This window comes from Poromitra crassiceps (assembly GCF_964638095.1).
Source record: "Poromitra crassiceps genome assembly, chromosome: 14".
Lineage (NCBI taxonomy): Eukaryota > Metazoa > Chordata > Actinopteri > Beryciformes > Melamphaidae > Poromitra > Poromitra crassiceps.
Window position 1 is genome coordinate 30,933,911 of NC_139633.1, and position 57,500 is coordinate 30,991,410.

General features: G+C 44.0%; 1 protein-coding gene across 1 annotated transcript; it reads right to left on the minus strand.

Annotated features, from left to right (window-relative positions):
• Window positions 1–10,631: 10,631 nt before the first annotated feature.
• LOC310789402 (NLR family CARD domain-containing protein 3-like) lies at window positions 10,632–33,857 on the minus strand. The gene is made up of 7 exons (XM_083651045.1): window positions 33,765–33,857; window positions 25,132–25,417; window positions 23,227–25,024; window positions 22,956–23,129; window positions 20,755–20,928; window positions 19,721–19,767; window positions 10,632–10,757 (listed from the first exon to the last, which is right to left on the minus strand). Coding segments are annotated over exons 2-7 (2,472 nt in total). The 5' UTR covers window positions 25,409–25,417; window positions 33,765–33,857; the 3' UTR covers window positions 10,632–10,755.
• Between the last annotated feature and the right edge of the window lie 23,643 nt (window positions 33,858–57,500).

Below are 57,500 nucleotides of genomic sequence, written 5' to 3' on the forward strand. Positions count from 1 at the left end.
CTCTCCCCCCCTCTCTCTCTCCCTCAGTCTCTCTCCCTCTCTCTCTCTCCCTCAGTCTCTCCCCCCCTCTCTCTCTCCCTCAGTCTCTCCCCCCCCCCTCTCTCTCTCCCTCTCTCTCAGGCTCTCTCCCTCTCTCTCAGTCTCTCCCCTCTCTCTCTCTCCCTCAGTCTCTCCCCCCCTCTCTCTCTCTCCCTCAGTCTTCCCCCCCCTCTCTCTCTCTCCATCAGTCTCTCCCCCCTCTCTCTCTCTCCCTCAGTATCTCCCCCCCTCTCTCCCTCAGTCTCTCCCCCCTCTCTCTCCCTCAGTCTCTCTCCCCCTCTCTCTCGCCCCCCTCTCTCTCTCCCTCAGTCTACCCCCCCTCTCTCTCCCTCCCTCAACCTCTCCCCCTCTCTCTCCCTCCCACAGTCTCCCTCAGTCTCTCCACCCTCTCTCTCCTCTCCCTCAGACTCTCTCTCCCCCTTTCTCTCCTCTCCCTCCCTCTCTCTCCTCTCTCTCCCTCAGTCTCTCTCCCCCTCTCTCTCTCCCTCTCCCTCAGTCTCTCTCATGACTTTGTGTGTGTGTGAGTGAATCTATGACATCACTGATGATGTCATCAGTGGATTCATGACATCACTGATGATGTCATCAGTGAGATTTATGACATCACTGATGATGTCATCAGTGGGATTTATGACATCAATGATGATGATATCATACACTTTTTGTTCTACTGTTTGTTCCATTATATCACAATCTTAAACAGAGGCTTTTTTGTAAAATTTCATTTGATGAAGGTCCTGATTTGTTTTCTATGTTTGATGATTGTAGACTTTAGAGGGCTGTTAGAGGGAGCTTTAGAGGGACTGATATGAAAATGTCATATCACGATTATAGTGACCAAAATTATCACGGTTATCAGTATTATCACGGTTTGTTTAAATGTGCTGAAAATGTTCAAATAGTACTAATACACTCACAGAAATCATTTCTGCATCTGGGAGACTGTTACCAACTTTAGTTGATGATGGACAGTATTTATCATGTTTTACCACGGTTTTAATTATAATGACAAGGAATTTTATCACGGTTATCATTAAAACAGGTTATCATTACATCCTTAGTAGACGTCAGTTCCTGTTTACTGAAGAAGTGTTCCAGGTAGCCCTAACCCTCCATCTCTCTCTCCCTCAGTCTCTCCCCCTCTCTCTCTCTCCCTCAGTCTCTCCCCCCTCTCTCTCTCCCTCAGTCTCTCTCCCTCTCTCTCTCTCCTTCAGTCTCCCCCCCTCTCCCTTCCTCAGACTCTCCCCCCTCTCTCTCCTCCTCTCCCTCAGTCTCTCTCTCTCCCTCCCTCTCCTCCTCTCCCTCAGTCTCTCTCCCTCACTCTCCTGCTCTCCCTCCCTCTCCTCCTCTCCCTCAGTCTCTCTCCCCTCTCTCTCTCTCTCTGTCTCTCTGCCCCCTCTCTCTCTCTCCCCTCTCTCTCTCCCTCAGTCTCTCTCCCTCTCTCTCTCTCCCTCTCTCTCTCTCCCTCAGTCTCTCCCCCCTCGCTCTCTCTCCCTCAGCCTCTCCCCCCCCTCTCTCTCTCCCTCAGTCTCTCTCCCTCTCTCTCTCTCCCTCAGTCTCTCCCCCCTCTCTCTCTCCCTCAGGCTCTCTCCCTCTCTCTCAGGCTCTCTCCCTCTCTCTGTCTCTCCCCCCTCTCTCTCTCCCTCAGTCTCTCCCCCCCTCTCTCTCTCTCCCTCAGTCTTTCCCCCCCTCTCTCTCTCCCTCAGTATCTCCCCCCCCTCTCCCTCAGTCTCTCTCTCAGTCTCTCTCCCCTCTCTCTCTCCCTCAGTCTCTCTCCCTCTCTCTCTCCCTCAGTCTCTCCCCCCTCGCTCTCTCTCCCTCAGTCTCTCCCCCCCTCTCTCTCTCCCTCAGTCTCTCTCCCTCTCTCTCTCTCCCTCAGTCTCTCCCCCTCTCTCTCTCCCTCAGTCTCTCCCTCAGGCTCTCTCCCTCTCTCTCAGTCTCTCCCCCCTCTCTCTCTCCCTCAGTCTCTCCCCCCCCCTCTCTCTCTCCCTCTCTCTCAGTCTCTCCCCTCTCTCTCTCTCCCTCAGTCTCTCCCCCCCTCTCTCTCTCTCCCTCAGTCTTTCCCCCCCCCTCTCTCTCTCTCCATCAGCCTCTCCCCCCCTCTCTCTCTCTCCCTCAGTATCTCCCCCCCCCCTCTCTCCCTCAGTCTCTCCCCCCTCTCTCTCCCTCAGTCTCTCTCCCCCTCTCTCTCTCCCCCCTCTCTCTCTCCCTCAGTCTACCCCCCCTCTCTCTCCCTCCCTCAACCTCTCCCCCCTCTCTCTCCCTCCCACAGTCTCCCTCAGTCTCTCCACCCTCTCTCTCCTCTCCCTCAGACCTCTCTCTCCCCCCTTTCTCTCCTCTCCCTCCCTCTCTCTCCTCTCTCTCCCTCAGTCTCTCTCCCCCCTCTCTCTCTCCCTCTCCCTCAGTCTCTCTCATGACTCTCATGACTTGTGTGTGTGTGAGTGAATCTATGACATCACTGATGATGTCATCAGTGGATTCATGACATCACTGATGATGTCATCAGTGAGATTTATGACATCACTGATGATGTCATCAGTGGGATTTATGACATCAATGATGATGATATCATACACTTTTTGTTCTACTGTTTGTTCCATTATATCACAATCTTAAACAGAGGCTTTTTTGTAAAATTTCATTTGATGAAGGTCCTGATTTGTTTTCTATGTTTGATGATTGTAGACTTTAGAGGGCTGTTAGAGGGAGCTTTAGAGGGACTGATATGAAAATGTCATATCACGATTATAGTGACCAAAATTATCACGGTTATCAGTATTATCACGGTTTGTTTAAATGTGCTGAAAATGTTCAAATAGTACTAATACACTCACAGAAATCATTTCTGCATCTGGGAGACTGTTACCAAACTTTAGTTGATGATGGACAGTATTTATCATGTTTTACCACGGTTTTAATTATAATGACAAGGAATTTTATCACGGTTATCATTAAAACAGGTTATCATTACATCCTTAGTAGACGTCAGTTCCTGTTTACTGAAGAAGTGTTCCAGGTAGCCCTAACCCTCCATCTCTCTCTCCCTCAGTCTCTCCCCCTCTCTCTCTCTCCCTCAGTCTCTCCCCCCCTCTCTCTCTCCCTCAGTCTCTCTCCCTCTCTCTCTCTCCTTCAGTCTCCCCCCCTCTCCCCTTCCTCAGTCTCTCCCCCCCTCTCTCTCCTCCTCTCCCTCAGTCTCTCTCTCTCCCCTCCCTCTCCTCCTCTCCCTCAGTCTCTCTCCCTCACTCTCCTGCTCTCCCCTCCCCTCTCCTCCTCTCCCTCAGTCTCTCTCCCCTCTCTCTCTCTCTCTGTCTCTCTGCCCCCTCTCTCACTCTCTCCCCCTCTCTCTCCTCCCTCAGTCTCTCTCCCTCTCTCTCTCTCCCTCTCTCTCTCTCCCTCAGTCTCTCCCCCCCCTCGCTCTCTCTCCCTCAGCCTCTCCCCCCCCCCTCTCTCTCTCCCCTCAGTCTCTCTCCCTCTCTCTCCTCTCCCCTCCAGTCTCTCCCCCCCTCTCTCTCTCCCTCAGGCTCTCTCCCCTCTCTCTCAGGCTCTCTCCCCTCTCTCTGTCTCTCCCCCCCTCTCTCTCTCCCTCAGTCTCTCCCCCCTCTCTCTCTCTCCCTCAGTCTTTCCCCCCCTCTCTCTCTCCCTCAGTATCTCCCCCCCCTCTCTCTCTCTCCCCTCAGTCTCTCTCCCCTCTCTCTCTCCCCTCAGTCTCTCTCCCCTCGCTCTCTCTCCCTCAGTCTCTCCCCCCCTCTCTCTCTCCCTCAGTCTCTCCTCCCTCTCTCTCTCCCTCAGTCTCTCTCCCCTCTCTCTCTCTCCCTCAGTCTCTCTCCCTCAGCTCTCTCCTCCCTCCTCCTCTCCTCAGTCTCTCCCTCAGGCTCTCTCTCTCTCCCTCTCTCTCAGTCTCTCCCCTCTCTCTCTCTCCCTCAGTCTCTCCCCCCCTCTCTCTCTCTCCCTCAGTCTTCCCCCCCCTCTCTCTCTCTCCATCAGCCTCTCCCCCCTCTCTCTCTCTCCCTCAGTATCTCCCCCCCTCTCTCCCTCAGTCTCTCCCCCCTCTCTCTCCCTCAGTCTCTCTCCCCCTCTCTCTCTCCCCCCTCTCTCTCTCCCTCAGTCTACCCCCCCTCTCTCTCCCTCCCTCAACCTCTCCCCCTCTCTCTCCCTCCCACAGTCTCCCTCAGTCTCTCCACCCTCTCTCTCCTCTCCCTCAGACTCTCTCTCCCCCTTTCTCTCCTCTCCCTCCCTCTCTCTCCTCTCTCTCCCTCAGTCTCTCTCCCCCTCTCTCTCTCCCTCTCCCTCAGTCTCTCTCATGACTTTGTGTGTGTGTGAGTGAATCTATGACATCACTGATGATGTCATCAGTGGATTCATGACATCACTGATGATGTCATCAGTGAGATTTATGACATCACTGATGATGTCATCAGTGGGATTTATGACATCAATGATGATGATATCATCAGTGGGACAGACAGAGAAACAAACAGACAGAGCCGTAGCTCCCATGATGATAATGAACTAGGGGTTGGCGATATGACGATCTTAGATCGTTAACGATCAGAATGGCTCCACGATCTGCCTTTCCAGACAGATCATTAGAATCGTGCTACATGCAGTGCACATTCTGTCAGTTGCATTTCTATGTCTGAAAGACGACTCCAAAGCCCCCCCCCCCCCTTCACAACACAGAGGCGGAGTTGGTTTGACTTGTCATGTGAACACTCACACACACTTAACGTAGCAGGCTGGCATCTTTGAACAAGTTAAATAATAATAATAATTAGCCGCCGTCAGCGGCCACCATCGCGTTGCCTCCACAGTTCAGACTTAATGTTTCAGTCACGCTGCCTGCTTGGTACTGTAGCTGACGAGAGAGAGACGTGCTGCTCGGTGATATGATAGCTAGTCTCTTAAAACAGACTGTCTTATCTACATCCGGCGGATGCAGCTATATACAGTCTGTACTTCGTGGGGGAGAATCATGCACCAAACGGAAGAGGAAGTTGAAAGGCGGGACTTCCGCTCATTCGTCCAATCAGAATTTAACATTAGCTAACTAGCTGTATACTGCTGTAGCTATCGTTAGCTAACGCTGATTAGTAAGACGAACGATAAGCTCAGTAACGTTAGCAACTTACCTCATCACTTTCGTTTAACTCTGGAATAAGTGCACGTCTTGCACGAGGTTCCTCCAAGCCGCGGATACATCGTTTACGTCTATCAGGGTCTTCTTTCACCGGTTTCGTCGGCGTAGCTTCCATGGTAATTCTAAAGCACTGCTAGCATTAGCAACCTGCATCGGTTTAAGTTTCCGGGGGGAACATATTTTTCGTGGACACGCGTGTCGTGATTGGTCAGATTCCGTCGAACTTCCTTCCGGTCTGAAGGTTTTTTTCACTACTTCCTTGTGCATGTTCTGGGGGTCTAACGTACAGACGGTATGGCGAGAGCATTTGAAAATTGCGGAAGCCAACTCGTCTGTTCTAAGAGACTATATGATAGCAGTTCCCTCGCTGTGGTAAGAACCTCAGTCCAGTGATGCAGTAACGTTACCTGACGAGCAGCAGCGCCTTTCATGTTTGCGCCATTTGCTCGTGGCCGCCGCCTCTCTCATGTTCAAAATATTGAATGTTTTCACACAACACAACCTGCATTTTGCTTTGCCTGGGCGGTCGGTTGCAGGTGCCCATGACATGATGTAGGAGGGCTATTTCTCCATTAACCAAGCGGCTAGTCTGCCTGCCTCCCTCACAGAGTTGATGGAACTGTGTCAGGCCACCACCAAACTAGTTTTCAGCTAACGTTATTAAGCGCGTGCCTGCTTGTCAATGTTATTTCTTAGTGTTTCCCAAACTATGGGTCGGGACCCAATTTGGGTCGTGGACCCGTGGGGGGTGGGTCGCCAACTGGTCGTCATGGCAACTCATTACAGTATGTTTTGTTCGGTCCCAGGCAGACACAAAATTTATCTTTTGGGTCCCAAGATAAAAGTTTGGGAAACAAACATGAATTATTGTAAACTCAGCGTAAAAAATGAACCACATACAAATATTTATTAAACTAATTTCCATGACTTTTCCCAAACTTTCAATAACTTTTCCAGGTCCTGGAATTTTATTTTAAATTGGGCTTTTCATGACCGTACAAACCCTGAAATTAGTTTGGATGTACTTGTACTGTTCAGTAAATAGCAAGATAGTCTTAAAAACCAAGATGAAAAAGAATCGTGATAAGATCGTGGATCGTGATCCTGCCTGAAAAAATCATGATATATTTTTGCCATATCGCCCACCCCTATGATGAACCATATTGTGATATATGTGAGGGTTAATGCACGACGAGGTGTACATTATGTAAGGGTTAATGCAGGACGAGGTGTACATTATGTATGCACGACGAGGTGTACATTATGTAAGGGTTAATGCACGACGAGGTGTACATTATGTAAGGGTTAATGCACGACGAGGTGTACATTATGTAAGGGTTAATGCACGACGAGGTGTACATTATGTAAGGGTTAATGCACGACGAGGTGTACATTATGTAAGGGTTAATGCACGACGAGGTGTACATTATGTAAGGGTTAATGCACGACGAGGTGTACATTATGTAAGGGTTAATGCACGACGAGGTGTACATTATGTAAGGGTTAATGCACGATGAGGTGTACATTATGTAAGGGTTAATGCACAACGAGGTGTACATTATGTAAGGGTTAATGCACGACGAGGTGTACATTATGTAAGGGTTAATGCACGACGAGGTGTACATTATGTAAGGGTTAATGCACGACGAGGTGTACATTATGTAAGGGTTAATGCACGATGAGGTGTACATTATGTAAGGGTTAATGCACGACGAGGTGTACATTATGTAAGCGTCAATGCACGACGAGGTGTACATTATGTAAGGGTTAATGCACGACGAGGTGTACATTATGTAAGGGTCAATGCACGACGAGGTGTACATTATGTAAGGGTTAATGCACGACGAGGTGTACATTATGTAAGGGTTAATGCACGACGAGGTGTACATTATGTAAGGGTTAATGCACGACGAGGTGTACATTATGTAAGGGTTAATGCACGACGAGGTGTACATTATGTAAGGGTTAATGCAAGACGAGGTGTACATTATGTAAGGGTTAATGCACGACGAGGTGTACATTATGTAAGGGTTAATGCACGACGAGGTGTACATTATGTAAGGGTTAATGCATGACGAGGTGTACATTATGTAAGGGTTAATGCAAGACGAGGTGTACATTATGTAAGGGTTAATGCACGACGAGGTGTACATTATGTAAGCGTTAATGCACGACGAGGTGTACATTATGTAAGGGTTAATGCACGCCGAGGTGTACATTATGTAAGGGTTAATGCACGACGAGGTATACATTATGTAAGGGTTAATGCACGACGAGGTGTACATTATGTAAGGGTTAATGCATGATGAGGTGTACATTATGTAAGCGTTAATGCACGACGAGTATGGAAGCCCATAGCTGACTTTATTCAAATGATAATGTAAACTTGAAAATGATAATGTAAACTTGAAAATGGTAATGTAATTCCTCAATAACATTATCATTTTCAACACATGTGTGTGTTATTTCAGTAAAAATGAAAATGAAAATGGAATAATCCAATTTTCATTTTCATTTTCATATACTTGTAAGGGCTTTCTATGACTATATAAGAATTAAAATGACAAGCTGTTTGACATTTAATTTTCAAAGTCCATAGCCCGCTCTACAATGGACTATATTCAAATGGTAATTTAAATTTGGTAATGAAAATGCAATCCCAAAAATGCAGCCTAATTTTCCATCTCTGCAAGCATTAATTAAGTCACAATTCAAATTATAATGCATTTTTGTAGAAAATGTCAAATGATCATTTAAATGGTATTTGACATTTCATTTGAATTTAGTCATACTGCTTTTCAATGGACTATATCAAACTTGTCATTTAAATGTGGAAATGTAAATGCAATCCAAAAAATCCAGCCTAATTTTCCATCCCTGCAAGCATTATGTAAGTCACAATTCAAATGAAAATGCATTTGTATTTGACATTACATGTTTGACATTCGACATTACATTATCAAAGACTGCCCATAGCTGACTCAATTCAAATGATAATTTAAACTTGAAAATGGTAATGTAATTCCTCAATGACATTATCATTTTCAACACATGTGTGTGTTATTTCAGTAAAAATGAAAATGAAAATGGAATAATCCAATTTTCATTTTCATTTTCATATACTTGTAAGGGCTTTCTATGACTATATAAGAATTAAAATGACAAGCTGTTTGACATTTAATTTTCAAAGTCCATAGCCCGCTCTACAATGGACTATATTCAAATGGTAATTTAAATTTGGTAATGAAAATGCAATCCCAAAAATGCAGCCTAATTTTCCATCTCTGCAAGCATTAATTAAGTCACAATTCAAATTATAATGCATTTTTGTGGAAAATGTCAAATGATCATTTAAATGGTATTTGACATTTCATTTGAATTTAGTCATACTGCTTTTCAATGGACTATATCAAACTTGTCATTTAAATGTGGAAATGTAAATGCAATCCAAAAAATCCAGCCTAATTTTCCATCCCTGCAAGCATTATGTAAGTCACAATTCAAATGAAAATGGATTTGTATTTGACATTACATGTTTGACATTCGACATTACATTATCAAAGACTGAACATGCTTTGCAATGTACTCTATTCAAATGGAAAACCGCAAAACAGCGCCTCCCGTGTATTGCAGGTTCACTTTGTGCGTTATCTGTGACAGAATGAAAATGAAAATGCAATCTGTCAGGCCGCTCGTCAAGGCGGGTCTGAAAATTGGGAGGATGTCACTCATTGGCTACTTTCAGGCTGCCCCAGTTGACCCATGGAGTTGACCGCGGAAGTAAACAGACCCACTTCTGGTCTGTCGCCTTCAACCACCGCAGTCAGGCATGTAGCCTAATGTGCGTTTTTGTTCATATTTAAAGAAGAAACAGCATTATTTATCGGTGCATGGTGTTCATACCGCGGAAGTGACAGCCTAACTGGTCGCTCCACTATCCTGTCTCCATGCGCGTGCATGTGATTGTTGTTTACTTCCTGCAGCTGCTGTTGTGCACTTCTGCCTGCAGATTCACCACAACTCCACAATGAAACAATGAAGTCTCCGGCGGATGAGAACTACTCTTCTTTGCTTTTTACCATCTTTTAATCTCCACTGTGCCTGTCCACGATTATTACAGCTTTTCAGAGCAGCGATGACTGCTAAAAAGATTAATGCAAAAAAAGCGATTCACTGCGGGTTTCGATCAGCATATACAAAAGGTTCCAACACTGTAACCCATGCACCTAACCCTCTTCGCCACCAGTCCACTCCAGTTTACTGAAGTCAACTCACCTTATAATAAATGACTACGCAACATCCGTGGCTAGTTGAACTGAAGTGTTTCACATTAACTTGTTGCTCATTAAAACGTTGAACTATTCGCTGCTACTGATAGTTGAGACTGCACGGTTTACAAGAACTGGCAAGAGCATTGATCTCTGGCACGAGGCAACTGAAAATAACTTGAAATTGTAAATGATTCAGATTTTAAAAAGCGATATTATTCGTGATTAGGCAAAAACACTGTGTAAGGAGCTACGAACCCCCATTTGCACATACCGTTATGAGTGGTGACTGTAGGAAGCATGCGCCAAAAGGGCTGGGGTAGAAAACGATCAGCTTTTAATATGTCGGGCTCCTCCAGTCCAGAAAGAGAAAGGTGGTGATGGTTTTTCTTGTATTCAGGGGCGTATTGGAGGGTTTACCCACCATTTGAAGTAAGGCAGAGACGCACCTAATTTCAGAACTGTATCAATCAATGAGGGGAAACAAGGTGGGTACACAACTTGTATTTTAAACTCCTTTGTACAGTATTTTGGTTGTTCCGTTTAGCTATAGCTAGCCTAGGCTATGATAATTGTTAATGAAAACTGAAGGGTCTTAAACCTATAGCCTATGATCTAGGCTTTATTAGAAGCATGACTTAACAATGAATCAATCCCCATATTCTAAGTCTTAAAAGTGCACATGAAAATAAATTGGTTGGAGAACCATGTCATTGTATTATTTTATTAGGTAGCCTACAGTATGTAAGGCAGAGACAGGAGAGACAGATCCAAATACATTAAGTGACTCCATAAAAGTGACTCACTAAAATAATACAATGTCTATCAAGGTAAATGATATGGCCAAGTAGGCTTTGCTAAATAAAGAAACAGGGGTGACATGATAAACAAAATAAGATCAGACTGACTGGCATGTAATCACATCACAATACACACATCCTAGCTGAGCTCAGGCCAGAGAGTGATGTAAAGCAGAGGTAAGCAGTTGTGATCAATCTTAATGTTTTTGAACAAGTTGCACAATTATAGTCAAATGACTACATGCACAACTTCTTTACTTCCTGAAATTAGTACAGCTTCTTTATTTCCTGTCCTACACCATTGGATGAACTGATTAATCAGGTGTGCCTGATCATTGTTGTGACTGCAGCACACCTGACATTAATCAGTTCATCCAAGAGTGATGACAGGAAATAAAGAAGCTGTACTAATTTCAGGAAGTAGTGGAGTTGTGCATGTAGCCCATTGTTTTGAACATGCAGGATCAAGTTGGTGGTGGTAGTAGTAGTTGTAGCACCAGATGTGTATGGTTTCTATGAGGCAAAAAGACAGGAGATAGTCAGATTAGGCAGGCAGTTAGATAATACATCTATCAATCAAACAAACAAACATTTTGCTTAAAGCATGGTGGGTAAATTCAGTTCAAATGTCAATATGAAACAAGACAAAAAAGGCAATATTTCCAAGATTTAACACACAACTAAAAGCACTTCAGCTGTGTGTTAATCTTGGAAATATTGCATGTAGGCAGCCTACACCTGTCAGGTTTAATCATCATTGCAGTGGGGAAAATGTTTTTAACAGGATGGCTTTAGGCAGAGAAGTTAGGGAACTATCAGTTGGAAGAGGTGGTGAGTAGGCTGAGAAGGGTCAGATAGCCTATTATTTAATGGGCACTAATATGATCAAGAATTCAGATATGCAGTAACAACAATAACAGCATTAAAGATCAAACTGGGCCCAGTTGCACAAAGCACCTTATTAGGTTAAGATGTCCCTTCGAGTCAGAGTTAAGGTGTCCATAAAATAGAATGGGCTGCACAAATCACCCTTAAATCTTCTCCATAAGGTTAAACATTTTAAGGAAAACATAAGCACAAGATTTAAGGGTGTTTTGTGCAGCCAATTCTATTTTATGGACGCCTTAACTCTGACTCGAAGGGAAATCTTAACCTAAGGTGTTTTGTGCAACTGGGCCCAGATAATGAGATGCTAAACAGGAGTTTTTGCATCTGAATTTACGATGGCAAAACATGCATGATTCAATTGCTAGAGTTTGCTACTAGGCTATATAAATTCAACCTCGCTAGGTGCATGCGCCATTTAGCCTACTACATTGTGTTACAACGAAACAAATGAAAACATGCTATAATAACACGCTGTGTTATACTTAAAATATATAGCCTATAGGCTAATTTGGGGGGGGAGGCACGGAGAGGTGAAAACTGCAGCGCAACATGGAAAAGGGACATAAAATCACACATTTCTCAGATAAGAAACTGCTGGTAACGAAGTTTAGATTCTTGTCAACAGAATACATGATTTCCAGAGCACTCACTTCAGTTAAAGACGGTGGAAAAGCACTGCACTCTGGCATGCGGCTGTTGTTCGTCTATCTGGCAAATTGGCAAAAGGGCGTGTGGTCTCACATAGACTACATTTAAAGGAGGAGCAGTATTGATAAGAAGACAGAGGATCAGATTGAAAAATATGATATTTCAAGTTATTTTCAGTTGCCTCGTGCCAGAGATCAATGCTCTTGCCAGTTCTTGTAAACCGTGCAGTCTCAACTATCAGTAGCAGCGAATAGTTCAACGTTTTAATGAGCAACAAGTTAATGTGAAACACTTCAGTTCAACTAGCCACGGATGTTGCGTAGTCATTCATTATAAGGTGAGTTGACTTCAGTAAACTGGAGTGGACTGGTGGCGAAGAGGGTTAGGTGCATGGGTTACAGTGTTGGAACCTTTTGTATATGCTGATCGAAACCCGCAGTGAATCGCTTTTTTTGCATTAATCTTTTTAGCAGTCATCGCTGCTCTGAAAAGCTGTAATAATCGTGGACAGGCACAGTGGAGATTAAAAGATGGTAAAAAGCAAAGAAGAGTAGTTCTCATCCGCCGGAGACTTCATTGTTTCATTGTGGAGTTGTGGTGAATCTGCAGGCAGAAGTGCACAACAGCAGCTGCAGGAAGTAAACAACAATCACATGCACGCGCATGGAGACAGGATAGTGGAGCGACCAGTTAGGCTGTCACTTCCGCGGTATGAACACCATGCACCGATAAATAATGCTGTTTCTTCTTTAAATATGAACAAAAACGCACATTAGGCTACATGCCTGACTGCGGTGGTTGAAGGCGACAGACCAGAAGTGGGTCTGTTTACTTCCGCGGTCAACTCCATGGGTCAACTGGGGCAGCCTGAAAGTAGCCAATGAGTGACATCCTCCCAATTTTCAGACCCGCCTTGACGAGCGGCCTGACAGATTGCATTTTCATTTTCATTCTGTCACAGATAACGCACGAAGTGAACCTGCAATACACGGGAGGCGCTGTTTTGCGGTTTTCCATTTGAATAGAGTACATTGCAAAGCATGTTCAGTCTTTGATAATGTAATGTCGAATGTCAAACATGTAATGTCAAATACAAATCCATTTTCATTTGAATTGTGACTTACATAATGCTTGCAGGGATGGAAAATTAGGCTGGATTTTTTGGATTGCATTTACATTTCCACATTTAAATGACAAGTTTGATATAGTCCATTGAAAAGCAGTATGACTAAATTCAAATGAAATGTCAAATACCATTTAAATGATCATTTGACATTTTCTACAAAAATGCATTATAATTTGAATTGTGACTTAATTAATGCTTGCAGAGATGGAAAATTAGGCTGCATTTTTGGGATTGCATTTTCATTACCAAATTTAAATTACCATTTGAATATAGTCCATTGTAGAGCGGGCTATGGACTTTGAAAATTAAATGTCAAACAGCTTGTCATTTTAATTCTTATATAGTCATAGAAAGCCCTTACAAGTATATGAAAATGAAAATGAAAATTGGATTATTCCATTTTCATTTTCATTTTTACTGAAATAACACACACATGTGTTGAAAATGATAATGTCATTGAGGAATTACATTACCATTTTCAAGTTTAAATTATCATTTGAATTGAGTCAGCTATGGGCAGTCTTTGATAATGTAATGTCGAATGTCAAACATGTAATGTCAAATACAAATGCATTTTCATTTGAATTGTGACTTACATAATGCTTGCAGGGATGGAAAATTAGGCTGGATTTTTTGGATTGCATTTACATTTCCACATTTAAATGACAAGTTTGATATAGTCCATTGAAAAGCAGTATGACTAAATTCAAATGAAATGTCAAATACCATTTAAATGATCATTTGACATTTTCTACAAAAATGCATTATAATTTGAATTGTGACTTAATTAATGCTTGCAGAGATGGAAAATTAGGCTGCATTTTTGGGATTGCATTTTCATTACCAAATTTAAATTACCATTTGAATATAGTCCATTGTAGAGCGGGCTATGGACTTTGAAAATTAAATGTCAAACAGCTTGTCATTTTAATTCTTATATAGTCATAGAAAGCCCTTACAAGTATATGAAAATGAAAATGAAAATTGGATTATTCCATTTTCATTTTCATTTTTACTGAAATAACACACACATGTGTTGAAAATGATAATGTCATTGAGGAATTACATTACCATTTTCAAGTTTACATTATCATTTTCAAGTTTACATTATCATTTGAATAAAGTCAGCTATGGGCTTCCATACGACGAGGTGTACATTATGTAAGGGTTAATGCACGACGAGGTGTACATTATGTAAGGGTTAATGCAAGACGAGGTATACATTATGTAAGCGTCAATGCACGACGAGGTGTACATTATGTAAGGGTTAATGCACGATGAGGTATACATTATGTAAGGGTTAATGCACGACGAGGTGTACATTATGTAAGGGTTAATGCACGACGAGGTGTACATAATGTAAGGGTTAATGCACGACGAGGTGTACATTATGTACGGGTTAATGCACGACGAGGTGTACATTATGTAAGGGTTAATGCACAACGAGGTGTACATTATGTAAGGGTTAATGCACGACGAGGTGTTCATTATCAGCTTCGTGGAGGTAACCATCCTCGGCTTCGCTTCGGACGGTTCACGCCTTCGCATCGTGCAATAATTACTGATAATGGACACCTCGAAGTGCATCAACCCGCTTATACCATGGTCACTTGCCAAATAAACAAAACAAGACCATTCATTTATATTTCTATGCATTTTGCAATCAAAATCTATTTTTCATAACCTAGCATATGAGTTGAGAACCGGCGAGACAAAATAGTCCCCTCAGCTGCTCAAGATTATCATTGCAGAAAATGGCCGCTTAGTGCCTGCACCTGGCAGAATTTCTAGACCATAAACTAACTAATAATTTGACCAATTGTATGTAACATACAAAATAAAGCAAACGGCAATGTCTAAGAATGCAACGCCATGTAACTAACTGGCTGTTAAACTCGCATTCCAGGGAATTACGTTAACGTCCCCAGGTCTTAAGATGTAAGTGGTGCTCGGAGGAGACTGAAAACCATCTGAAGCTTTCTATGTTGGAGTCCAGGTATGTTTTGTACAAGGAATTCTCTCAGTGTGTTGCTGTTAACTGCCCATTTTGTTGTTTTCTTTTTGTTAATCTCATCTTTTTCCTCTTCGACTTGATTTGTATCAGTGATACCGGCAGCGCGCGCTCTTACAAAGCGCCTGGCTGGCTTGCTGCAAAGTTATAAACAGAGCTGGTTTGACAGTTGACAGCTGAGAGCCGGCTTCTGTCAACTGACAACATCAGATCTCCGAATACGACAGATTTCTAAATAGCCATTATTTTTAATAAACTGAGCACACAGGGGTAATCTAAATAGTTACTTTCCACTTTCACAGTGGACTTTTAGATTTTTTTTTTCTAAAGTTATAAAAGTGCCATATTAACCCTTAACGGTGGTATAGAGCTCAAGCGGCTCTGTCGTGATCCTGGCGCATTGATATAAACGATGAACAGACCATTTGACTGGAACTACTTAGCTAGGTGTAAATTATCACTGTCCATTACCAGTGTTGGGAAGTAACGAGTTACTAGTTACTCGTTACTGTAATAATATTACTTTTTCCAAGTAACGAGTAGTGTAACGAATGACTATAGAATATAATAATAATATTACAGTTACTTCAAGATAAACGAGCTCGTTACGTTAGTCGTTACATCTTTTGTTGAGTCCATTCTGTGATGCCGCTGCGCTGCAAAACGACACGCAGTCGGCATTCACTGATCACAAGCAGCATGGCTTTAACGCTCCCAAAAAAAGGTGACGTCACCGCAGAGCCCATTCAGAGCACCAACAGGCAGGCAGGCACACCTGACACCTCCCTCTCTGTCCTGCTGAGCCGAGGAGGAAAATCCGTGGCTGCGGATATATTCCCATGACTTTGTTTTTGTCGGGAAGAAAGGTGACACGATTGAACATCAAAGTCAAATGTAAACGGTGTCCAGGACAGGTAGGCTACTAACACTCTTTCCACTGTGAAAAACACGAGCTCAAACTTCCTAACGTTAACGTTACGAGACGAGAGGACAGCACAACAGAAACCGGAAAACTGTTAAAATACAGAGATAACGTAAAAACTCACAAGCTGGTGGACATCAAACATTGCTGTTATTATTGTCAGGTTAATGTTAATGTTGCAGAGCTAACGTTATTTGTGACACAAACTTGTTAAGCAAAGATGTAGCCTATACGTTTGAGCCAGGTGTGCTCTTCATCAAGCATCTCTGTAGGAAGCTGTGCTCTGGCAAAGCGATTAGTTTAAATGGAACGTCACATAATAGACCTAGTTCACACATTCGCACTGCAAAGTCTGCATTTTGATGAGAAAAACGCTATGGGCCTTTTTCACAACGGCCATTTGTGTCTAGCAGACAGAGGCCCCTATCGTTGCATCGGCGCTGTTTCTAGGCCGAGCGCCTGGCGCAGCGCAAATCAGTGGGCGTGGACCAGCGCACTTGATATCGTCGTGCTGGCGCTACACGCAGCCTAAAGCATTACAACCACGCCTTTTAAGCGTAAAATTATGCACCGTCATGCTCATTGGATAAGTGCAATAAACGAATCGCACGCTTGCCTTTTTAGCTCCAATTCCAGTGGTCCCGCAAAACCTGACGAAAGCCAAGCGCTCTGCCCCCCCCCCCTCCCTTCATCCAGTCTGTCTGTCTCCATTATAGGCTATTATTCCATATTATTATGCTTCTCAAACCAATCTAACTGCAGTTTAAATACTGCAAGCATGTAAATACGCTACACTATAGCAAGATCAAAGTGAAAAGAATGTTCTAAAGGCATCAGCTAGAAAAATATAGCCTACTATATGATGAGATTAATTTTATATTGGTGAAAGTTTGTCCAGAACGATATCGTTTTCTCTCCCCTGCTGCAGGTAGAATGATGCACATAAATATACCCTACATTATGTAAAGTCATTGCATAAATGTGTTTTTATTGTAAAACTAAATGTGAAGTAGGGCGAAGTTATTGGAGCGGACATCACAGTATAGCACATGACAGTAGCGTTCCGCTAACACTTATCTAAATCACGTTAAATCGACAAGGGATATATATAGGCCCAGGAGGACATATATGTTTCACTTAGGGTGGTGTTTTAATTTCGATGTTTTATTTGGTCCAATATTGAAATGTTCTACAATTGCAGGCTGTGTTACCATTACACATTATTTTAGATCGACCTTTTATATCTATTTCGCCTCATTTGGTTGCTATTTAGTAGCGAAATGGAGTACCCAATTGCATGCTGGGACATTCACAGGCAGTGAACTTATAACTGCTATTTCCTATAGGACGTGTGTTGTGTCTGTCTGAGCGAGGGAGTCAGAGAGAGACAGTCGTATTGTGCCTGTCAGACTGAGGAGAGAGGGAGAGAGTAACACAGAGAAGGGTGACAGAGGAGAGAGCCAGAGGGGAGGGAGAGAGCCAGAGGGGAGCGCTCCGCGCAACTGGCTGCACTGAATAGGCCTGCTTTTCAAAAGCGCAAGGCGCTAAATTTACGCCAGGTCGGAAGATATCAGTAGGCCGGTATTTAGCGCCGACACGCCCACTTTGGCCCATTCTGGGACTGCGCCACGCCCATTCGGCCTAAAGCGCATTTGGCAGCGTAAAGCCATATTGATATCGTCCCAAAACAGGCGCAAGGCACGTTTTTTTTGCGTTTGAGGCCCGTTTTAGCGCCGAAGGCCTGTGGGAGAATAGGGGCCAGAGTATACACAGGTGCAACCAACTAACTAATTAAGGCTCCAGCACTGGAACACCTAAATGGACTGGAAGTTGGAAGCCCTAATTAACATCTTGGTGCACCTGTGTTACCTCCTGCCTTTTAGACACAAAATCGCTGCAGTGAAAAAGGCCTATTGCCATTTGTGTGGAATGTAACGGAAAAGTAATATAACAAGTATCTAACGAATTACTTTTGGCATGGAGTAATAAGTTAAGTAATAATATTACTTTTGAAAATAGTAACGAGTAATATGTAATATATTACTTTTTTAGTAATGAGTGCCCAACACTGTCCATTACCACAAATTAATGGACACCCTGCAGCCAATCAGAATCGAGTATTCACCCAGACCATGGTATAAATCGAGAAAAATCATTATTATCCTTATTGATTTCAACCTTATCGTCCAGCCCTATTTTTGGTATAGCCCTCCCTGGACAAAAATGCACCAGCCGCCACTGGGGCAATGCATGCACTACAGCAAAGATACACACCTGTTCTATGTTTGTCAGTCAGATTCAGATTCAGATTCAGATATCTTTATTTGCCATTGTGTAAAACACATAGGAATTTGTTTTGACATTGACAGTGTGCGCATTCCTTAATCTTTTCTACAAATAACACCAAGACAACAACACAAACATAGCACAGTGCAGGAGGTATAGATATAAAGTAAAGTGCAGAGTTAAGGAACATAGTGCAAAAATGTCCGGTGACACTGCCTAGGGGGCAGGGGTGGGAGGGAACCCAGAGGCATTTAGCAGCCTGGCGGCTGAGGGGAAAAAGCTCAGTCTATGGCGGACCTTTGTAGCCTTCGGCAGCCGCAACCGTCTCCCAGAGGGGAGCAGGGTGAGGAGGCCGTGGCCAGGGTGGGAGGGGTCGGCCATGATCTTTCTCCCTCTCCTCAAAGCCCTGGAGTCATGCAGGGACTTGAGGGAGGGCAGAGGACGGCCAATCACCCTCTCCGCAGAGCGTATCACCCGCTGCAGCTTGGCGAGATCTTTTGCAGCTGCAGCAGGGAACCAGGTCAGTCCTGCATGTGTCTGACAAGATGATATGAGCGTGTGTCTGACAAGATGATATGAGCGTGTGTCTGACAAGATGACATGAGCGTGGGTCTGACAAGATGACATGAGCGTGGGTCTGACAAGATGATATGAGCGTGTGTCTGACAAGATGACATGAGCGTGGGTCTGACAAGATGACATGAGCGTGGGTCTGACAAGATGATATGAGCGTGTGTCTGACAAGATGACATGAGCGTGGGTCTGACAAGATGACATGAGTGTGGGTCTGACAAGATGACATGAGCGTGGGTCTGACAAGATGATATGAGCGTGTGTCTGACAAGATGACATGAGCGTGGGTCTGACAAGATGATATGAGCGTGTGTCTGACAAGATGATATGAGCGTGGGTCTGACAAGATGACATGAGCGTGGGTCTGACAAGATGATATGAGCGTGGGTCTGACAAGATGATATGAGCGTGGGTCTGACAAGATGATATGAGCGTGGGTCTGACAAGATGATATGAGCGTGGGTCTGACAAGATGATATGAGCATGGGTCTGACAAGATGATATGAGCGTGGGTCTGACAAGATGACATGAGCATGTGTCTGACAAGATGACATAAGCATGTGTCTGACAAGATGACATAAGCATGTGTCTGACAAGATGATATAAGCATGTGTCTGACAAGATGACATGAGCATGTGTCTGACAAGATGATATAAGCATGTGTCTGACAAGATGATATAAGCATGTGTCTGACAAGATGATATGAGCATGTGTCTGACAAGATGACATGAGTGTGGGTCTGACACGAGCGTGGGTCTGACAAGATGACATGAGCGTGGGTCTGACAAGATGACATGAGCGTGGGTCTGACACGAGCGTGGGTCTGACAAGATGACATGAGCGTGGGTCTGTTCAGACAGCGACATGGAGCTGGTGGACACTTGGCTCTAGGAGCCAGGCTTCACTGTCTACTCAGCAGGACTTGAATTAATATATGTCACATGCTGCTGTGTAGAGGGACTTTCCATCTCAATTGTTAAATGTGTGTTTTGTTTTATGAATCAACCTAAATACACACTTACATTTCCTCACACCTGGTTTCAACCTCTGGACTCCACCATGGTCCACTCTGTGGGAATAAACAAAGTCAGACCATAATATTCTCTTTGATGATGAAACATGAACATTATGCTTTAATCTTTAAGTCCATAAGTGTCCTTCGCGTATAAGATTGATAATCAATAGCTGTCCTACAAATATTGACTGACTGACTCCCCCACTGTAAGAAAGGGGGGGAAACTCTGTAACAAAATGTATTTGTTTTAAAACACAAAATATAGCAATTGGTGTAAAAAAATTAAAAACAGTTGCGATTTTTTTATTGGGTTAGACATCCCCACCCCACCCCCCAGTCCATCCTGCCCCCCTTGAGCAGCAAACCTAGTGCAAACACTGGTGCTTCCCACATAGCACACACCCCCTCCCTCCGCTGAGAGCAAGGACTGTTCGATAGGGTCCACTTGTAGTAACTTGTAGTTGTTACCAGCGTGTAACAGATCTGCCACAGGTGGGCGGAGTCAGCAGTTAATATTAAAATGGGCCTTATATTGGTAAAGCACATTATCATTCATGTGACATCATGTGGTGACTTCTAGCAACTTTCTGAGCAGCCATTAACTAGTTTCCTTGGAAAAGAGTTGGCTACACTGCAGGCCAGCTATACAAACTAGGTTTTACCTAGATAGTTTAACTAGATTAAGTTGTATGAACTGTCTGAACACCCCCCCCCCCCCCCCTATGCCCCTCCCCACCCCCGCCCCCAACAACTGGGTTAGTGTGAGCTATGTCAAAATCCCATGAATACATGATACATACAGCATGTTACATCTTAAACTGTTTAACATTGACTGGAATATAAGGTAAAACGTCTATATTACTTCAATATTTTTGACAGTTTTTTTTTAATGGGAGCAAACGACATGTTTTAAGCTTAATTTTGATGTATAGGTTACGGATGTTTGAAAAAAAACTAGCTGCCACACCAGGCTTTCAGAATAATTGACTCGGGTACGTATACTCTCATCCTTCTACAGTAGGTAATGTTGCCTCTCCATACCTGAGAGAGTCCAGTCTGCAGTGTGGATCCTCCAGCCTAGCAGAGAGCAGCTTCTCTCCTGAGGCTCCTGGATGATTGTAGCTCAGGTCCAGCTCTCGTAGATGGGAGGGGTTGGAGCTCAGAGCTGAGGCCAGAGAAGCACAGCCTTTCTCTGTGAGCAGGCAGCCAGACAGCCTGCACGTGCGCGCGCACACGCGCGCGCACACACACACACACACACACACACACACACACACACACACACACACACACACACACACACACACACACACACACACATAGTAAATCCCTCAAAGTTGACTAGCTGATCCACATTGTGGTTTAATTTGGTCCAGTTTGAGTTCATTCTCCACTCACTTTTGGCCCAATCCCACCGCAGCTAGTAGCGCGGTCCCGCTCCGCTCGACTCGACTTTTGGTCTCATCCCACCGGTATAAACCGGCCCAGCTCGGTTAGATTTGGGGCTGAGCTGGGCTACTTTTAGTACCTGCCTCGTCGGGGTTCTATTCTGTCAACCCGGGTCCATACCGTGACGTGAAAACATTGTAGGCGACTGATTGGTCAGGCAGAATCGTGTTTACTCTCTATATCCTACTGACTGTCAATGCAGCGCTGCATACCAGTTTACCTTCTTTTCTCTTCTATTATGCTTTTCTATCAGTCTTTTGTTTTGCTGCCTTCGCCTCTGGTGAAATAAAATCGGCGCGGTGGTTTCAATTGTCCAAAAGTCCGCTGCTCTGAAGCGCTTGTGTAGTTAGTGCTGCGTCGGCTCCGCTAGGCCGCAGGCGCCTGGTGAAGCCGCGGTTTTGCCTGGTGAGAGGCCGCGGGGGTAGAGGCTTCACTCTAGCGCAACCCCCGTCCCTCGCGCCCGTCCCTCGTGCAGCGCTTGTGAGTTTTGACTAACAACAAAGTGATATCCATTCTCCTGGTCGATTGTCACTTTTGCCCATGTACACTAACACCCGCCCAACATGCTGTGATGCTATGAGCTGGCTGCTCAGGCCAGGATCAAGGACTGTGATCATGCCAGCACTGCTCTCTCTCTCTCTCTCTCTCTCACACACACACACACACACACTGTAGGTAATTTAGAGGCACCAGTATTTCATAAACAGTTTAAAAGTTCTGTGTATGGATTTAATTGTAACGTTATGTTATAGCCTATTTCAGAACATGGGTGGAGGGCAGATATGCGGTCGCTGTGACGACCAGGTGTGGGCGGGGGCAGATGAAGGGCGGTCGAAGCAGAACGTCCATCGGGTTGAAGCAAGTAGAGCCGAGTGGTGACGGGCTGTGCAGGGCTGTAAAATGTGGTGGAATTGAGCCATTAGTGAGAGAATATCAGAAGTCCTTTCTGGTATTTTATGTGTCAACACTATATCTTTCATTTATTTTTTGTACATGTTCTCATGTTTATACATATAAAATATATGTATATATATTTTTTCTTGTTCATGTTCATAACTGATCTGATCAACTGATCTGTTATCTCTGACATGGTATGCTATGTTTTATTTGTTATGTCATGTTGTTACGTTATGTCTTGTCATGTCTGTCAGGAGTATCGCCTGTGAGCTTTTAAGGTGTTGGGTAGGCTGTGAAAATGAATTGTCCTTCTGAGATAAATAAAGTCATCTGAATCTGAATCCAAGGAGAGGAAACAATGAAATGTCGTCATGGAAAGTAATTGCACAGCACTCCTGTCTGTATTTTAGCTCTGTAAATATCTCATCTGACTTGCCATTTGAACTGTCATAAGAATGCCTTTGTTTTGTTTCTACTGTGCGAATAAATAAAACCTAAAACCTAAAAACCTAAATTCACATAGACTAGGAAGTCTTGGTAAATATTGGATTCACACTTGGTTTTAAAATTACATGAACAGAGATAATCCTCCACATGATATGTGTTTATGTGAGCTGTACATCATCCTGCTTATTACACGGCTACTTACTAAATAAATCAAAATGCATCTAGGAGAGGCACTCCCATTGTTAATTTGATTATTAAAGCAACAGCATTTACTGGACTTCTTTCTGCAGATTCATATGACCCACGGCCCTGATACACAGAAATAACAGACTGTAGATGGCTGATCAGAATCAAGTATACAACAAAGCTATATAATAATTGCTGATAGTAATATGTATGTAAAGCAAGATTTAAATGGTCGTCTGTTGAACACGAAGAGGAATACTGACCTGAGAGTCTCCAGTCTACAGTGTGGACTCTCCAGTCCAGCAGAGATCAGCTTCACACCTGCATCTTTCAGGATGTTGTCACTCAGGTCCAGCTCTCTCAGACTGGAGGACTGGGAGCTGAGCACTGAGGCCAGAGCTTCACAGCTTCTCTCTGACAGCTGACAGCCACTCAGCCTGAAGAAGAATTAGTGAGACAGATATGCAACATGTTTGAAAATGTATATATCTTCTATTTAATATATTTGATCTACCCAGTTATGTATGAACCTACAGAGCTTTATTGGAGGCTTTGACCACTGGCAGCAGCCTCAGAAGAGCCTTGTCTGAAGCGGAGTATTTCTTCAGGTCAAACACGTCCAGAGCTTCTTCTGATGACAGTAAGATGAAGACCAGAGCCGACCACTGAGCAGGGGAGATTTTGACTATGGAGAGACTTCCTGATCTCAGGTATTGTTGGATCTCCTCCACTAGAGAACGGTCATTCAGCTCATTCAGACAGTGGAACAGATTGATGCTTCTCTCTGCAGAGGGATTCTTCTTGATCATCTTCTTGATGTACTGGACTGTTTCCTGATTGGTCTGTGAGCTACTTCCTGCCTGTGTCAGCAGGCCTCGTAGGAGACTCTGATTGGTCTCCAGTGAAAGGCCCATGAGGAAGCGGAGGAACAAGTCCAGATGTCCATTTGGACTCTTTAAGGCCTTGTCCACAGCACTCTGGTAGAGATATTTTAATGCTGATCTGTCTCTGAATAGCATAGACCACCAGGAGGACAAGGAGCCTTCTGACAGCAGATTGACACCAGAGTCAATGAATGAGACCATGACATGAACAGCAGCCAGAAACTCCTGAATGCTCAGATGGACAAAGCAGAAGACCTGGTCCTGGTACAGTCCACACTCCTCTTTAAAGATCTGTGTGAACACTCCTGAGTAAACTGAGGCTGATCTGATATCAATACCACACTGTTTCAGGTCTTCTTCATAGAATATCAGGTGGCCTTTCTCCAGCTGTTCAAAAGCCAGTTTTCCCAGAGAGAGAATCATCTCCCTGCTCTGTGTCCAGTGTGGATCTGTCTCAGTTCTCCCATGATACTTGACGTTCTGCATTTTGGACTGAACCACCAGGAAGTGAATGTACATCGCAGTCAGGGTCTTGGGCAGGTTTTCTGTGTCACAGGTTTTCAACAGATGCTTCAGAACTTTAGCAGTGATCAAGCAGAAGACTGGGATGTGGCACATGTTGTGGAGGCTCCGTGAATTCCTGATGTGGGAGATGATTCTGCTGGCCTGCTTCTTATCACTGAATCTCTTTCTGAAGTAGTCCTCTTTCTGTGGGTCAGTGAAGCCTCTCACCTCTGTTACCATATCAACATACTCAGAAGGGATCTGATTGGCGGCTGCAGGTCGTGTGGTTATCCAGATACGAGCATGGGGAAGCAGATTCCCTTTGATGAGGTTTGTCAGCAACACATCCACTGAGGTCGACTCTGTAACATCATCCAGGATCTCTTTATTCTTGAAGTCTAGAGGAAGTCGACACTCATCCAGACCATCAAAGATGAACATAACTGGGAATTTGTCAAACCTGCAGATTCCTGCTTTTTTTATCTCAGGAAAGAAGTGGTGAAGAAGTTTCACCAAGCTGAACTGTTTCTCTTTCAGCAGATTCAACTCTCGGAAAGTGAATGGAAATATGAATTGCATATCCTGGTTGGCTTTGTCTTCAGCCCAGTCCAGAGTGAGCTTCTGTGTTAAGACTGTTTTCCCAATGCCAGCCACTCCCTTTGTCAGCACTGTTCTGATTGGTTCATCTCTTCCAGGTAAGGGTTTAAAGATGTCTTCACTTTTGATTGTGTTTTCTGGGCTCACTGGTTTCCTGGATGCCATTTCAATCTGTCTGACTTCATGTTCGTTGTCAGCCTCTCCAGTCTCTTCCTCTATGAGGAAGAGCTCTGTGAAGATCTCATTCAGAAGTATCGACTTTTCTGAGTTTGTCATTGCCTCAAACAAATGCTGAAACTTCTTCATCACGTTGGATTTGTGTTTAATCTGGCACTCGGCAAGTGTCTCTGAATGAATAAACAGAGAACAATAAGGAAATAGTATAGGCAATTATGAGTAATGCTAATATTTTTTATTGCATAAAGTCCCATTTTATAATTGTCCCATTGCTTACCTTTGGGTCCTGAACTGGTTTTTAATAATCGTTGCCGGAGATCATTCTTGAGGATCTTCCTCAGAACCTCTTTGGTCACCTCCAGAGTGTATTCACTGTAGGTCTGGAACATGTGATCTACTGTGTCCAGCCTGTCTGCCTTCTCCAGGCGGCTCTTTGGGATGGCTGGGAAGTCTTCGAGGATGCCACTCTGCTGCAGGAACCACTTGAACTTCTTGAACTCTTCCTTGCTCAAATCCTCCAAAGTTCTCAAGAGCAGCTCTACAGGTGTCGCCATTGTTACTCCCTGATGAGAAGACATTAGGATTAGGTGACCATACTATTGATGCTGTAACTGTGAGTTTGCAGATAATAGTGCCCTCATCTGACTGGCAGTTCTCACTTTTGAATGGCTCCAGTTCCAGGAAGTTAATTTCCCATTAATTTATCCATTGACGTTTCAGAACATTCTTATACAAAGAGCTTTAATCCTGGAACAAAGCCAACATTTGATTTGGAGCCAGAAAGAAGAAGAAAGGGGGGCGTTAAAAGGCAAATTATTTATTTTTTATTGTTTGCCTTTTTTTAAGTTTCCTTTTTTGTGGCTCATAATTGTGTCAATTAGGTCAGAAAATGTATTTCCGCCACAGAAATGGCAAATCAAGTTGAGTAGTGTAAGTAATAACAATAATTATAGTAATAATAATAATCCTATAATAATAATCTCTATGTGTGAGTGAGTGGTATTTTTTTATTAGGGACAATTAAAGGAGAATTTCGGTTTTTTACACCACGGTCCTCATTTCCAGCTTAAAATATTATGTTTTACTCACCGAAATAGTTTGGCTTCATTCGGATGCCCGCGGAAGATTTTAGCTCCGAGTAGTCTCCTCAAACAGGCTATAACGAGAGCCTGCGGCGAGTGCGGGGCATGCTGCACACGCTCTCTAAATGACACTTTTTCTGTCAGATCACGGTTCATTATGGTTGTAAATATAATTATTTACCGCCATCACATCTGTGACACCAGCTTATTTCTTGCTGAGAGCAAGCAGAGAAACAGAGAGAGAGAGAAAAGAGAGAGGGGGAGAGCGAGAGAGAGAGAGAGAGAGGGGGGGGGGGTGGAGGGAACGAGAGAGGTAAGAGAGAGAGGGCCGCCGCGCAATTACGCAGTGATGTCCCAAAGCACGCGCTTACTGTAATTAGACGTTTCGTTCATATAGGCTATAACATAGGCCTGCACATCTAAAAATATTTGTTTCTTTAATAGGGTTAGAATGTGTGAGATTTTACTTCTAGCCTATTTCAATAGCCTATGTCAGAAGTGTCCACTCTGGTTAAGCCATTGACTGCGGTCATGCCATCCGCGGTGGAGAAGCAGGTCTTGCATGCATGCAATTGCAGGGAAAGAGGTTACTGTACTGGCCGGACACTACAGGTGTTGTGCCAAAAAGTGATTTGCGTTTTGAATTGGATTAGGGGAACGAGGGTCTGGCGAGGCGGGAGTCTGTGTGTAGCCCGAGGAGGGGTGCTTAAGTGTGGCGTGCGCAGGTTTGGCTAGTGTGCCGGGTGCTGGAGGGGGGTCTCCTCAGTGGCGTGCCGTCCATTAGGCGAACTAGACAAATGCTAGGGGCGCTTGAGCCGTTAGGGGTGCCAGAGAGGGTAATTTTTATTTTTTTTATTTTTTTTACAAATACTTTTTCATGATAATAGGCCTACTATTATTTTACAATAGTAGACAAAAAATAAGCAGAACAACGTCTTAAGTCTTTAAATAATAGTGAAATCATTTTTCTAATTCTGGCTTTCTGGTTGCCTGGGCTGCAGCACTTTCACCATGGTCCCTAATCCATACCACCCCACCCCCTGCGCGAGCGCGCCCCCTTCTACCTGCTCGGAGCTTTTTCCCAGAGTTGGGGAAGGGAGCTGGAAGGTGGGTGCTGAGGGTGCTGCAGCACCCCCTGGTGGCAAGAAATGGGAATTTCGAAATTGTTGGATTTGGCTGTCTTGTGTTTATACCACCAACAAGATGCATTAAAAAACAGTTTGTGCTTCCCAGCTCTAATCTTATTTCATATGCTCTCTCTTCAAAAGTGTTAGTTTCTCGTCATAATCTGGTTTTCCATAATAATAATAATAAGTTCAGTGTTTATGCCTGTGTTGCTGTCTGTTGTAGTGTAAAACGACTAAAGGGAGAGCAGGTGCTTACATGAAAGTGAGTGAGAAAAGGAGAAGATACTGAATAATGACATCACAACAGTATAATCCTAATGTTAATTTAAAATTAAATATTCTTCTAAACATGGAATAAAGTCCAAAAAACGTCAAATTTTCTTCGGCGCTGCCCGCACTGGAGAAGGGCGATTCTGAGCCTGCACTGCAGTGGTGGAATTAGCTGCGATATAATTTTTATTATATTTTCTTTGGGGGCACCAGCAAAAATCTTGCCTAGGGCACCAACTTGGTCAGGCACGCCACTGGGTCTCCTCCGGAGAAGGTAGGAGCTGGACGGGTAGGCAGGCTGGGTAGGTCGGTGCCCTGGGTGTTTTGGACCGGCCATGGGGCTCACAGGGTGGGGAGAGGCAGCTTGGCACAACACCGTCACAACTTTCTCAAAAGCAATCTACTGTTACCTCACACCACAAACCTGTATGGTTGGGAATTATGTAGCCTAATAAAACCATGACAAACAAATTCTCATTTTTAAATCAAGGTTTTTTCCTGCAATGTAGGCTATAGTTGAAAATCAACGTGGCATTCCGAGGAGAGAAGAGGAGGAGGAGAGGTGTTGGACAGAGTGACATCCATGCCATGCGTAAATGTATCCAAGCAAGGATTTCCTGCACTGCGCGGAGAATACTGTCTGCGCTCAGGTGTACGCCTGGCGTAGTGTTTTTATGCCTCCACCGGCGATAGCCAGGCCGGAGGCATTATGGATCCGGGTTGTCCGTCCGTCCGTACGAGGTTCGTTAACGCGATATCTGAGGAACGCCTGGACGGAATTTCATCAAATTTGCCTCAAACATCGACTTAGACTCAAGGATGATCTGATTAGATTTTGGTGGTCAAAGGTCAAAGGTCAAGGTCACTGTGACCTCTCGAACGCCATTTTCAAGCTTGTTAACGCGATATCTCAGGAATGCCTTGACGGAATTTAATCAAACTTGTCTCAAACATCGACTTGGACTCAAGGATGAACTGATTAGATTTTGGTGGTCAAAGGTCAAGGTCACTGTGACCTCTCGAACGCCATTTTCAAGCTTGTTAACGCCATATCTCAGGACTGCCTTGACGGAATTTAATCAAACTTGTCTCAAACATCGACTTGGACTCAAGGATGAACTGATTAGATTTTGGTGGTCAAAGGTCAAATGTCAAGGTCACTGTGACCTCTCAAACGCCATTTTCCAGCTTGTTAACGCGATATCTCATGAAACGGAATTTCATCAAATTTGCCTCAAACATCTACTTAGACTCAAGGATGAACTGATTACATTTTGGTGGTCAAAAGTCAAAGGTCAAGGTCACTGTGACCTCTCAAACGCCATTTTCAAGCTTGTTAACGTGATATCTCAGGAATGCCTTGACGGAATTTAATCAAACTTGTCTCAAACATCGACTTGGACTCAAGGATGAACTGATTAGATTTTGGTGGTCAAAGGTCAAAGGTCAAGGTGAGCTCTCGAACGCCATTTTCAAGCTTGTTAACGCGATATCTCAGGAATGCCTTGACGGAATTTAATCAAACTTGTCTCAAACATCGACTTGGACTCAAGGATGAACTGATTACATTTTGGTGGTCAAAGTTCAAGCTCACTGTGACCTCTCACACACCCAATTTCCAAGCTCTGTAACGCAACATCACAGGCGCGCCTTGACGGAATCTCTTCCAATTTGCCTCAAATGGCGATTTGGACTCCAGAATGAACTAATGCGGAGGCATAAGTCCGCGTTGCGGTCGTTCTAGTTTTTTGCGCTAAGACCTAGGGGTGGGGGAAAAAATCGATACACCACAGTATCGCGATATTTTGCCTGACGATATTGTATCGATATGTGGACGCCAAGTATCGATATTGCAAAAAAAAAAAAATTTTTTTTTTTTTTTTTTTTTTTTGCAGGCCATGCCAGGCCACCGGGCTACTATAAACTTTAGTTCCAAGGCCAGCAGTAAACAAACGGTAGCATATTTTCATTTTGTTTTAACAGTAACAGTTTTGTCATAACAGTAATTTACAAATTCCCCAGTTACTGAATGGGCTGCACAAGATGTTTTGTGCAAGTGAAGTGAAGTTGCATTGTTCAAAAACTACATAAGTACAGTAGTCCACACACACATCCAGTTAAGGTGGACTGTAAGTAGACTGTAACAAACAGTTCAGTTTGTCAGGTGCATGCAACTATGACATGACTTTATGAAAGTTGTTGGTCTGTCTACTTGACAATGTTGCTGCAATAAAATGGTTGAAGTCAGATGTACAGACTGAAAAATTGTTCTTATATAAACCAGATGTTGACAAAGTTTTCCTTTGGGGACATCATTTGCAGTTGAAAAAGTAAGAAATCGCAATATATCGAAATATCGCAATATTCAATATATCGCAATATCGATATATCGCAATATCGAAAATATCGCAGTATCGCAATACTATCGTATCGTGACTCAAGTATCGTTTCAGTATCGTATCGTGGGCATCTGGTGATTCCCACCCCTACTAAGACCAGCTATTTGGCCGCGTTAAAATTGAGAGCACCCAAGGCAATTTTTTCTAACACATTGCGCTGGAACGCCTATTTTGACACGGTCAATGCCCAAACCTGTCTTTGCGCTCGGAACATAGCGACGGTATCTTCGCCAGAGCGCAAAATGACACTTGCGGGAGGGAGATGATAGGCTAGAGGCCCACGGAGGAAAAGCGTGCTGCTCGTCTTTTCACTCCTCTTACCTTTTCTCCTCCCAGAGGGATCCTCAACTTCCGCTGCTGCCACAATTGGCAATAATCTGGCTTTCATGTTGACAGACAACATCAAACAGACAAAATCAGCTGGCTACCGTCTATGTGGTCATTGTGTCCTAAACTGTACTGCACGCGACTGCAGGAGAAAACAAAACAAAGCACAAAAAAACGCTCCACGCGCTGTTTTGTACACAATGGAAGCGCTCTCAACATGATTTCCATAGCGTTCTTATTGAAAAAAGCATGTTGGGTGTGAACGCCGCCTAAAGGTAACTAAACCTAAATCACTTTGTTCAGCTAAAAACCCTGCATGTATATGTACCGTAAATTCCGGACTATAAGCCGCGGCTTTTTTCCCGTTTTTTGGCCTTTTTTGGCCCCTGCGGCTTATATAACGGTGCGTCTTATCTATGGATTTTTTCAGCAAACGGCCACTCGGGAACCTCCAAAATCTATGGATGTTGGTATGAGGCAGAACGAGAGCAAGACAGACATTACGAGAGCGAGACCCTGATTGGATGATGTTGCAAAAAATGTGTCTCGCGACCTGATTGGAGCACTGTGCCACTACGCTCTCTCAGCCACTACGGTAAAACACCCTCCCTCCTCCCTCGCTCCGGGGGGAAAAAGGCAGCGATTGAGCTTGAAAGACAGTCTGAATGAAATTGAATGTAACATTCCCAATTCTATGTATTACATTCTAAAAAACTAACAGCAACATTTTGGAAGGCTAAGCCACACAACTAGCTCGTTGTAATCTAACATCATGCTTCAAAAGATGGAGAACTGGCTGTGTTACGACGATGGCGGCGAGAAGAAGAAGGAAAGAAGGAAATCGAGTAGCAGCACGTAACCTTGGCATCAGGGTGTTGACACAGAGAGCAGACGGCCGAGGTGCCGTTCAGATCCGACTGAAGGCTCAAGTTTGCCAGTGGATCCTGACAGCGTGGAGGAGTGTCAAAACATCCACGATCAACAACGGGTTCCGAAAGGCTGGACTGCTGCGTGATGAAGAGGAGGACGCCGCCAGCTGAGGGCCTTCAGAGGCTGTTCGATTCCGACAGTGACGAAGAGGAGTTCGTTGGTTTTGAGAGCGACAACGAAGGAGAGAGGAGAGTGGCTGACGAAGCCACCCTGAGCCTGTTCGTTTCCGACACTGAAGATGAGGACTTTGGTGGTTTTAGTACGCAGGAAGAAGACGAAGATGAGGATTAATGACTTGACTTTTCTGGTTACAGCCGTGTACTGCACCTTAGCCTAAAAGATGAAGACGAGGATTAATGACTTTTCTGGTAGGCTGATTACCGTATATTTTAAGCAGCCGTGTTACTGCAACTTTAGGCTTACGCGCTTACTGTCGTGTTACAGGCACTTTATTTTGCACTTTAAAAAAAACACATTTAATTTAGCCATTGATATTGCCTCGTCAAGCGCTGTAAGCTTTGTTTTTTGTTATGGTACTACTGTAGGCTATAATGTAGATCAGTGGTTTTCAACCTTTTTCATGCCAAGGACCCCTAAATTTACACAGCACAGTACATGTTCTGTAGCTACTAAATGGTAACACTTGAATACGTTATGCAAATATGCAACTTGTTTTGTTGAAATGTTAATAAATGGGAGCTTCCCCAAACAGCCATCTCTTTTCCGACAATCCCCTCTGTGCACGAACCCTTACATATGGTAATTAAACATCAAAACACCCGCGGCTTATAGACCGGTGCGGCTTATATAAGAAAAAAATAGTCAACTTTGAAGGTGCGGCTTATAGACCGGTGCGCCTTATAGTCCGGAATTTACGGTATACGTATATGTATGTATATGTATATGTATATGGAAGTTGAGTATTGTTGTTTCACCCTCCTCCCCTCTGACCGCAGATACAGACAGCTACTATGCAAATAATAATAATAATAATAATAATAATCGCTTTTAGGAGTTTATGCACTGAGCTATAACTGCCTTAAATAGCGTGGGCAAATAGTTACATACCTGTGTGTTGTGTGATGTGAGACAGAGTGTCACATGCAAAATAATAATAATTATTATTATTATTACAGAGTAGATATTAAATATAGTTTTCACCACATCATGTGGTTGATATTTAAAACACAAAGGGAAGGTTTCCCTCCTGCCCCTGTTCTTCTTCCTTTTCTCCTCCTCTTCGTCACTTCTGTCATCTGTAAGACACCCCCCCCCCCAATCCCATTCACCAGGAACAACTCATCACTGGTCCTAACTAGTAATTTCCTATTCTCGCCACAAGAGTGTGCTGTTTATCCATATTTCGCAAGGTCTGACTGTTTCACTTATCACACTACCATTGCCAAGAATCACAATACAGTAGCACTTGTTGGCAAGTTTAAAAAAAAATCAATTCCTCTCCACTTTTTAGAAAAAAAGAAAAATCCTCGAGTTCAATGTTCCTCTCCCTGACCTGCAGCCGCAATTTGTGTGTGTACTGTACAGTAAGGGTTCAGTAGAGTTGTGTGTGTGTGTGTGTGTGTGTGTGTGTGTGTGTGTGTGTGTGTGTGTGTGTGTGTGTGTGTGTGTGTGTGTGTGTGAGAAAGAGAGAGAGACAAAACAAGGTCCTGGGAACATTGATACGCTCCCGTTCTCTGTGCATCATTGTGTGAACTAGGATCTGGAGTGCTGATAGGCTGTAACAGACTTATTGTTGTTGTAGTATGGCCGTGTCGGCAGAGTATTAAGTACTAGGGATGTCACAATGATGTCACAATGCATATGTATGACATCAATATGATTTTAACTAATAATAATATAGAAAAACAAAGATTTTAAATTTGGGGAAGCAACATTTATTTCGAGACTGCTTATATTGTATTTTGGTATTTTCTAAAATTAGGATACGGAGAACCTGCAGAAGCAAGTAAGTTAGGCTAATCCACACATCTCTTCAGTGTCACCTGAACATGAGGGTTGCTGTGAGGAGCTGGTAGCTTCAGCTCGCCCACTGCACGCACGGCCTCACCCACAGCTTGGCTGCTGTGTGGCCTCACCTGCTCTATTGTCATGCATGCACAATTGCCCAACTTCTGATCAACTTCACTGATCACATCAATCACTGATGACATCAGAATGATGTAACAATGTCTATGACATCATGAGGGGGGGGCGCCCACGGGGTGGTGAATGGGGGAACGGGCACTGCACTAGTCCTATTTAAAGCTGGAAATAAGGTCCAGGGTGTTAAAAAAACAGAATTCTCCTTTTGTATCTCAATATAGGGCCTGCTGGGAAATAATTGGGCTTTTATTTATTTATTTAGTGGTTTATTTATTTATTTATTTCACTCAGAGCGGTTAAAATGTCTTTCAGCCAAATGTATTGAAGTTCGTTGTCAGACCAGATTTCTTCACATTTGACAAAGGAAATAAGATGTGACAACAACAGTCAAACTTGTGGCCTGGTGTTGATCCAATCTGGCAGCACTAATAATACCTGTCAAACATGACATCACCATGTCCTCATCAACATCATGTTAGAAAAGGTTCATTTTGGCCACAAAGTCACAAGATTGGAAATAGCACACTTAACCCTATCATTCAGATTCCCAAGCATCAAATACAATTGGAAAGACGTCATATACTGTAAATCATATAAAATCATACAGTCATACAGTTACATAACACACATGGTTCATGTATCAAATATGTGTAATATGTCCTGGAGCCTTACCTGGTCAACTCACATCCAGGTCAACAGACTTTGTGTGTTCATCTGTCGAGAAACACGGACAGACTTCAGTCCTGCTGTGCTCTGATCGGAGGCTGCTGCTGTCTGTGCCAGCATCATAACTTCACTGCCAAAGTCTATAAATGTCAGTATCACTCTAAACCAGTCTGACAGAAACCAAGTCTGAGGCCAGAGAAACCACAGATCAGATCAAGAGGTGTGGCTTTGATTATGATCGCTGTTTTATGTGACTGTGGGAGTCAAACATGGTAAAAAGCTTGACTTGAATGAATGAATGACTTTATTTTGGATAATGCAAAGCAAACATCCAAGGGATGACATGAAAAGTGTGAACACTTGTTTCCATCATGGTCCCTAGTCTTATAAAAACATGACATACAATTACATAAAAACATCAGGTAGACAGTACAGATCAATCAAGGATCAAATGAACAAGAGACATAAACCAACATACCAGGAGACTCACAATCCCTGATGCAGGTATGTGTGCACAAACAATCTTAACTGCTCAGTCATGTAGTAATCTAAGCTACAAGCAATACATAATCAATGACAGGGACACTCATATTTTCACATTAATGGTATTTTTAGTAATGAGTTCCAACAATGGATTGTGTGTTTTGTGGAGACATATTTATTGGGCCCTATCTTCCGACAGGCGATATCCCCTATTAGCGCTTGCGCACCTGTTTGGGTGCCGCGTCTATGTGCCGACAGGCCGCAATGCCGACAGGTCGCAATGCCGATAGCCCACAAGCAGAACCAGCTGAGCGAGGCGGCGTGCAGCGTGTCGGTGGAGCTAACCTCTCCCAGCCCCCACGCCAAACCTAACCTCCCCCCATGCCTAAACCTAACCTAACCCAGACCCTAACCCAAAACCTAACCTCTCCCAGCCCCCACGCCAAACCTAACCTCCCCCCATGCCATGCCTAAACCTAACATCCCCCAGACCCTAACCCAAAACCTAACCTCTCCCACCCCCACGCCTAAACCTAAGGTCGGCATTGCGGGAGGTCGGCATAGCGGGTGGTCGGCATAGCGGGTGGACCCCCCTGTTTGCACGTGCCTTAATGCAGGCAAGATAACAGTCCGCCTTGCGCATTTGTCCAGGTGTTCTGCCGAGTTTTGCTCCCCTGCCCAACAGCAAAAAAAAGCATCCCCACATCACGGGAGCATACTTGTAATGATTTATACAGAAATGTAACTGTTTAAAAGTGATATAATTGTCTGGTAGACGTGACCTCCCTGATTTCTAAGTTAAAACAGCCCCGAAATATGTTGGGGATGCAATCCTCGGCGGGCATGCGCAAACGTTCACGGCACCTGTCGCAGACGCAAATTAGAGCCATGCCAAAATCATCTGCGCCTCAAAATGCCTGCCCAAACAGGATATGGGCGGTCTTAACTACCAGAATTATTCACGGGTGTGGCCAGGCAATGCTGGGCATTATGTCAATCAAAACCAATCAGATTCCCGTCTTGCAATGGCTGTTTGCGCGAGGCATGCAATATGCTGTAATTCTCTCCCTGCGTATCACTCATGGGAGGACAGAGAGAGCTTATTGACAGATCGTCTGTGGTGCCAACAACCCTCCGGGTTATGAAGGTAAATAGCCTATGTCCATTGTCCAACAAGTTTTCTCAATTAATTTCAGTGAGTTATAGTTGATTGCCTCACTGAATTATCTGCTAATACCCAATTTTAGCAGCATAATTTGATGTCCTGGCAGGGCAAGGCTGTGCGTAATGACACATCCAAAAGGAATTTTACTTGACTGCGCAGTGCTGCATGGAGATTATGGTGCGCAACCCAGCGCAGCGAGGTATTTGCGCGTAAGAGGTCCTTTTCAAAGCTCTTAGCGCAAAGTAATTGCGCCCTACTGAAGATAGGATAATGCCATCTATCCCCACATTTTAGCGCTGAAACGCCTGCTTTGGCATCTGGCAGCCTATGCCCAGTACAATTATCAGAGGCATGCGCTTGTGTCCGCCCCCAATTTGCATTGCGTTAAACAAGCGCAAACGCTAAATTAGCGGTTTTGGGAAGATAGGGCCCCACATATTTGTGGTACCTTGATTTGGTACCATTAGTGTTGCATTTACTTCACATATATATTGATCTCACTTGTACTGTATTGTTATATGTATGTTCCTACTTTGTATAGGCTACTCCACTGTCACGTGACTGTCACCTCACATGACTGAATCATGTGACTGGACCATGTGGGTATTTAAGATGGCGTCTCACTCTGTCTTTTTGTAGTGCAGTCTGCTTGAAACGTTACCAACGGTGCAATAAAATAATTCATTGGAGCCCTTGCAGCAAGCTGCAAGCTGTTGAACCTACCATGTCAGGAAGAGGGCTAAATAACGCTCCAAAGTTAGGCAAAATTTTGGCGAGGGAAAAGATTGGCATGGCCATTTTCAAAGGGGTCTCTTTTTTCCCAATATTTTATTTTATCAACCTTTTTTTAAACAACACACAAACAAGGCAAACAGACAGGCTCATACACATGAGAACGAAAGAAAACAAAACAAAACGAGAAGAAAAGAAAAAGAAAATACATATTCTTAACACTCGGTATTGTATCCTGCTACCAGTTGCACAAGGTATCTATATGCTTGCAAGATATATCGTGTCCGAGATGATCCCACACAACGGGATCCGCGAAAGCTCAACCAGGCAAGTCACCTGTCGCCTGGATCCCAAATAACCAAAAATCTATTGAGTAAGTTGGTCCTCAAGAACCTACAGTAAGTCTCTCCATCCGTATAACAGAGGTCATATCCGTCAGCCACAATTGAAAAGAGGGTGAAGAGGGGGATTTCCATTCCTTCAGGATAGGTTTCTTGGCAACAGTTGTCCCCTGTGTCAGAGACTGTTGTACAGCTGTAGGGAAATTCAGAGAAAAGTCAGAGCAGCCGAAGATGGCGAGTTCTGCCTCCGGCTGAAGGGTTATTTTGTAGGCTTTAGAATACCAGTCAAATATTTTGGCTCAAAATCCTGTTAGTGAAGGGCAGAACCAAAATGCATGCGATAGTGTGCTCTCTGACACCTGACACTTGTCACACAGTGGCGAGACAGAAGGGAAGATTTTGTTTAATTTAGGCTTGGAGTAGCGGAGACGGTGGGCAACTTTGAATTGAATCAGCTGGTGTCTGCTATTAACTGAGCAGAGTTGTACCACAGACAGACTCCTTTCCCATATAATGTCAGATAGATCAGTACCCAGTTCCTCTTGCTCAAAGGGGTCTCTTGACCCCTCACCCCAAGATATCTGAATGAGAATGGGTTCTATGGGAAGGGTTAGGGCCACACACCTGGAGTTGCATGCACTTTCTGTCAGAAAGGAGTCTTTCCCTTTGACATTTTTCCCCAATAAAGTCTATATCACACAACCTCCTTTTATAAGTCCAAGTCTCTTTGTTGTTTAGGCTTAAAATCCTTCTTTCTGTACAGACCGTATGTCTGTTTAATGAAAGGTGGTCCATGTTGGAGAAATCTGACAAGCAGACCAAACGGTGTCTCTAAAGTCTGTAGGATCTGCTCTGTAAGGTCACTCATTCAGTCAAATTAAGCCTTTAGTTTAGTTCCTGCTGTCATTTATTTAAATGGTGGAGAATCACTTTGAAATCATCATCTCAAATATGCTCAGGGTGAGTTACAAATCATAATGAAAGCTGTAAATAAGGTCCAAGTTGTAAAAAAAGAATTTAATTCTCCTTTCATCTTTACTAAACCTAAATCACTTGTTTCAGCTGAAAACCCTGCAAGTATATGTACAGTATATATCATGTATATGTATACATGTACATGTACATGTATGTATGTATGTATCACAGGAGGTTTTTCTAGTGAGGCAAGGGAGGAGCCCCCTCCCTTCTTGTTTTTGGAGAAGAAAAGGGAGAGTTTAGGTATATATATGGGCAAATCCATCTCATGTAAAAAAGCATGTGAAGTGATGTCACCCAATTGGAAATTGTGTCCTGCATTTGCTCGACTGTGATGTCATCAGGTAGTTGTGCTGTAGACACCGAAGATGTACAGCAGTCACCTAAGGTGACCTGGAAATTATGTCACTCTGGCATTTGTGTGTGTGTGTGTGTGTGTGTGTGTGTGTGTGTGTGTGTGTGTGTGTGTGTGTGTGTGTGTGTGTGTGTGTGTGTGTGTGTTGAATGCATAATTGCCCAACTGTGATGTCATTGAGCAACTGTGATCTTATCTTATTGACAATCTGGGAGGGAAGTGATGTGAGTCGGGCAGTTGTCATGTGTGTGTGTTGAATGCATTTGCAATTGCACAACTGTGAACCGAGAAAGTAAGAGTGTATTATACCACTTAACCAATTTTAACTAAGAAGACAATTGCTCGACTGACATTACTGATGACATCACAACTGCCTGTTGTAGTCACCTGTCACCTGTAGCTCAGCTGTTGACCTGGACGAATCCATCCTGTGCGAGTGATTGATGTCACTGGCGAGTGATGTCACTCAACTGGAAGTGATGTCAAGCAATTGCCCGACTGTGATGTCATCAGGCAGCTGTGATGTCATCAGTTGCTCGAGTGCTTTTCTTCTTTAAGCCTCGAACCCCTGGTATAGCTGCTAGCTGTGCACACTTTTTTTTGTTGCTAAATTGAATGTTTTCTGTCATTTGCATCAACCTTTTCGAATCTGATATTTCAAAATGTGCATAAAAACGTGGATGGAACACTCATTGTGTACAGTATGTGATGATGATCGACGCGTTTGGACGCTTCAGATGTGAATTTCACCTGTGACTCTGGCACCAAACTGAACATGTTTTCCTGTTAGTGCTGCCAGATCAAATCAACACCAGCTCACAAGTTCGACTGCCAAGCCTGATTTGAATGGAAAGATATGAGGAAGTCTCAGAACTGGTCTGATAGCTTGGATTAGGTTGACTCATGTTTGTACACATTCCTCGCACCCTGCACACACTGTTCTCACACTACTTCACTGTGCAGACATGTTGTTATCTTTAGTTTGGACTTTGATGGGATGAACTGGGGTGAGGGAGCTGTGAATAAGCATTTAGTTGTTTCTTAAAAAGTCTGCTTTTTTAAACACAAATGAGCTTGGACATCTTCCTGACACTCTGTGGGGTCATCCCTATGTTCCCCGGGTCCTAATGTTCCCCGGGTCCTATGTTCCCCGTTTTTGTGGGACCGGGGAACATAGAACCCTTTCTATGAAAAAGGGTCCTATGTTCCCCGCTTTTAGGGTCCTATGTTCCCCGCTATGTTCCCTGGTCCGATGTGTCTCCCGAAATGCCAAAAACAGCCTACCTCATATGATCGCGTGATTCAATCAAAAGACAACACTCTCAACACACTCTCCGGCCTGCCGACTAGGTCATTTTTTTTCCCACCATCATTTTTGAGTTCTGTCTCGGGGATTACCAGGCCTTTTTTAAATATTATGTGAGTGTTGTCTGCGCCTTCATCCCTATTACGACATGCCTCTATGGGGCGGAGCACATGAGCGGGCCTTTAACCCATTGATACCTGATGCAGCATTTGTGTGTATATCCCTCATTTGTGTGTGTATCCCTTTAAGACTGCGAACCGCGTGACGCGGTTCGCGGTCTTAAAGGGATACACACACAAATGCTGCATCAGGTATCAATGGGTTAAACCCAATAAAGCTTGACATTGTATGCTTTAACATAGCCTACATGCAGCGGGGCTTACAAGCATTAACACATGTAGGCTAAGAGGAGAAAAATACTATTTCTTAGAATAATAATGTTTACTTGCAGCAGGGTAACATATGATTTAATGTCCGCCCCGACTCAGGTGTCTGGATAGATAGAGGCATGTCGTAATATGGATGAAGGTGCAGACAACACTCACATAATATTTAAAAAAGGCCTGGTAATCCCCGAGACAGAACTCAGAAATGATGGTGGGAAAAAAATGACCTAGTCGGCAGGCCCTTTCCAAATGTTACGGAGAGTGTTGTCTGCGCCCATATGCATTGATTGAATCACGCGATCATATGAGGTAGGCTGTTTTTGGCATTTCGGGAGAAACATCGGACCAGGGAACATAGCGGGGAACATAGGACCCTATTTGGGAAAAGCGGGGAACATAGGACCCTTTTTCATAGAAAGGGTTCTATGTTCTCCGGTCCCACAAAAAACGGGGAACATAGGACCCCTTGGAATAAAGGACCCGGGGAACATAGGTACGCTCCCCACTCTGTCACGTTCCAGAGCCACTCCTGCTGCATCATGGCCTATAATTACTAGCTAGAAGCATGCTGTAGCCATGTGACAGCCCTCCTCCTCTGCACAATGTTCAGTATGTGAACCTCAGCTCGGTGTCACGCAATCACAAACACATTTGCTTCATGGTGATGATGGTGATTGTGATGGTGTCACAATGCTCTAAAATGGCCTGCGAAGGCCTAACAACGTAAAATATCACTGTTATATCGCCAGAATTTGGTAGATTGGTGTAATTTGTTGTTTGTGTGTAGTGGGTGACATGTTCAACCTATGTGCAAAGTTTGGCTGCTGTGGGCCTTATGGTTTCTGACGTGCATACTGTTTGACCGAAGAAGAAGAGTAAACAGCAAACAATGATATAGCCGCAAGCGGCAATACCAGGGGGTTCCAGAGGCTTGAATATCTGTCATATCTGTCAGTGGTATATGGATGGTTAGAGAAACAGGAATGAGGTGTTGGTTATATCGCCGAACTCTGGTAGATTAGTATACTTTTTTGTTTCTGAGTAGTGGGTGAGTTTTCTAGCCTAGGTGCAAAATTTGGTCACTGTGGTGGGCCTTAGGGTTTCTGAGATATAGACAGTTTTACGGAAGGAAAATAATAATAATAATAAATATAGCCGCAAGCGCAGGGCCGGCGCCAGGATGAAATTACTTAGGGGGCAGTTATAATTGGGGAGGGGGCTGATTTTTTTTTTTTTTTTTTTTATATGATATTTTTACATCGTAAAACATAGGTTATATACCCGCTATGCCTATTTCTGGACTTTTTAACCATAATAACCTCTGAAAAGCGCAATAACAACACAAGAAAGACTACTATTCAAAATCAATGAAAACATTTATTTCACAGCAGCAGATTAAGGCATTAATAGAGCTGAGCTTTGCATAACGTGAAATGTGGGACCTGTCTGGAGCACTCTGAACATATATGTCTATATGAAAAGTCATACAATAAACAATTGCTGCAAAAATCGACAAAAAAAATAAACAAAATAATAGCCAGTCAGTGCCAGGTTCATTAAATTAAAGAAATAAAGTGATCAGATGCGTTGTCTCCATCTTTCTGCTCATGGCATGCTGTGTGCTTGGGTGCAGCTGATTTATCTGTGTGTGTGTGTGTGTGTGTGTGTGTGTGTGTGTGTGTGTGTGTGTGTGTTTTAATCACGTCATGATCACTACAACATGCAGTGAGGTTCAAATTTAATAAATAGCTACATCTCTGACACCTTGTGACAACCAAAGCACAGCAAATAGTGCTTCCCTGCCAATTCTGAAACAACAGAGCTATGTTTACAGGGGGTAGCCTACATCAACTTAAACTGATCAAATTTGATGAAGACTGCAGAAACAGCAGCCGAAACATGTCAGGTACAAACATTGCCAAACTGGCCTTTATAGATGAACTATTCAAAAAAATTAAATAAAATGAAATGAAATAAGTGAGGAGGCAAAAAATTGAACTGAGGGTGCAAAGCCCCCTGGCGCCCCCTCATGGCGCCGGGCCCGCGCGAGCGGCAATACCAGGGGTTCAAGCCTATTGCCCCCGAAGGGGCTTGAATATCTGTATCTTGAATAACTATCTACATCAGGTCAGAATACCGGCAAAACAAGCAGTTTTAGCGAACGTGGATGGATGATACACAGTTGCCCTGATGGGACCCCATTGCTCCAGTTTGACCACATTGCTGCCGCTGTAAACAAGGCTATCTCTGTGAGTACTGGACCAAATTTAAAAAAATATGTCACAATGAGTTTATTAGACACATAGTCAAGTCAAGTCAAGTTTATTTGTATAGCACATTTCATACACAGAGGCAATTCAAAGTGCTTCACATAAAATGGTTGACAGGAAAAGAAAAGAAAAGAAGAGAGTAAAACGGACATTTAAAAGCATCACAACAACTTAAAAAAAAAGAGTATAAAAAGTGTATTACAGGAAAATAAACGAAAAGAAGAAATAAAATGGACATTTAAAAGCATCACAACAAAACTTTAAAAAAAAAAGAGTATAAAAAAGTGCAATAGGCAGCAGGCACAGCAGTTGCAGAAAGAGCTAAAACTTATAGAGGACTCATTGGGTTTGCATAGTAGCTGTCAGCAGTTAAAAGCGACGGTAAACATAAAAGTCTTTAGTCTATTTTTAAAAGTAAGTAAGGTTGGGGCAGATCTGAGGTCTTCAGGCAATTTGTTCCAGCTAGCAGAAGCATAGTGGGTAAATGCAGCCTTCCCGTGATTTGATTTGATCCTAGGGACAGTTAATAAGCTGGACCCTGTTGACCTAAGAGTTCTAGACGGTTCGTAGCGTGGGAGCAATTCAGCTATGTATTTTGGGCCTAGGCCATTAAGTGATTTATAGACTAATAACAGTATTTTAAAATCTATTCTCTGACACACTGGCAACCAATGTAAGGACTTAAGAACTGGAGTGATATGATCAGCTTTCTTAGTCTTCGTTAGTACTCTAGCAGCAGCATTCTGAATGAGTTGAAGTTGCCTAAGTTCTTTTTTGGAGAGACCAGAAAAAAGGCTATTGCAGTAGTCTAACCTACTATAAATGAAGGCGTGAATTAGTTTTTCTAGATCCTGTCTGGACATGTATCCCCTAATTCTTGCTATATTTTTAAGATGATAAAAAGCAGATTTTCTAATTGACTTAATGTGGGAGTTAAAGTTGAGATCGGAATCAATAATAACTCCAAGATTTTTGACTTGATCCTTAGGCTTCAGGGTTTGAGACTCAAGGCATGCAGTGATTTTAAGCCTTTGTTCTTTGGGGCCAAACACGATCACCTCAGTTTTGTCTTTGTTTAGCTGTAGGAAATTCTGGCACATCCAGTTATTTATTTGATCAATGCACTGGCACAATGATTCTATGGGGGCATAGTCAGCTGAGGAAAGAGTTATATACAACTGAGTGTCGTCTGCATAGTTATGATAGGCTACTTTGTTTTTTTGCATAATTAGGCCTAGAGGGAGCATATGAAGGTTGAAGAGAACGGGCCCCATAATGGATCCTTGAGGCACCCCACAGGTCATCCTAGTTAGGTCAGATGTGTAATTGCCAATGGAGACGAAGTACTTCCTGTCTTGAAGATAGGACTTGAACCACTGGAGGACCGTACCCGATAGCCCAACCCAGTTTTCCAGTCTGTCCAATAAAATTGAGTGGTCAACAGTGTCAAATGCAGCGCTAAGATCCAGTAGCACTAGAATTGAATTTTTGCCTGAGTCTGTGTTCATTCTGATGTCATTTATGACTTTAGTAAGCGCGGTTTCAGTGCTGTGATGGGGGCGAAAGCCTGATTGGAGTTTATCTAGGAGATCATTTGAGGTTAGGAATCTATTGAGTTGTAGGTAAACAACCTTTTCAATTATTTTGGCTATAAAGGGGAGATTAGATATTGGTCTGTAGTTACTGATTACCGATGCATCAAGGCTACGCTTTTTTAGTAGGGGTTTAATAACTGCAGTTTTCAGGGACTCAGGAAAAGTGCCGGTCACAAGGGATCTATTAACTATTTGCAATAGGTCCGACGACAGACAGTTATAAACGCTTTTAAAAAAGCTTGTTGGAAGGGTATCGAGACAGCACGAAGATGATTTAAGGCCTTGCACAGTTTTCTCTAAGATGTCGTGGTCGATAACGCTGAACTGGGACAAATTTATCGAACTAGAGATCTGCGGGTAGGATGATGTCACAGCATTTCTTGGTGTGGAGCCACTAATAGCCTGCCTGATATTAATAATTTTATCCGTAAAAAAGGCAGCAAACTCATTACATTTGACAGTAGAGAGGAATTCAGGTGCTAAACAGAGAGGCGGATTAGTCAGTCTATCAACTGTGGCAAATAGAGTGCGTGCATTGTTCACATTTTTGTTAATTATCTCGGAAAAGAACGATTGTCTCGACCTTTTCAGTTCGAGGTTGTAGGAGTGAAGGCTTTCTTTGTAAATATCATAGTGAATGTGAAGATTAGTTTTCCGCCATTTACGCTCAGCTTTCCTGCAATCTTTCTTTTTGCATCTAACGGATGCAGAATTTCGCCAGGGTGCTTTAATTTAGCCAGACAGCAATTTTAATCTAACAGGCGCCACACTATCAATAGTTTTCAGAATTGTTGAATTGAAGTTATCAAGAATCTCATTGACAGAAGCTGATGTGGGAGGAGATAAAGAAAATGTCTCCATAAACAGCGCGCTGGTGCCTGCATTAATGTCTCGTCTTTTAACGGTTTGTGACCTATTAATGATCTCAGGGGAGATTTCCATTTCAAAAAAGACGCAGAGATGGTCAGACAACGCAACATCAATAGTCGACACAGAAGAGGACTTGAAGCCCCTAGTAATAACTAAATCCAGGGTATGGCCTCGGTTGTGAGTAGGCCCTGAAACATGTTGAGACAGATCAAAAGTATCAAGCAAGATATTCAGTTCTTTGGCAAAATTATCCGTCGGGTTATCAATATGAATATTGAAATCCCCAGCAATAGATATACAGTCATGTTCAATGAAAATTAAGGAGAGAAGATCAGCAAATTCAACGAGAAAACTGGCTGAGTATTTTGGTGGTCTATAGATATTCAGCAGTAACACAGTGGTTGAGCATTTCAGAATAGCAGCAACGTATTCAAACGATGGAAAGTCTCCAAATGTTACCTGCTTACATTGAAACATATCAGAAAAGACAATCGCTACTCCCCCCCCCCTCTTATCAGCTCTGGGAGTGTCAATGAAGCTATAATTGGGCGGTGCTGATTCGGACAGAACAGCCACTCTGTTGTTCATATCGAGCCAGGTTTCGGTGAGGAACATTAAATCCAGATTATGACTGGTAATCAGATCACTGATGAGGAGAGATTTATTTGACAGCGACCTAACATTAAGGAGTGCGGCTTTAATATTTTTAGAGCCTGGAACTTGTATCGTTTGCTTCACAAGGGGAATGGTGATTTATTTTCCACATACAGTGTGGAAAATAGGGTCCAGGTAAAAAAAAAAAACGAAATTCTCATTTAAAGGCCCAATCCGTCAATACTCACTATTACTGACGCCGGTGGCCGTTAGTGTAACTGCAGGCAGCGTGTGAACGAGCTGACGCGCGGGCACCATACTCGCACGCGCACAAGCAGTTGCCTGGCAACAGCAGAGCTGTTGTTGCTTTGTAACGTTAACTCATAAAAGTCACTTGAAAACGGCAACCTGGACAATTTATCGGTCAGATCAGCCTCGAGATGCCCAGGAAGGATTCTGGATGAATTAGGGGACGTTAATGTGGCATGTTTGGCCGTGTTTTGGCTTGCGTTGGCTGCGGGGAAGTTGATACTCATGTTAGCACAAGCCAGGAAATAGCCTGCTCCCCCTGTATGTATGGTACCGTGTAATGCCTGGAGTTGACCAAACTGAACAGTCAAACAATGTTTCATAAGCATAACAGTAACCTTAGGCATATTTACGACTGTTAAATTCATTATCCACACAAGACGGTAACGTTATTAGTGGGGCTGGTGGTAATTTCTATAAATGTAAATGATTAGTTAGCCGCGATTAGCATCAAGCTAACGTTACTATGTGCAGTCCCACCATAGGCGCCGATTTATGTCTGTGCCAGTGGGTGCCCATGCTTGCCGTTGCCAACCAACACCCCCCCCCCCCCCCCCCAGCCGAGCCGACCCAAACGCGATAAAGCTGCAGTGACGCAAACGCACACATTTCAGCACCATAGGAGATTTAACAGCGATCTACACACACACACACACACACACACTTCACACACCACTTCAGTTCGACAGAATAGGAATAAGCAATCGAAGCACTCAACCACACACTCATTTCAGCACCATAGGACATGAACAGCGTCAGCGGCCCACACATTGAGAGATCAAAGGTTTTAACCAACATTAACATACACTACTACTACACCTCATATTATGAGGCTCATAATGCACGGAAAATAATAATTATGCCACCGGAATTATTTAGAAGATAAATCATAGATAGCTCAATTACACACCAAGCCCCATGTGGCTCAGAGACACCACACCAACACAAGCCAAACATAATACTGTACACATTGCACTGTCACAATTAATTGACCACCAATAATAGGCCCGCATAGCTATTAAATAGAAACGGTTTTATTTTTTCACTCACCATTGACGTTATTTTTTCTTTATGAGGAAAGTGTTGCCCCTTGGAGTTGAGCGTCGGATGAATTGATCTGCGATGTTATCCAGGTCCCTGGTGCATGCCACATCCTTGTGACAGTTCAGTAGAGCAACGTGGTTCAGTCTTCCTTGCCCCATGGTGGACCGGAGATAAGTCTTAAGACGTCGCAGGCCTGAAAATGACCTTTCTGAACTGCAGGATGTTACAGGGACAGTCAGGGCAAGTCTCATAAGTTTGATCAACTCTGGTAACATGGTTCTCAAGTGCTCTCCCTGGTCGCTTTTAAGAAAGTCCACAACATCCTGAAAAGTGGCAAGGCAAACTCCCTTTTGTTTTGCTATGTCGCCACACATATCACGGTGCAGTGTCAGCCTGACCTCATCCAGGTCATCCCCATAGAACTGCACTATATGCTTTTGCAGTCGCACTTTCCAGTGACAAAATCCTCCACATTTTGCATGTGTTTGAACGCAGAAGGACTGAATCTGCAATCCAGGGATGTTGATGCTGTATCCATGATCTCGTTGTATTGCTGTCGGTACAGAGCTTCTGGTGTCTGGAAGCTGTGTGCGGGCGCACCTCCATCATCCAGTCGGCGGGGGATTTTCCTTGGTCTTGGCACAGTTGGACTCTCCAAGTTCAGCTCATCTGCTGCTGCAGTAGTGTGCTCCCACAATTCCTGGAATCCTTCTTGATGAAGATACCGTATGTCTTCTCTGAGCGTGTCAAGCATCTGTCTAGCTTTCTGTAGGTGCAACTGTCTCTTTTGGAGTGCAGTATTGACAGTTTCCATGCGCGAGAAGAATTTCAGCATGAGTTTCAACGAGAAAAAAGTGCTGAATTTCTGCAGCTGCAGAAGCAGACCATTAGCTTTCCCTCCTGCGTCACTGTTGTCATTTAAAGACAGGTCCTCAAGAAACTCCATTAGCGCACTGTAGTTGGAAGCAATAGATTGTAACGAGGCCGCTTTCACAGTCCAGCGCGTCGGGCACAGAGGTCTCAAAGATGGTGCTTCCTTGCCTTGAAACTCGTGAAACCAGGCGAGTCGCTTTGGTGAATTTCTGATCAGTGTTATCATGTCACGAATGAGTGACATGAAGTTGCGACATGCGGGAATGTTTTGTGCGACATCCTGCACAACCAGATTCACAACATGCGCGGTGCAATGTATGTACACTGCTCGGGCCTCCTATTCCTGCACGCGAGTCTGTAGACCTGTTCGAATGCCAGACATATTTGAAGCTCCATCATAGCACTGTCCTCTACATTTGCTGATTGGCAGCGAGAATCTAATCAAAACATCTTTTAGCAGCCGAAACAGTGCATCTGCTGTTGTTTTTGATGTCTCGTAAAATCCAAAAAACAGTTCCTCTGGTTCCAAATTTTCAGTCACAAAACGGAAGCAGACAGACACCTGCTCTTTGACTGTAATGTCGGCTGTCTCGTCCATAATCACAGAGAAAAACTCAGCAGACTTTATTTCTTCATTTAGCGTTCTCAGCACATCATGAGCCATGATTTCGATCATCTCGTTTTGGATATCATGAGATAGCCACTTGCTGTCTGTACGAGCTAGCCATGATTGTAGCTCTGGCTTATCTTGAGCACGCAACGTTAACAACTGGGTCAAATTGGAAGACTCATCTGTTTTTCCTCGAATGGCCAATCCCTGACATGAAAGATACTGAATAGAGGTCAGAATAGCCAATAACGCTATTCTCGCAGCAGCCATTTGCTTTTGTTTACCTGCAGACATAGAGGCTACAACATTAACGCCTGCATTAGAATTAGCAGCGGCAATAATAGCAGCTCGATGCACGCTTGACTGTTCGTGTTTTGTGAATCGTTCTAATGCTTTAGCCCAGCTGGAAAAGCCTTCTTGTACAAAAGCCTTCAAAGATTCTAGATCGGGTGATGTGGAGGGAAGCGGAGCCCCCATGTTTTTAGCTGCAGTGCACGCCTCACAAAATACTTTGTCCTTTGTGTCTTCATAGGTTATCCATGGGAATTTGGTTTTCCAGCTAGCTTGATAAGTCCGCCCTTTCTTTTGTCCATGATCCCTTCTGCAGCCCGCCGCTGGCTCACCGGCGGCCGCGGCAACAGTCTCAGTCGCAGACAATGAAGTACTTGGCCTCGGCGCGGCCACGGTGGTACTAGGGGTAGTAGACGTAGTCCCAGTCGCACTGGAAACCACGCCGGTTGTTGTGGAACTGGAAGTCGTTGTGGTGGTGGTGGAAACCCCACTAGGTTTAATCAAAAATCTCCTCATTTTCGTTGTTGTTGATAACTGTCAGTCTGTCTGTCTGTCACTCTCTGTCAGATACCGCTCAAGTGTGTTAACGTCACTACGTCAGCAGGGTCACGTAGAGTGCACTGACTCATGCAGCCAATCAGATTAACGGGCTATGTTTGGATCATCTCGTTTTGCAACCCGGGGCCGCCGGCGGAGCTCGGACGGGTTGAGTTTGCTATCATGTAAAATGACTCGACCCCGCCCAGGCGGCCCAGCCCCCACAGCCCAGAGCTCAGACCCGAGCATCCACGGGGAAATGAGAGGAGAGAGAGAGAGAGAGAGAGAGAGAGATATCTGCCTGTGGCCCAGTAATAGGCAGGCATCTATCTCTCTCTCTCCCCTCATTTCCCGGTGGGTGCTCGGCTCTTTCCGTGGGTGCTTGAGCGACCCGGCACCCACGTTTCCGGCGCCCGTGAGTCCCACTGCAACTAACTGAAGTGGATACTCACGTTAGCACAAGCCAGGAAATAGCCTGCTCCCCTGTATGTACGGTACCGTGTAATGCGTGGAGTTGACCAAACTGAACAGTCAAACAATGTACCGTAAGCATAACAGACAGTAGGCTAACGTTAGGCATATTTCCGACTGTTAGATTCATTATCAACACAAGACAGTAACGTTATTAGTGGGGCTGGTGGTCATTTCTATAAATATAGCTAAATCTATTAGTTAGCCGCGTATAGCATCAAGCTAACGACTCACCACCGCAGCTAAATGCAGTCAAACAATAATGTTCCATGACCATAAGCATAACGGTAGTAACGTTAGGGTTGCATTACTTCACACAAGACGGTAATGTTAGCAGAGTTTCTGACCAGGTGGTCAGATACTTGTACTACGGAGTGACAATAAAAATCTTGAATCTTGAAAATCCATTAGCAAGCAGCTAACGTTATCTGGTCAAAACCACATTACAGTACAAGCAGCAAGTTTCCTTCATGAACCGAAAACACAGTCCTGACTCTAGTTTCCCCCCGATGTCGGTCACATTGCTGCTGTCTGGCCAGACGGGCTTCATTAGATAAATATTTATTTATTTATTTAGTGTGGACTTTTTCTGGAGTCTGTGTTTCCTTTTGCTAGCAGCTAGCGACGAACGTAACGTTAAAAGCTAGTTTAGCCATTTCCTGTAGCCGTCTAGTACAAGAGGCTCATGAACGCGCGCAGACGTCACATCCTCTAGCTGTGGCGGGAAATGCTATCCCCTTCGAAACTGCGGTTTTTCCATGTATCTTCTGAACGGCTGGTCCGAGAGAAACGCCCCTGGTCGCCATTTTTAAGTTACGTCAAGGCGCATTCACTCAGTGCCAATAATAAACACTTTGTGCACATTTATTTCTCGCCAGAACCAACGGAATGGGCCTTTAAGGTCACGGTTTCTATTAGGAAAAATTACAGGCTATGCAGCATGAAACATTAATACGAAAAAATAGCGCTGCTTGGTGGACCATTTGCATGCCGAATTTACTAGAAGACCCGGATAACTTGAACTTAATTGACTTACTTGCACATCCATGCCGTCTGTAACGGCGTGCAGCCGATGACGTTGCAGTATCCCATTGTTTGCGGAGATCTCAGTGTCCGTGCGTACCGCGGCCGCCCGCTCTAAACTTGTGTTGTAAAAAGTCGTGTTGGCTCGCGTAATACAATGCAACGACTGTCTGGCTTGTGAGCTAACTTACTGCTTGATCAAAATAAATAAAAAGAGGAAGGGGAAAATATAATATGCTGCTACTGTCGTGTAAATCTATCACTGTCAGGTCGTCACAGCAAAGTGGAATTTTGATGTCATCACTTCCTATAGTAGAAAAATGGAGCTGGATTCAACAAGATTTTGAGACTCATTCATCATTGGACAATACAATGTCAATCTTAGCAATCTATCCAATCAACAACCAATTTGGTTGAATAAATTAATTGATTGGTAGTGATTGGTGAGGGCGGTTGAGGCTTCACTGTTCCCTGTGAATTGCATGTGTTTTTCAACCAATCATAGATTAGCATGAGATAAATTACCAAGGAAAGAAACGCCCAAGGGGGTAAAGTTATTGTAGCATACCCCTGTGGGCACGACAGACAGACCCACTGGCACAGACTCTGTCTGCATGCCACTCCATCAGTTCCCTACAGGTGTCACTGTCGAAGCATTTTAAGAATATGGTGAATACCATGCCTTGTATTAAAAAAAAACACATTTGATTGATATTTGATTGAAAAAATATATTATTATATGAAATCCCTCATCTCTTCTAAAAAAAATAAGGATCATCCTCCCTTGTACTACATTAATAGCAATAGTATGCATTACATGCTACCATGCAACATTGATATAATTCAAACAATGGTTCCTTTCCCACCATGGTGGGCTGGACTGTACAGTGTTGCTGTGAAAAAAGTTACATTTGATTGTGTCAAGTGTTACACACGTGATCTTATGAGTTGACGATAAAGGATGTTTTCCAATAATCATGACACATTAAATTGCTATATTTTTAACTGAGCTTGGCGGATACCTCAACACAATTGTGTATCAGCTTCAAATTAATTAGAATCAGAATTAAACAAACGATCAGCAGCATTCAAACGTGCAAAAACTTTATATTTATTCTGAAATGTGGTGATCTCATGTCACAGTATAACGTTATGCCCAAATGGTCTACTGCCCAGAAGCGTCACTTTACATGTATGGTAGGGAATTATTTTCATTATGTTAAACCAACATTTATCTTCCATAATGCATTCAATCATAATCCCCATATCTCCACTGAAGATATCCCCATGATATCCCCATATCTTCAGTGCCTACTGCCCGGGTGGGTTATCTCGTCGTAAGGGCCTTTTTCTCTGTGTGGAGTTTGCATGTTCTCCCCGTACCCCCCAGGGGGTTCCTCCATATATAACCCCCCCACTAAAAACATGCAGAAGATCAGATCGTCATCATCATCCGACCAGTGACGACAACATCCGAAGTTGGTCCCCGGGCGCTATACGAGAAAGCGACCACTGCTCCTGGCCTGCCCCCCGGAGGAAAGGACATGCCTGGATGGGTTAATTGCAGAGGACACTTTTCACCGGCCACCGTCAGCATGAGTGTGTTGTGGCCGCATGCATGTATTGTGGTGTTCGTGTGACAATAAAAGACGGGCTTGTCCGTTACGAGAGTTTTTTTTTTTTTTTTAATCACAATGCTATTAGCTGATCACCACAGAGCTGCACAGACCAGTTTAATTTCGACGTAAAATGTGTCCAGGTGATCAGCTCTGAAGCCCCGGCTTGTATGGTACCCGTCCGCTAAAATCCGATTTCGATATAGGTGTTATTTTGATAAACTGACCTCATAACGAGGATCTATACTGTTACGTGTGTCTACTAACATCATTAAAAGATCATAAAGATTTGCTGTGGCTGGTGTCAATCAAGGAAACCGCACCCCAAAAATTCGTCTTTTTTATCGTCTCTTTTACTCGAAATGGGACCATAATTTAGAAAACGGAGCCCATGAGAGCATGAAAAAGACTTTAACTTGTTGATTCAGAGCATAAACTCATTCGGAAAATGTTTATTTAAGACACAGACCGAGAGAGAAGTCGGCTCATTTTTCCATTGAGGCCAATGTACCGTCACAGTCACTTCTGGACCCCTGCACACCCCGGGCCTTTCGAGAGAATGCAATTTCCGGACTGGCTTCATAAATGTACCCAGTCTCTCGCCCACTGGTTGTTGCTCTGAACACCTGACAAACCTGTTGTGTGCTTCAGAAACACGATCCAGCTGACCTGCTTCTGCTGAACGTGCCGCGGGCCACATTCCAGACCAGGGTAAGCACAATAAAGCTTCTGGTTTGAAGCCCACATGTCGTCATGCGTGTTCTTATGAGACTGATATCTCCGTCACGTGAGCTCCCATGCGTGTGGCTGCAGAGGGCCTTCTCAGAATGCCCAGTGTGTATTATTAGCGTGACATGTGTACAGTGTGTAGTATGTGTAGTGTGTACAGTGTATACTGTGACCCACACGCTCCCCTCTGAAGAGAACATGGCGCCCTGTCAGGCTGTCAACAGTCAGACTGTGAAGCTGTGCTTGTGTCTGAACGTCATGAGCAAAGTGGGTCAGATTCTGTTGAGCTGGGACAACATTCTGCTCAGCTAACACACACACACACACACACACACACACACAGCAGTGTTGTAAGTCACTATATCTCGAGTCCGAGTCGAGTCCACGTCAGGAGTTACAGAACATCAGTGTGAAAACACATGTAGGTGGAACACACGTGCCTGCCCAAGCATGGAATTGAATAATGGCACGGTATTCATATGTCTATGACGGTGCAGTGGTAGTGCTGACACCTCACAGCTAGAAGCTCCTGCAGGACCTTCTGGGTTCGATTCCTGCCTGGGACGCTGTTGGTGTGCCCCCCCCCCCCCCCCCCCCCCCCTCCCCATGTCTTCATTGCCTACTGCCCAGCTGGGCTATCTCATCAAAAGAGAACAAACAATGTTCTCCTGCTCCCCTGGGTTTCCTCCATCTGTATGGATTCCCACTAAAAACACGCAGAAGATCATCTGACCAGTGATGACAGCATTTGAAGATGGTCCCCGGGTGCTGTACACTAAGTAAGCTGCCCACTGCTCCTGGCTGCCCCCTGGAGGAAGGACAAGCCTGGACGGGATAAATGCAGAGGCTATTTCACCGCCACCATCCGCATGAGTGTGTGTGTGTGTGTGTGTGTGTGTGTGTGTGTGTGTGCATGCGTGTGAATTATTGATATGATATATGAACCCCATCTGAGTTTTGCTTTTACATGTTTTATTATACATAAAGTGTATGAAGCCCATGACCAAAATAGTCATATATTATGTCACTATGTTTGTTATGGATGGAATTATAGTTAAACTAAATTGTTCCCCCCTGGAACCCCACTTTGAGAAGCGCTGGATGAGGCTATTCAGGATTAACTGCAGCCAGCCATATTCTTGGCAAATTGTCATGAATGTCATATAGAATTTAGAGCTCAAGACGTTATTTTACGGTGTCTGTATTTGTGTCCTCCACTCGCTGCAAGAACATTTGAAACGTGAGCTTGTTTGAGCCGTTTAGGAGTTTGAGAGGTTTACATTCACATGGCATGGTGTGTCTGTGAAGCTCCTCACGTGAAGCCATGCATGTGTCCGTCATAAACCTGCTGCAGGAGTTTAGTATGTTGAGGGTATATTTATAAAGTGACACGTATATACTGTTTATATGCGCCGTCCTTTTGTGTGTGTGTCCTTTTACTATGTCAGCATGTGATGTTGTCCAGGTGTCCCGTTCACACACAGACAAAGCCCAATGCGTTGATTAAAATAGGTCAGATTGTGACCAATTTGGCGCTAAAGTTGAAAATATTACGCCTTGGAATACTTTTATAGAAGCCATGCGTGGCGGGGCGGGGGGGGGGGGGGGGGGGGGCATGGATGTCGCTATGATAGCTCGGTTCCGTTTGTTGTTGTTTTTGTTTCGTGCTGTTGGGCGCTCATATTGCTGTGAGATAATCGTGTATGTGGGTTGGTGGGCGATGGGGTTTGTGTTCCTGAGTGAGTTTGTTGGTGTTTATGTATGTATTTGTATGTGTATTGTGTGTTCTTTGTAGATGTTTGAGGCTTATTGTGTTTTTTGTTGTATGGTAAATTTATTTCAATAAATAATTGATAAAAAAAAATATTGTGACACATTTGATCTGGTGGATTCAGATCAGTCAGCAGTGTGGCGGAAATGGGGGGAACGCAGGGGAACGGCATTTCCAGAGTAAAAGTGGAGATGGAAAAAAGAAAGAATAAAGATAAATGGCCAATATTACGCTCTTTCAGAGGATGTAGTGGGCTCATTGTTAAAGGTATATAGAGGGAAGATACTGGTATCCTATTCTCTAAAGCCAATCATGTCATGTGGGTGTTACGACCAGGCCTAGGGGTCACCAGGTGTAACATGAAAAATTGACCCCGCCTCGTTCTCAGCTCCCAAACACAACCAGCCAACTTATTCAGACAAGGAGGCCACATGTGATTTGTGAACTTTAATGACCAACTAATGATTCTATCCAGATTGGTTTTATGAGTCTGGACGCTCCAAGTCTGATTTGTCTCACTTGTCCCAAACCACATATGGAGGTAGTTTCCAATCTGCTTTCGACTGATGTGACTTCAGTGTGGACGCGCTGATCACCCAAATCAGATTTGAGAGTGTCTTTTGCAGGGGGCGGGGACTTGAAGAGCAGAGAGCAGACATGCAAACACTGCCAGAAACATTGTATGTTGGCTCATTGGCTCATTGTATCTGGACACACAGATCCAACTTGAACACTTGCCCAAATCAGATTTGTGGCCGTGCGGACACACTCCTAAATCAGATTTGGGAAACCAATCAAGATAATGATGATTAATGACTTAAGCAGCAAACTGGATTTGCCTGTAATGTGAACATGGCCTTAAGAGTTAGAGCCCAAAAAATGTGATGTCTTGTCACATACACGTGGGAAATAGCTTCAGGGAGGGCACAGTGCCAAAAGAATTAGACATAAGAAATAAAATACTTAATTAAGCCTTAACCTGTCAAAAATAAACACAATTACAGGAGGCTTACCTTCCTAACTGAATCAAAACAGGAGAAAAGTATTAAAACTAAAATAAGGCCACACCCCTACACTCCCATGGCTTAGCGGTTGAAAGAAGCTGGCAAGGTGTCAGCCAGCTTTATACTCCTGGTGCAGAGTCCACAGCCAATCACCAGCCAGCATTCACTAGGCTAAGAGCACAGCCACAGCCAATCACTCACGCACTGGAGGCTCTCTGTCAGAAAGCCATGACGCAGAACAGAAGAGTCACCATACAACTCTTCAAACATGTTTCAATGCATTTTGATTTTTGTTTTAAGGTGGTTGGTTGTTATGGTTAGGGTTAGGCAAGTAAAAAAAATGGTTAGGGTTAGGGTTTTCTTATTCACCATGACCAAACCCATGCATCCTGGTAGCTCACCTGGTTGAGCTAACCACAAAGGCTCGGCCCTTCGCGAATCCGACCTGCGGTCCTTTGTCGCATGTCATCCCCTCTCTCACCCCCCCGCCTTCCCTGTCTGCCTACTGTCCTATATAAAAATAAATAAAGGCGAAATGCCCCAAAAAATAATACAAAAAACACAACAAAACATGACCAAACCTATAGCCTGCCTAACCCTGACCAAATTGTACTTGCCTAACCCTAATAAGCAATCTTTGGAATGTTTTCAAATAAGAAAATGCTTGTGAAAAATGTGTGTGGTTTGATCAGGAATCAAATATCCTCAGATTGAAAAGGCAAGCACACTTTGAGTGCCACGGCCCTTGGGCAAAAGGTTGCTTGCTGTGCCACATAGGCCGCAATGCATTTTAAAACAGTCATATAATTTCTTTAATAATTACTATGTAAACACTGAACATGCACAAATAACGATGAGACTCTCTTCTATCACCTGCAAAAAAAAGTTTATTGATCCCATTTTCCGTTCTTTAGTTATGAGCCGGAGAAGATAGCTTGATTGAACCAAAAACAGACCTTTTTTTCTACGAGCTGAGATAATGAGCCTTTTGTGAAATTAAACATTTCAAGCACATCACTGACTCTGAAGCTAATTTTCTGATGTCTGGGTCTGTCTGGGTGAAGTGTATGCTGCTCTGCGTGCTCTGCGTGCCCCCCCCCCCCCCCCTCAACTGCACACGCCTCCTCCTGGGTGTGTCTTATGTGTCTGGTGGCTCTCTGCTGAATTTGCTGTGCACACACAGTGAACGGTGCGCGACATCCAGCTTTTTGGTTCCGCGTGTGTTTGTCACGGGCTCCCATGCTTCCAGTTGAGAATAATAAGGCTGATTATGCGAATGTGCTGTCGCAGCGGACACGCAGGTGCTCAGTTGTGACAGCGGATGCAGCTGCTGCGGGCACAGCTGGCGTTTGGCTTCATGCATGTCGATGCATACGGACGGATGCGATGCGATTTCCTTTTTCCCCAGCGACTTCTTCTGTGTGTTTGGCTCCACTTTCTCTTATCAGGAGAGTGCTGTCGCCACCTAATGGGTTTGTAAAATAGGTTATAGACCTCCAATAGCTACAATATTGTAAGAGGCGATGTAAGAAGCTTAGATCGACACCCCCCCGTCAAAAAAACAATTTGGAGTTACTGACGCCATTTGGCGTCGCTGGCAGCCTACGGTAAATTTCTAATGACGCCATATGGCGTCGCTGGCACTCAATGTGTTAAGCCACGAGCCCCAAAACAACCTGAGCTGAACATTTTACAAAAATAAAGATGCACTGAAAGATGTTTGGAGAGTTGTATGGCGATTCCTCTGTTCTGCGTCATGGCTTTCTGACAGAAAGCTGTGGTGGAAAAAATAATTAATCAATCAATAAACACTTGATCAATAATTTGCCATGACAACGCCTCCAGGGCTAACGTCTCCCATGTGCATCAGGCACACACACCACAAGCAATCAGCATTCACACAAGCTGGCATAGCCTACACCAGGCTCCGAGCAGGAAAGAGACAATACACTGGATCGCAGTAGGGAATAAAGTCACATATATGACCCCTAGGGTCATAACAGCCGCAGAGCAGAGAGTTTCATCCATTCACTTCCTCCTCCTATTTCCATCCAGATATACTTTTGGGATGAGCTATTCAAACCGGCAGCTTTCCGGTCACAAGTGTTGATGTCAGAGTGTTTGTTTAGCTGTGAATGTTCAGAATGAGCATGATTCACAGTTCCGGTAACCGGAGGCAGCCGGTATGTTGCTGCTGGGATCCAGTAAAGTGATCCGGTAACAAACGGCAGATGGATCCGGTAAAGTGATCCGGTAACAAACGGCAGATGTGAAACGTGATCACTGCAGACGGCCATAAGTCAGGTGCCGATAGCTCAACGTGTGGAGGGGTTTGTAAAGAGAGCCGGCACAGACGTGTGTGATCGCCCTGATCTAAGCTGCTCCCATAACA

What these genes read in the sequence shown, in the direction of transcription:
- LOC310789402 (XM_083651045.1), bottom strand. Translation starts at nt 25,408, where the DNA reads ATGGCGACACCTGTAGAGCTGCTCTTGAGAACTTTGGAGGATTTGAGC. An exon ending in AACCAGTTCAGGACCCAAAG is followed by an intron (nt 25,025 to 25,131) that starts GTAAGCAATGGG and finishes TTATTCATTCAG; the next exon opens with AGACACTTGCCGAGTGCCAG. An exon ending in TGCAGACTGGACTCTCTCAG is followed by an intron (nt 19,768 to 20,754) that starts GTATGGAGAGGC and finishes TTATTCCCACAG; the next exon opens with AGTGGACCATGGTGGAGTCC.